This window comes from Periplaneta americana, chromosome 13, assembly GCF_040183065.1.
Source record: "Periplaneta americana isolate PAMFEO1 chromosome 13, P.americana_PAMFEO1_priV1, whole genome shotgun sequence".
Classification (NCBI taxonomy): domain Eukaryota; kingdom Metazoa; phylum Arthropoda; class Insecta; order Blattodea; family Blattidae; genus Periplaneta; species Periplaneta americana.
In genome coordinates, this window is record NC_091129.1 from 51,302,847 (window position 1) to 51,369,557 (window position 66,711).

At 35.0% G+C, this 66,711-nt stretch overlaps 1 protein-coding gene and 1 long non-coding RNA gene across 3 annotated transcripts in view; both read right to left on the minus strand.

The window, feature by feature from the left end:
• The window catches only part of LOC138711890 (uncharacterized), a 4,268-nt gene extending 323 nt beyond the window's left edge, over nt 1-3,945 (minus strand). The window contains exons 1-3 of one of the 2 annotated variants that reach the window (XR_011335519.1): nt 3,605-3,945; nt 2,427-2,547; nt 1-1,736 (exon numbers count right to left, since the gene is read on the minus strand). The exon at nt 1-1,736 is cut by the window's left edge and continues 323 nt beyond it. This is a non-coding gene — a long non-coding RNA (uncharacterized lncRNA). Of the gene's footprint in view, nt 1,737-2,426 lie in introns of both variants that reach the window. The other variant, XR_011335518.1, reaches the window with a different exon arrangement.
• A 31,183-nt stretch (nt 3,946-35,128) lies between these two features.
• On the minus strand, nt 35,129-59,818 carry LOC138711892 (facilitated trehalose transporter Tret1-like). Its single transcript, XM_069843169.1, has 4 exons — nt 59,758-59,818; nt 50,987-51,125; nt 41,616-41,903; nt 35,129-41,368 (listed from the first exon to the last, which is right to left on the minus strand). The coding sequence occupies exons 1-4, from the start codon at nt 59,770-59,772 to the stop codon at nt 40,368-40,370; spliced, it is 1,443 nt and encodes a 480-aa protein (XP_069699270.1). The 5' UTR covers nt 59,773-59,818; the 3' UTR covers nt 35,129-40,367.
• Nucleotides 59,819-66,711: the final 6,893 nt, after the last annotated feature.

Genomic DNA, 66,711 nt, shown 5'->3' on the forward strand with positions numbered 1-66,711 from the left:
TAAGAGAGTTAATGGGATTATTGCCAAAAACTCAGCATTTGTTGATTTCAGTTAAGTTGTACAGGTTTAAGAAGTCCAACGTATATGTAGCACCTACTACTGTATTTATTTCCTCAATGGCATAATTTGTCATTTAATATGAAAATATTCTAAATGCTAGTGCAGAATACAATAACTTTATGTTCCAACATTGCGATTATGGTAAATAGAGTCTACAGTACATTTCACAGGCTTTGTTGAAATATGCCAACAACATCGGTCCTGTGTTTGATATTATGATGTTATTTCAAGAAAAAAAAATTATTATTGCCTTGAGTTACTTCGTATTGTAGTTAATTTAGGTTCCTTTTGTTTGAGAAAAATACCAAATCATAACAAGAAACATAATGTAACAAAAATACAAGAACAATACAAAATAGCAATAAATAGCAACTAAAATTAAACATGCAAAATCTTAAATCAAAAATACACAAAGAAAACATACTCATTTGGCCACAATACCACAGTATCAGTAAATGTGCACATCACTTTTCTGCATCCAGTTTCACAAACACATTAGGTGCAAAACTTCTCACATCTGCAGTTCTCGTTGACATGAAGAAGAGGAGTGTCAGCGAAGATAAAGTTGTATATGAAAAGTAATGTTAATATTATTTTACATATACAATCCTGCAGACAATCCTCTGGTTCATGATTTGTACAGGAATGTCCCTGGTTAACAGAATTCAAATGTAAAGCCCTTAATATCTACTTACACAGTACAAGTGAAACAGAATTGTTAGAAAATTATTGAGTATTCCTTGTAAAGCCACTCTTCTACGAAAGTTTGCCTTATATACAAATGATGTTGGGTTTTGTGAGAAAATACTGGATAAGCTAAAATATGCTTGTGACAAAATGAGTGACATAGATGAGCTGTGCTGTCTCATATGCGATGAAATACCACTAAAATCAGCTTGGCTTGTAACAATAATGATGATTTTGTTGATGGGTTTCAAAGATTTGAAAAACACTTGTCAGGTAATCCTGCAAATCAGATGCTTGTGTCTATGGTGAGTGGTCTATGTCTTTATTACAAGCAGGTAATGAATTACTTCTTAGCAAATTCTGCTACTCCTGGTATATGTTCAATAGTGCAACACGGACATTAAGCCATTTAGTTGCTGCAGACATTTATTGCTTGTCAACACTGCTTTTAAAGATATTTCATCCCACATAAGGCAACCTACTTTGTGAGTGTGAGTCATCTTACTACAGGCATTCCTTAGTATGTCGAATAATTTGTCACTAAAACCAACATCAGTGATATACTTTCGCAAAACTCTAAGCAATGTAGCCTTAGAAGGGAAATTTAATAACTTCCTAATCATTCTATAGGCACTTGGGCTCTGTAAATAAATATTAAGAGCCTTTGCTTTCAATTCCGGTGACCACCGAACTCTCTGTACATACCTTGCATTTGAGGAGAGACAATTTTTTACCAATTCATATAATGGCCCGGGAACCTTCTTCCTTAAAGTTGCAAGGGCAATGTCAATCTTCAGATCTCTCTGTGTGGTCTTGAGGACTCTTCCTCTCAGATGATGCAGTTGTACTCGAAGACTGCAAATTTTCCTCCTCTTCAGTGTTACTATCGGTGTGGCCGTGGTTTGCATTCTTGGGGGCTCCCCCGCCTCTTCTCACTGCCTCTCCTCTCTTGGGGGGTCACCAGCCTCTCTGGCGGGGGTCCTCTGTTTCTTCCCGTACAAAATAAAACAACCAAAAGGTTACAATTATGAACTGACAGCAAGAGTAAGTAGTCCTGTACCACCAAGGATAGAGGTTACAATTGAAGCGTTGGGCCGAATAATGGTTTATGTTACAATTTTTGCCATTATACTTTATCTTAGAATGTTATCAAGTTATTTCGTTTCAGGAACAGATTTTCGGAAATTCTTTCAAGATGTGCTCACAGCTTGCTTTTGATGTCAGAAAGGAACTGTTTAAAATGTGTTACTCTCTTATAGTCAACATTTAAAAACTGTGTTTGTCATTGTGTTCATTATTATTCTGTTCATAATATTACAAACTTCTCCGATGTGTAATATGACTTTCAGTAACATACAATTTATACTTTGCTTAGTGTACAAAACATATTGATGGAATAACGGTGTATGTTGCCCGTCCAATAGTAAATTATTTATGAGTGGAATGACGATGTAACATTTTCGTTCCTCCTGCCCAGTTAGCAGATTGCAATACAGACCATTATTCGCCCCAAAGCTTTAATTATGGGATCTACTTAGCCTGATACTTTACTATTTGTGTGAATGGCTTTTCTTTATGTATTCATTCACAATTTGCAATTACGACAGAATTTATAGGTATAGATATGAAGCACTGAAATTGCATAATATAAAAGGCTTGCAGTTACTTAAGTAAGTTACCTTGACCATTGGAGATAGCTTCAACTTTGCAAGGTATGGCTCCCGAAAGCTGTTGTGCAGTTTGTTGGGCTCTTTAACCATCATATCTTATATGCCCAATGCTTCTAGGCATGCCTTGCATCTGAAAAAAATTGAAATAAAGTGTAAAATAAATATAAATTATGAGCACAGGAAAACCATTTCATGGCACTTAATAAAATCACTTTGAGAACCAAGAAAAATTAAAATAAACTCCTCCAGTCAGCTTCACGTTAAAATACTAATTATCTCATCATTTCTATTGTAGGCCTAATTTTGGTCCAGGAAAAAATTCGTATTTAAAGACAACATTTGTAAAAATACAATGTAGGCGAAACAAAAAATAAAATAAAATATAGGTGTATAAAATATGTCATAAAATGGTTAACGTATAAGCTACATCATCATAGCTCACAGCAGCTGTTCCCTTTCAATTTATAGGCTATTAGAGTGATTTTATAAAGTGCCACGAAGTCACGTTCCTGTGCTTACGGTAATTTCATACACATATACAGTATAGCCTATATAACATTTAATTATATCATAAATAGACTTTTATTATTATTATTATTATTATTATTATTATTATTATTATTATTATTATTATTATTGTTATTATTATTGCAATTTATTATTATACATATTACTATTATTTTTATAATAAATGTTATAAATATGTAAAGGTCTCAAGTAATAATACCACGCGGGGAATATTCAAGGAAAGGGTCTATTACTCTATTTTTTTTCTATTGGAATATTGAAACTCCGGTACCAAGCTGCACACGACACGACGTGGTTTGCTGCAATTTTATTGGTTATATTCAGTGTTTGAAATAACTTTTTTTCTCCCGTGTGTGGTGCGCAAAACAGCAAAGTTTCTCCTGCACTGTATAAAAAGCTTCGAAAATAAAAACAAAAAATGCATCTTCTATATATATATATATATATATATATATATATATATTCTATCAATAGAAATAATAATAAAAGTCTGTTAATATGTAACTAGATGTTACAAATTCTGTATATGTGTGTATGAATTAATATATGCTAACCTAACCTATATAATTTAAAATTATGCACGTGGCTAGCAAAATTTACAAGTATATCAAATTAGTTATAAGTGATAACATTGCTATATATTGTAAATGAAAACTCACCTCTCACTATCCCAGGTATTTTGAAGAAACATTTCGAGTGGTGACTACTCTTCTTACTTCCGCAGTATGGATATTCGCATTTAATTCGTCCGGCCATCCTTCCCTCGCCTAGGCAAGAAAATTCAATATGTCTTCTTCTTCAGTTCTTGAAATACGGCAAGAAATTGTTCCAGGACTATCAACTTAAACCAAGAGCACGCAAGTTCATTCTCCATTTCCAGGAGTCTAAAATCAGTGACGGAATGTTGGTAAGAGGCGATGTTAGCGCTCATCGTGGCAGTGTCATAGAATTAACAGCGATTAACAGGGAATAGATACGATTGACCCCCTCTCTTCTATTTCTACTCCTCTTGATAGACATCTATGACGTAGTGCAGAGGGCGGCCACTAGAGGGAACCCAAGAGTTGGAGCTTAATCTGAGACGATTCTGTCCGACGCCGGGGTAATATCCGGTGTGGCTTAGTGGATAAAGCATCAGCACGTAGAGCTGAAAACCTGGGTTCAAATCCCGGCGCCGGAGAGAATTTTTCTCCGTTCCATTACTCTTTCATCGTATGATGACGCAGAATATCTGCATGGAAATATCATACATTAAAATAATATATAATATTTCTGTCTTCTACTAATCTAACACCAATTCTCTTTCTGATTTGAAGTGCCTATAAGGCGATGACATGATAACACGTGACAATGTTGATGAGCAAACCTTAATTTTTAGGTCGGGGGAAATTAGTCTGTAAATTTGAACTCTCTCAATAATTAGAAAACACGTGTGACAAGATCCTTTTGAATTTAGTTCTATTCTGAAGGACGTTAGGATAAGAACTCACATTATCCTTAAGAAGCTATCACCCTTAGCTGCATCTCAACTCAGAAATCTTGCATTTAATGAAGAAAGTTTGCAGATAATGTGGAGTAAAATTTCCACGCCCATATTCATTTAACTTTTCCACTGTTAATCTTACATATTTATTTTAATATAATTCCCTAACGCAAAGTACACTTAAAGTTGATAACTTACATGTTAGGACTTATTTCTAATGCCGGGGATTACACTACAAACAACGTTATCATACGTTCACAGCAATTCAAGTTAATTACTGTCTGACATCTAAATTTATAGCAATGCTAGACTTGCAATTTTCTCTTCAAATAAAAAGGCGTAGAAAACTTATTCTCAAAAGTGGTGCGGCAAAGAAATCGGACGGTTTTAGAAGGCCGTTTACTGAATAACATAAGGGGTTATGAATATAGACCGACCGTGGTTTGTTAGCACCTTTGATGCCTTTTGTGTAATCATGGAAGTATGGAGCTCGGAGCATCGTGCTTTCGTTATCGAGACATTTTTCAAGAATGGTGAATCAGTTGTGAAAACTCAGCATGCCTTTCTTCTCCAATTTAATGTTGGCAGCCACGGAGCCGTTCCTGTTCGCAATACCATTTTGAGATCGGTACGAAACTTTCGATTATCGGCATCAGCTTGCAAGAAGAAACCACCAGGACACGTTCGAAGTGTACGAACGTCAGATACATTGAATGAGTAAGAGTGGCTGTTACGAGGAGTCCATATCGATCGGCTAGACGGCAGGCTATAGCACTGCGACTTTCAGACCGTTCTGTGCGCCGAATGTTGCATTCAGATCGTAAGTTAATCCATATGAACTTATGATTGTTGAACAATTGAAGGGGTCGGCGCAACAGTGATCTAACCCTCCTCAATGCAAAAAAAATAAATATTGAGACCGGTTGATTTTGACGTGAACTATCTTCCTACGAAGCGGAATGGACCAATCCACCATTATATAGCTTGTTAGGAAGCGTGTAATTTTCCCCCAAAATGTATCAATTATAAATATATATAATTTTAACTTGCTTTTTCTACATAAAAAGTGGCTTAGACCACTATTGCGCTGACCCCCTCAATTGAATGAGGGAGACTATGTTCAACGCAGGACATTCGCCGAGAGAATGGTGAAAATTTTGGCTGACGAAGTTGTTATGTTCTTGAGTGACGAGAAACATTTCCATTTATACGGTTATTATATTAATAAGCAGAACTTTAGATACTGGGCCCCCCAAAATTCTAACGAACTACACGAGCGTCCGCTTCACTGTGTAAAGGTTACAGTTTGGTATGCTGTGTCTAGGTACTGCGTCATACACGCGTATTTTTTTTTTTCTTTTTAGGAAAACGGGAACACTGTGACAGTGAATAGTGAACGCTACGTCGAAATGCTGAGGACATTTCTTCAACCAGAACTGCATAGGCGTTTACGTGGGATAGACAAATTGTATGGTTTCAATAAGATGGTGCCACTGGTCATACGGCAGAAAATTCAATAACAGTTGTGCACCGCAGTTTCCAGGGCACATCATTTCTCGAAGTGGCGGCATTTCCTGGCCTCCCCCCTCGCCTGATCTTACCGTCTCCGACTACTTTCTGTGAGGTTACCTGAAGTCCAAAGTGTACGTAAACAGGCCCCAAACAATTAATGACCTGAAGATTGCCATTTCCCAGGAAATCCCCAACATTGATGGCGAAATGTTGGAAAAGGGACATGGAACTTCAGGGAAAGACTTGATGAGTGCATAAAGAGAGAGACTGACACCATTTGAAGGACATAATTTTCAAGACAATCTAAATGTATGTCAATAAAATGGAATGCATAACCAGATTGTTTGGCAGTATTAGATTTATTCTAGCTAATAGACATAACTATCGAGTTATTCCCATTTGATAATAGCCCGATTCCTTTGCCGCACCTTGTACCTTTAGTATAATCGCAACAAATTCTATGTAGTTGAGCCATTTATTTATTGATTTATTTTATTTAATACCACAAGCATCAAGAGTTATGCCAAATAGGATAAAGACATGAAATAAATCAACAAAGATAAGTACAAAGTAAATACAGAAAAAAATAATTTAAATATATTAGGAATCAAAATAACATCGAAATGATGTCAAAGAGCCACAATTGCAAATTCCTGCCTTAATATCATAATATTATATTATGAAACAAATTTATAATGTTACACTTCATGGCAGAGTCAACTTTCAGGAAACTCATTTAGCTCGTTTCCTGATTTTGACGAATGCAATAACTGTACAACATACATTATTTTTTACGTCAGCATTACAAAATATTAATAAAGGACTAACATTAGATTTGTAATGATGGGCAGTTTGATATCATGTCTATGAAGAAAGAGGTTGCTATGACAAGAATGAAGTATTAAATATTGCATGGCAAATTGTTTCATAATGTTAACTTTGACGTCATAATAGCCATTAAAGAAGTTTTTCCAGACACTAAAATTGCGGGGTGTATGTTTCATTTTGCTCAGAACATGTGGTGGAAAGTACAAAACACAGGAACTGCTGCAGCTTATATGCAGGAAGGAAACGATGAACTGCGCACGCACTTTCACGCTATCATCGGTTTGGCTTGCATACCATACAATGAAAGGGATAGTGGCGAGGAAATATAAAAACGCCTTCAACAAATTTCGACAGAACTAAGATGGCGTGCTTGCTCCTGTGTTCGAGCATCTGGAAACAAAGTTTCTGTTGGATCTACGAGCAGATAGAGGATGCAGAGTACCATCGTTTCCCACATCCATTTGGAATTGTTATACCTGTGTTATCTGGAGTTATTCTAGAACAACTAATCCAGTTAAAGGCTGGCTCACCGGTTAAATATACTAGTTGGAAAGTCGCATCCTTCATTCAACGAGTTCCTGCAAAATCTCCAAAACGTAGAGGTAGAAATTAGTAGAGAAATTCTTCACATTGATACAGGTGGGTCCCCGAACAAGAGGAAGAGACCACTTCAACAAGTCGATCGTCGAATCGAAAGAATTGTATCTCGTTTCCGGAATACAAAGAGAATGGGCAAATTCAGCAATATATTCGAGCTCTGGGGCACGTCATAGCAGGAAATCTATTCTAAAAGTATTTATTATGTAATGTTTCATTTCACTTAACAGTGCACTAATAAATACTTGTGAAAACACTTATCACTTATTTGGCACAAACGTGGGACAAAAATATGTTCGGACAAATGCTTTGAAACGATTTGTTGCGGTACAAATCTTGTAGCGGTACCAAAACGCATTGTGAAAAATAGTCTGGGACGAATTGTCGCGGTACGATTTTTCCGGGACGAACAGTCGTAGATTGGTTTTAATTATGTCCCGGTTTTAGTTCCAAAGTTTATGGCAACTCTGGCTAGGAAGAGAGTAGTTGCAGAGTAACCAATAACATAGCAATGTTCAAAATACAGAGGCACGACTTTTTACATGTGACAACATTGAATGAAATGATAAATAAATTAAAAGAAATACCTAATCGTAAAATAATTATGTGACATTATGACAAAACACTAGTTAATAATTTACTTTGTAATTTTACTAAAATATTCCGACAGCTAGGGCAATATGGTGGGTATATATTAATCTGTCATGCGAAATGAGTATAATATATAAACTATATAGTAACGACAATGAGATCTCCTGCCTATCTGCTGTTTCTAATTTGGAATTACATAAATGTAGAATATGTTATAATATATTTTAGAGAAATCCAGTGCTAAACAGGTGTTATGTCGAACAGTACCTGTATCGGACAAGAAGAATGATTTCACATGACAGAATTCCAGAACGATCCGAGGTTCATTCAGCTTCCTACCTAACTGAGTACCGGGTCTTTCCCTGAGATATAAGGCGGTCAGAGCGTGGTGCCGAACACACCACCTTATTCTGATTGCAAAGTCAAATAGCTCAACGTGCACATCCAAAATTCCTTCGCAACATATAAAATAGATATTTTACCTATTTTTATTATAATATTAAACTAACCTTAGGTTCTGTTTTTATTCCGAATCTTCTGAAAAAGTGTGATAGCCACTCATTTTGTCTTCGCTGTAATCCATGCTGTTGGTGTTGACGTCACTAATATTTTCACTTGTACTTTCGTACCCTAGATTAATGACAATGCTCTATGATGCTTCTTCCATTATGTATGCGATCGCTCGCAGCGTACCTGTTTTCAATCTTTAATACGTGTCTGAATCGTGTCGACCATTCTTTTGCTACAATTGACGATTTTTTTCGTCAGTTCCTGTTCTTGAATCATTCTTTTCTTAAATGTTACCTTTGCCATAACTCCAAATCAATTCGATTGTATTGAAATCCTGATGATACTGTGGTAAACGGAGAACCGTGTTTCCATACCTGGGAAACAATCTGTCGATTTGATACATCTTATAGCGCGGTTTGTGGGCTTACCAAAGCGTACAATTTAGGTTTCAACATGTAGGTAGAAAACATAATATCTTTATCAATCAACCAGTCCTGCATTACTGTTTCCCGGGAGGATGATATGAAAGCATACTCACATGGAAACTTTTATAGTACGAGGCATTGTAAATCACGACTACAGAGTTCAATGTCAAACTAGGAATTAATTTCTCTTCCACATTTTTCAAAGTTGCCATAATTCATCTCATCGTGGTAATCTCCAGTTACTTTATTGGATTTGGTAGCTAACAAAGCATTTGGGTTTAAATTTATATTAGAATAGGCGTCTACCATTATTAATCATTGGCTTTTCGATATAGGTGATTTCAGTCCGTGAAGAGATCCGTCACCACAAGCGCGTGGCTTAGTGTGAGAACTATGCAAAATATCCTTTTTGCCTATTTTATTCTTTTTCTCAAAGGTAAAGGCTATTTAATTAAATATCCATTATAAAACCTTAGGATTAAGATGTGGAAGTTATATAGCCCCTAAAATTACCTATTTTGGCGAAAAGTATCTATTTATGGAATTAAAGCCTGTTAATGCCCCTTCCGGAAGAAACTGAAAAATTAACATGATTGAAGGAGTATTGTGGGTAAATGTTGTAGCGCATGTTTAGCTAGTTTTTATGGCAACGAAAATCACGTTGTTTCAACACTTAACATCAGATTAAGTTATAGTCAATAGCTAAGTCTGTAGAATATGGCAACACTGTTCTTTTACAGACGTTGTTAAAAGAATATTTCAATGTGGTTACATTTCATTTCATATTTTTTCACTGTTATTTAGAGTGTTATGTCTTATTTCATTTGAACCAAACATGTGAGCTTGGTACAGATTCTACATTAAACTACAGAAAAGCGTATTTTATTTCAAGTAATTCTGCAATTAGAAGAAAGTTGTTCTATAACAACACTGAACAACAAGAATTTTGCTTCGACTTAAAACAGTGTGTCCCTTATTGTTCGGTGTGCGCTGAATCCGAAAAGGCATGTCTTTTCTTCGTATCACGTAAGGTTTTTAAGATACACTATGATTTAACTTTTTCATAAGTGCTCCCCACCAGGAAACATCTGGTACGGGTTGGGGGTTGTAAAACAAAACAAAGGCTAATAAATTTTATGAGTTTATGACCAATTTCTGGTTTCTTATGGATTTTGGCATGTTCTTTTGTATTTCTAATAAATAAACAGATATTGGACCCTTCTATTCAGTAAATTTCATAACAGTTCAACGCGAGGTCTACGCTCGCGTTGTGTTGTTACATATACGACCGTAAATATATGAGAGTCGGTAGTGTTTAAGTCATTAATTAGTAACATAGTTTTATATAAAGAGTGTGTAAGTGATTAATTAATAACTCAGTTTTCAGTTTAAAGTGTCAGTCTTTGTGTCCACATAGCCATAACGTCGTGCCCGTGGTGTATAAATTCTCCGAACGTGTTTTGTTACGTGTGTGGTGAATATACGATTCAATCTCAAAGAAAAGCTATTTCACCTGCGATTAAGAAAGCATACGAACTGTATTTGAAATGCGAATTAGGTGATCAGGACAAAAATTTTACATCCCAAATACGTTGTAGTAAATGTTCTCGATATTTGACCGGATGGTTAATCGGCTCTCATCCTTTGATGCTATTTGCTATTTCATGGTATGAAGACAACAAGAAGACCATGTCACAGATTTTTATTTTTGTTTAACAAAAGTTCCAGGCTTTACCTAAAAAAATCAACACTCCAGCATATATCCAAATTTGCCCTCAGTCAGACCTATTAAGCAAGACGATTCTCTTCCGAAACCTAAATCACCTGATAAAATATACCTTGGACGAAGAATCGAACTCTTCCCCTGAAGCCAGACCTTCCTTCATTTCTGTCTCTGATTCTGACTTTATAGAATACAATCGGAATTAAATGATCTCATAAGAGACCTAAATCTCACAAAAGGTAAGGCTGAACTATTAGCTTCTCGACAAGGATGGCACCTTCTTCAGCCCGATGCTAAAGTATCAGTCTATCGAAAGCGTCAGCACACTAGGCCTATGTCATCATATTTTTCAAAAGAAGATGATACTGTTTATTGCTGTCATGTAAATGGACTTATGTCTGTTTGCTCAAATTTCTTTGGAAATTCTAGGGCAGACAATTACATCGAACTTGTGGAAACAATGTTAAGTGCATACGAGGAAATGGTGTCTAATATGTCTCTCAAAATATACTTTTCACATTCTCATTTGAATTTCTTTCCTCCTAACTTTGGATCGGTAAGCGACGAGCCTGGGGAAAGATTTCATCAAGAAATATCTGAAATGAAAAGCCGATATAAAGCAAGATCATCATTCGGCATGCTTGCAGACTATTGTTGGTTTCTTGTAGAAGATGGTTCCGGGTCTAGTTATAATCGCAAGTCATCCAGAAAATCCTTTTAAATGTTAGGTTTAAATTCCGAGATATTTCTCATTATGCGCATAAAATATTTTTATTGTTGTTGTGGTTTTTGTGTTTTAAACTATGTAACATCATTTTTGTATCCAGTACACATTTTTTGAAGTATTATGAGGCATTTTGAATCCCTAGTGTGTTGTAATTGTATCAGTAGCAGTGAGAAATTAAGAAGAAAAAAAGTTTCTTTCATAAAAAATTAAATTCACTTTCCCCGGAAAATGGCGATGGGGCTATTTGGATTTCAAATTCAGATTTAGGGCACACATATTAGTAATATTCACCTATTTTTATTTCGGAGCAAGACAAAAAGTAAAAATTTGTTGTTTAGTGTAATATTATTATTTTTCTTTCCACTTAAAACGGTAGTCAATCAAATAAAATAAATGTATATGCTTCGGAGTAAATAACAATAAACGGAAAATTTTATGCTCCATACCGAATTCATTTGGGCCTTTCAAATACCATTCATATAATAAAAATAAAATAGGGTTATATGATGAGAAACAAAGCATATAATATGACAGCTATATAAACTGAAAAACGATAAGTAATATACCTCAAGGTTAAGCGAAAAAAAATAATACATATTATGTATGTGACAATTTTATTTTCTTTATTTAATTCGCATGTCCACTTGCAACTTAACTCTCAATTAGTGGAGGCAGAACCATCTCGTGGAGGAACCCATTAACCTGCGCAATGATCGTACTTCTTCTCGCTATGATGTTATTTAAGCCGTGACAAACACGCCAGAGCACTGGGAATATTCTCCGTGCGGTTCTTGCTCACCATCTAGTTCAATTCCCGAGACACACTGTGCACTGTTACCTATCAATGCTTGCAGGCAGAGGAGACAATAATATACAGTAAGCACGACAAAAGTCTTCAGTACAAATAAGTTTCGAGTATTAGTCAGTTACAAAGTGCTTTTTAAATGCCGAAACGAACTGGCAGTCTCTCCAGGAAAGTGATTAATGTTATATCAAGATATAGTGAGCATCTGGAGTATATTTTTCTTCATACTATTATGTGTAAACTTTGCAAAACTTCAATTTCATGCAAACGAATTATATAGTGTAACACAGCACGTAAACACAGAAAAACACAAGATCGCTCTAGACAGAGTGCAACAAAATGAAGAGCCAGGGACCGAAATTCACACTATAAAATAGTAATTTTATTCCAATATGTGTGAGCCATTTGCATCTGCCAACATCCCTCTAAACAAACTGCTGAAAGGGAAATTGCGAGAGTTTTTAGTAAACATTCGCAAAGGTCAATCCCAGATATCTCAACTTTGTGAAAATATTACTTAAGGAATATTATGATAAATGCATTCATTATATCAGGTAAAACATTAACATTAATAATATTATATTATAGATTTCTGCAGATACACGAATTCCAGAGGACATGTGGTTAATATTATCATTCAGGCTATGGATGTAGACAACCCTACATACTTATGTGTCAGGAAATAGATCAAGTGAATTCCTGTACATATTTCGTTGTTTTATAGTGCCATGCAATTGCTATGATCTTCAGGTGTAGCCTATATACAACAAAGTATGAATGTTCGTTAGTGACGCGGCGTCTTATCATTCATGGTGAAGGCAGGACACGAGGTTAAAACCAAAATAGAATAATTATTCATGTTACTTATCTCAGTCACGCCTATCACAGAATTGCGGAAGAAATACCATCTCATTTTTCATACTTTGACCGGCTGATTTCCAAAGTGAACAAAGTGTTTACAAAGTCAACTTCTCGTGTTCGTCATTTTACAAACGATGTCCTGGTATATCTCTGCTTCCATCTCCTTTACTTACGCGATGTGGTTCCCGGTTGGCAGAGTGCAGCTATCATTGCGACAACTTCGCTAATCTTCAGAAAGTGATCAAATCCTTTAACAGTGATGACGCAGCTTCAATATGAGTGTCACAAAATCTTCTGAGTAACTCAGTTATGGAAAGTAAGTTAAAAAACATTAAGTGAAATTATGGATTCCTATCTTCTTGCATTGAATGCCTAGAAAAATCAGGGAAAAACTAGTTAGTCAAATTCCACGTATAGAAAGTACTGCACATAAACTTAATAGCGTGCAAGATGAAGCAAGGAAACGTGTACAAAACAAAATTAAAACAATATTGAATAAACTGTTGTTTCAGCCGACGTATATCGAAGGTTTCCAGCATACGAAAATTTTGTATCTGATGACCGGCAGTCATTTTTCTTTCAAAATATGAATATGTACCTTGTTCTGTACTGCAATAACTCATGGCACTAAATTCAAAGTAACAAAAATAAAGTGTGTCAAAATGAAACAGTTACTTTCGGTTGTTATAAAACATGTACGGTATCTTTTTAATGTTATCCAAAAAAAAGAGGTTTTTCTTATACAGGCTCTACAATCTGTAAGGTAGGGATGTCTTTATGAACAACGTACCCAGTTGTTTCTACGGCACAGGTCGCTCTGTTTTGTTTACAAACACGAGTAGAAGTTATAACCGAACTATAATACTTGGCATATTTGCACGGCCTTAGTTATTATTAGAATTCTGAACTTGGTTACCTAGAGCCTCCAAACAACTCGCAACAGTGTAGGTATGTATGGAGTATAGCACAATGGCATCCAACACTACTTAGTTCAGGTCTGCTGTTCAGTGAACATAAAAAAAAAAATAAGCTAAACGCTTGGAGATCAGAGCTCTAAGAGAAGAATTTGGTACAGAGCATTTCATTAGAACAGAATAAAATGTATTTTATCAGAAAGAAGAAGCAATTCGGAATTGATTGTAATGTGTAGAGACTCGTAAAGCAAGCACTCATCAATTTGTTTTACTTCTAGTTTGCGCCGATACTTATATTTTTTCGTTTGTTGATTCTAAACTTCATTTAAATCTAAAGTATTTAGATGCGCTTTACTTATTGTAAAACTCAGGGGTGAACAAATTTTGGGCACCAGATAACCATGGCGAAAAAACTTTGTCCCTGAGGTTTTTCACTTCAAATATTTTCAAGACTTCGATTTCTTTCATTTCACTAAGACTAAAAACACAATATTAACAAAAGCGTTATAGGAAGAAATTCGAATGTGCATTTTAGATTAATAGTTACATTTGTTCCACATCTCAAGATATTGTCACTACATAGCTTCAGTGAAGAGCACAATGCGTCTCTGAGAGCGTGTGTTTGCATTGCATAGATATTTAATATTGTTTAACATAATTCAACTGCTGAGAATAGCAATGGCAAAGGAAGTTTTAATAGAAAAAGGAGCATATTCTGCCTACCTCTGAAGAAAGAACTAAGGAAGGTACTAGTAAAGTGCTTTGTGTGAGGTGTAGCATTGTATGGGCAGAAACATGGACATTACGACGAAGTGAAAAAGAAGTGACTAGAGCGCTTTCAGAATAAGAAGGCATATAAGGCGGAGCTAGTTCAGGCCGGTCTATGTCGACTAGCCAGTGACAGTGAAGCGGTGTTGCCTAGTTATAAATCGTCGCGAAGTCTCGCTGAAGCGTCGCGTATTAGTTTCTTTCTTGCGCGCACAATACTTATGGCTAGGAATGAATTTTAAGCTATGGCATTCGATAGAGCTCCGAATTCTGAATCCAACAGTACAAGAATGGCAATTGTATGTCAACTGGGTCGCGTGTTATCGCTTTAAGACTAAACAGAGATATCCAACCTACAGCATAGAACATATTTTGCTCTGAATTCCGTCTCTGTAAACGAAGATAGAATCTGTTTATTTTCTAATTCAGATGTGGACTGTTTTCTCTTGTGTGATGTGTAACTTACCGTAACAATGTCCATTGAAGGGAATGCAATTGGCTCTGGTGTTTCATCTGTTATACGCAAAGGGATAGTCCAACACTCACAAGCGAGGAGTATGATATTTTTGTATATAATTTTTTTAAAGGACTAATTTATGGCGACTGAGCACTGAAATTTGTATTTTCCATAGTTTTTAACCAAATGATTTGAAATTTTTACTTCATAATTCATTTTGTAAGTGAAACATCTGTACCAAGTTTCATTACATTATCTTGATTAGTTTTTGAGATATTAATTATTACATTAATTTATTCATTAACGTATAAAAATTGCTATTTAAAAAAAGTTTTTGGAGAAAATCAATAAAATTATTTTTGTATACTCCTAAGAGTTGCACTAACAAAGTGACATATGCTTTTTGTTTTATCATGTTTCTTTCTTCTAAAAAAAATATTATTTTTCATATTTAAGAAAAATAATGAATTTTATTATAATTATTATTTTCTTTTAATGATAGCACAGCTCCTGCATGCAGATTGGAAAAAAGCATATGTCACTATTTTTATTACATTTTCGTTTATATGTGTGGCAAATTTCAACTCTATTGAGTCACAACTTCTTTTGTAATAGGTATTTGAAGTTGTCAGCATATTAAAAATTTTAAATGGGAGAAAAATAACATTGAAATAAAACATGCCTCTAACATGATATGTTACCTTAGAATTGCCCAGCTCCATATGTGGTTCCCTCTGCTCTCTTTTTCTGGTGTTGAGAAGCCATTTTAGAGAACTTCAACCTTTTCCTGATTGAACGGTGTCCAGTATTGTGTGTTACTTCACTCTGATTAATTCTTCGCTTGTCGCGTTGCACACTTACTTTCACTCCACTCTCACTCATGTCCAAGCCAGTTGCAGATTCTTTTAGTTTTTCACTAACCTCACAACCCATGTTAAAAACACTAACAGCTGAAGTAACAGCAACGTCCACTTTCTTTTTTGCCACAAAAACAGTCTTAGGGCAATAGTTCCATATGACACTATGTAGATATTCATTGGTGTTTTGTGTCTTGCCTTGCTTGCACCTTTCAAGAAGTTCATTACTGGCAAGCTTTTGGTACACAGGTATTATTTTAGCTACTACTGAGGAATCCAGTACTGTTGTCATCGTGGTCTTGTCATGTTTTGGTGGTATTTCACCTCTGGCTGTAGCACGATTGTAGAAGCACCATGATGATGCTCCGCCAGGACACTTTAAGTGTTGAGGCTTTTCATATGTAGACATTGCATGGTACAGAGTGGCATATATTGCAGTCTTCATGTGTTGCACATTTGGAATATTGTTTTTAATTGCCTGCCGATAATACAGCTGCAGCTTTAGGATTGTTTCCTTTGTCAGTCTGCCTGTTTTAGTACCACCGACTGTCACACGCTTTGCTCTCCACTCACTCACTATATTGTTCAATCCTGTCACCAGTCTTTTAGATACATGATTGATACATTCATCTTTCTGTAACTTTACTTCGTTTCCATACACCTTCAGGGACTGTAGATGGTTGAAGGCTTTAGAGTCACCATCGGAGAGCATAGTAACATATCGCATGCCACATACATTTACTGAACGTTTCCACAGAACTTCAGCTATTGCCACCTCCATCGACCCTGCAGACCCACTATAATTAGCCTCACATTCACCACTTTCTTTATGGTTTTGCATCCATTCTTTATATGCCTCACTGTCTTTATTGAGAGTTTTTACCTTGTTACTGCATGTGGCACAATATGTGGAAAGTACCTCAAAATCTATGACAAGACCAGTCAATACATCAATAACTATGCCTACACCATAGTGTGACATATGGCCTCTTTTGTGCCAGCTTCCATCATAAGACACAGTTATGTCTACAACATTTTCAGGACCCTGACCTTGATTCAGACCTGTATATGCTTTTCGAACAGCATTATGTGCCATATCTAAAACATTATGACGCAATATTTTGTCATCTTCTGCCCTATCTTGTAAATGTGAAATGTAAGTTGACTTGCTCATGACATGCATCCCCATTGACATGCAAAATTTTTCAATGGCTGCATACCCCCTACCAAAGTCTGAAAAAGCAGACACTACCCTTTTGTTTACCTCAAATGGTGGTCTACATGATGATTCACAGGAGACACGAGGGCTTGTATATGTCTGTGCACAGCATGTCTGGCAGGCAGGACATTTCACAGTTACATTAGCAGCAAAACCTTGAAAATCTTCTACCACTGTATTCAGACCTGTGGCACCACACTTGACACATATCAAACTTTGAAATAAATTTTCCAACATACTTGTATGGAATAACACATAATTATTTGCCCTTTTACTCTCACTTATAAGAAGGCCTAAATTATCTTGCTCTACATTGAATGTTGATAATTTTCTCACACTTGCTGAAGGACGTGAATCAGCTGTAGCTATAGGAATAGCAGTAGGCCTATTTTCTTCAACTAAAGTAGAAGGCTGGGGTTCAATGTCTGGTGTAGGCCTATCATTCTTATTCCACCTCATGTGCACCAATAATCTTGTTTTTAATTTCTTTTTTGACATTCTACCCATTTTAAATTATAATATATCACTCGAAATAAACCTAAGCTATGTAAAAATCTAATGAACACTATATAGAAAAATTTTCTAACCTACACGTGATTTTGTAAATTATATAACTTTATAACTTCACTATATACACTACTAAAATAACTGTAAAAACGAGTTTATATCAGAAACAAGTAAACAAAACAATCTAATATAACGACCAAATTAACCTGGAACAATGAAGGTACTGTGAAACACTTGTGAAAGTACGACCAACAACAAACAGCGTTTCTTTTTTATACAAAAACAAACTTGGAAGATCTGCTCTTGCAGTGCTGACTCTTACAGAAATATCCCTCATTCTTGCAGGCTTACCACACACATTGTCACCTGACCTTTTGCGGGAAATATGAATTAATAACAAACAAATTACATTACTTTCATGCTTCTCGCATCGCAGGTAGCAGGGAGATGACACGCCCACGCCTGTGTTACGCACCAAGGCATTTAAACGGCCATTTAAATACCTTTAAATGGTCGGAGGGCAGAAGTGAAACCATTTTTAGAAAGCTGAAACATCAAGGTAATTTTATATGCATAAAACAAAAAATGCATTTTTTGGCCATTTTTTCACAAATCTGAGTGCTCCCTCGCCTTATGATTCAGTGCGTGTCAGTTCTTCACGAATAAAGAATCTGACTGCAGAGACGTCTGGTTTAGAAGTGCATACGTTATCTCATATTCTCGGACAGGACAAAGAGACAATTAAAATAGGTGGCATACTTGAATTTACCTCTGCTGGAAAATAACGCAAAACAAACGTGTTAATTATTTGTACAATTTTCAGAACCGTGTATTACTTCATCTTACGATATTTTAAATACATTAGTAGCATGTGTTAGCAGTGCCATTATAATAGAACGTGGAAAGAAGAAGAAAGCTGAGAATAATCATAGGTACGATTTTCACTTTTCATTGGAATATTATACATGGTATAAGACGAAATATTGGATAAACATATGAGATATTTGGATGATATTGTAAACATAAGCACTCCTGCCTCTTTTTCCATGAATTATACGAAGAGCATTAACAACATTCTTCCTTAAGAGCATTAGAAAACTTTAAAAAATGAAGCACATTAACTACATTTCACTTTTAAAATAAATACAGGCATGCTAGGAACGAGGAGATTTTATAATTCCAAAACTCAATTTCTATTTTAAAAACCTTTCGTTATATATATTACACTTTATACGATTTTTTCTAATATACAATTTTATCTTCAATACATTAACGATATTATTGGATTACGGTTTTCATATTCGCTTCTGTACAACTACCTTCACTCGTAGGTTTATATTGCCACAGGCCAGAGTGATAGAACATAGAATCCTGGACTTCTAGATAGGTATAAGCTTGAGGATTAAATTAAATTAGATAGGCTTGGTTTAATAAAGTAAAAGAAAGTAATCTTCAGTTTCAATATGAGTACTGAATTAGGCCTACATATGAACAGATATGCTTATATTCTTATAGCCGGTTTCTTAGCCAGAATATAGAACACTGGACCTTTAGATATATAAAAATTATGTGATAAAATAAAATTAGATAGACTTCCGATGAAAGAGTAATGGAACGGAGACAAATTCTCTCCGGCGCCGGGATTTGAACCCAGGTTTTCAGCTCTACGTGCTGATGCTCCATCCACTAAGCCACACCGGATTCCACCCCGGCGTCGGACAGAATCGTCTCAGATTAAGTTCCAAATCTTGGGTTCCCTCTAGTGGTCGCCCTCTGCACTACGTCATAGATGTCTATGAACGTAGGACCGAAGTCCACACATGTGCTGAGGTGCACTCGTTATGAGTGACTAGTTGGCCGGGATCCGACGGAATAAGCGCCGTCTTAAATCACGAGGTGATTTACGCATATCAATTACATTATTTTAATATACCGAAGTACATATGATATTTCCATGCAGATATTCTGCGTCATCATACGATGGCTTAGTGGATAAAGCATCAGCACGTAAAGCTGAAAACCCGGGTTAGAAATCCCGGCGCCGAGACAATTTTTCTCCTTTCCATTACTCTTTCATCGTATGATGACGCAGAATATCTGCATGGAAATATCATATGCACTTCGGTACATTAAAATAATATATAGATAAACTTAGTTTATCAGAGAAAAATAAAATAATCTACAGTTCCAATATGAGTACTGTATATGAACACACATTATGATTACGTTGCATTATAGCCAGATTCGTAACCAGAATGTAGAACCCTAGACCCCTAGGTATGTATAAGCTAGAGCATTAAATTAAATTATACAGGATGTTTAAAAAATAAGGGGCATAATTTCAGGTATGTATTTCCCACATGTAGACAATCAAAATAGTTCATTACAACATGTGTCCGGAAATGCTTTATTTCCGAGTTATGGCCTTCACGACATTGAAATTCACCGGAACGTTTTTCTTTACGTAGGTCGTTGCCTTCAAAGGAGACATTAAGAGGGCACTCTGACAGTTTATTCCGAGGCGAAGGTTACATTCAGTGTTGTGTAGGCGTTAGACTGTGCGACATGTATTCAAATCAAAAGCTGGCAGAGATATACTTCATGTACGGTAAGGCGGACGGCAATGCTGCGCTGGCTCGTCGTTTGTACCAGGAGAGGTACCCACAGCGACAATGTCCAGATCGAAAGACATTTGTACGTCTCCATTACCGTCTGTGCGAGTATGGAAAATTTAACTCTCCTGGTTTGGGAAGGGGACGACCAAGATCTACAATTCCAGAAGTACAGGAGGAGATTCTGGAGGCTGTGAACATGACTCCTTCTATCAGCACACGAAGAGTAGCGTTGCAAGTCAATGTTCCTCATACGACTGTTTGGAGACTGTTGAAAGAGTATCAATTGTATCCTTATCATTTGCAATGTGTACAGGCCCTGTCACCAGCAGATTACCCTGCACGAGTTAGGTTCTGTCAGTGGTTCTTGCAGCAGTGTGGTGTAAATCCGAACTTTCCTGTCTTAGTATTATTTACAGATGAAGCACAGTTCATACGAGATGGCATAACAAATTTCCACAATCAGCATGTATGGGCGTATGAAAACCCACGTGCAACTGTTCCATCTCATCCCAGCTGCGGTTCTCCCTCAACATGTGGGCCGGTATCATTGGTGATCGATTAGTTGGACCCCATGTACTTGTAAACAGACTTACGGGGCAGGCGTACACAAACTTCCTGGAAAACACCATACCTCATGTTTTAGAAGACACTCCACTGATCAATCGTCAACACATTCACTTCTTGCATGATGACGCTCCTGCACACTTCAGTCGTACGGCTCGTCGGTACTTGGATCGAAGGTTTCCTGATCGATGGATAGGTAGAGGTGGCCCAATTGCTTGGCCTCCACGCTCACCTGATCTGAACTCTCTCGATTTCTACTTGTGGGGTCATTTAAAATCTTTGGTTTATTCGTCTCCGGTGCCTGATTTGGAAGCCCTTCGGAATCGAATTGTGGCATGTTCTGAGGACATACGCAATACTCCTGGAGTTTGGGATCGTGTTCGCAGGTCAATGAGACATCTATGTGAGGTCTGTATTCAAGCAGGAGGTGGACATTTTTAAAAATCTTCTGTAATGACAACGACCTGCGGAAAGAAAAACGTTCCGGTGAATTTCAATGTTGTGAAGGCCATAACTCGGAAATGAAGCATTTCCGGACACATGTTGTAATGAACTATTTTGATTGTCTACATGTGGGAAATACATACCTGAAATTATGCCCCGTATTTTTGAAACACCCTGTATATGGATCATATCAGGAGACAAAGAGAAATGCAGAAAATAGGAAATCCTGGAGAATGCTGAGTTAACAGTGAAAGACCTGTCCTTAGGCAGAACTCTATGAATAAATAAATGAATGAATGTAATTCAGTAAATGTATCTTTATTTTAGCTCCAATGGTTTTCTTATTGCATGTGTAGCCAAAATGTTCTGGCTCATGAAAATGTACTTCTGACTCCTGAATTCTTTTTCTAATAAAGGTTTATTTAACGACGCTCGCAACTTCAGAGGTTATATCAGCGGCGCCAGTGTGCCGGAATTTTGTCCCGCAGGAGTTCTTTTACATACCAGTAAATCTACTGACATGAACCTGTCGCATTTAAACACACTTAAATGCCATCGACCTTGACCGGGATCGAACCTGCAACCTCGAGCATAGAAGGCCAGTGCTATGCCAACTACATTACCGAGGTCGACCCTGACTCCTGGATTTTTCTTAGTTTTGTTTAGACGATAACTGTTAAAAATGATCCTTTATCACATATAATCTTCCTATAAACAATTAATACTTTGTTGTTATTGTTCTTAAATCTGAGTGGCATTTTGTACATAGTTACTTTGCCTGTTATTCACCGACTTATACATAGAGGAACAAGAATAAATAGTACCGAAGTCTGCATCATGAACTGTTCACTTGCAACTTGCTGTCCCTTCCAAGTATGATCGACGTACACCTAACTTTTATTCCAAGTAACCAAGCGAAGGACTCTTAGGTATTATCTAGTTATTATTGTGTGACGACACAATCGCAAATCGAGTGCTTCTGCCTTCCATTCTGAAAAAAAAAACGAGTGCGGAATGAGTAGCTTAAGAAATGTGCGAAATGGGAAGTCAAGGGGTCGGGTGGCATTAAAATTGTTTAAGCGATTTGATTATTGGGACCTAAGACTTGAAGGCAAAGAAAGGTCGCTTAGAAAGAGGATCTACTCTAAAGACTGAGGCTCTATTCAGCAAACTAGAAGTAACTTACAAATACTTTATGTGTCTGTGGCCACAGTCTGTGGTTATCTCCACCAATTAGCTCTGTTTCTGAACGAAAACTATTAGATCTATTTGAAGTGGCCGAAGCGTAGTAATAGGAAAATGCTTTTGAGGTTACCTAATGTTTGTTTCAATATCTTCATTCTTAAGTAATCTAATTTTTTACTGTTTCTTTTTTTTTTATTTGCGTATTAATTTCTTAATGTTTTTCTAATATGGGTCTATATTGTAAGTATTCCTGTTTCAGCAACAAAAAACTCACACAGAGGTTACATCCACTTTTAATTTTAAATTTCATTCCTGTTTCCTTTCTTCTTTAACCATCAGAGCTACGGAATAAGTTTAGCAAATGAAACATAATTTGTGGTGCTGTGCATAGAGATCCGTAAGACGAAGATTGAGGTTAATAATAATATTACATCAGTTGGACTTTGTCATCGCTGAAGCTCGTTCTTCATATATGGAAAAATAATACCTGCTTGGTCAGCATACCAATCATATCATATTAAGACCAGACAGGGGATTTTCGTCCCTACACAGCGACAAGATGACACGTCTTTTGGCTTTCGGAGAGAGAGAGTAGCAATGAGTTCAATGATCTCCCTGCAAATGACGTACAGCTAACGTTGAATATCGGGAAGGAAAATCCGCGTCTCATTATGACTCAAGGACACTCAGGTGTAATCATTGTGCAGAAAGTAAACAGCGTGACAAGTACTTATGGATATTCCATAATGTCAGAAAGTAGCCTTTGCGTCAATATTGTGAAAGATTCTTGACGATATGGAAGAAAAGTACACGATGTCTGGAGGATACTGTTCGATATTCGATGTTGGCCATTTTCCAGTCGAAAGCCAGCTCTGAGATTCGAGATCATAAAAGGATTTCCTTCATACTCATCTATTTCACTGATATTACTTTCTTTTATTTCTGAGGAATGCCTTTTATCGCGCCTGTTTTATATAATACGAAACACAAATATTACGTGTCACACTTTCATTGTGCTCACTCAGAAGTTGATTGAAACAATTGAGTAAGGTTTCCTTCTTTCAGTTGGGAATACCTGACGTAATTGAAGGGTTCAGAGCCATAGTGGGCCAAGCGCCATTTAGTAAAAACGGAGAAAACAAGGATTAAACTTAAGTGAATACCATAGTTTAATGAACATTAACATGTAATTCAGCTTTAATATGAATACTTTATATTACTTGCTTCATGTTTAACCCTTGTTTTCTCCGTTTTAATATATGGCGCTTCTCTCATTATGGTTCTGACCCCTTCAATTTATTTTCTCGCCGTGGCACTACACGTCTTCTGAATGATAAATACAAATAAAATTGGAAATATTATTTTTTCTTTAAATATGTAATTAGTTTTAATGACGTTGATATAGGAGTAGTTCACAATCAGAGTGGACTAAGTCCTTTTAGAATAATTTTGAGAAATTAATTCTTAAAGTACCTTTGCTCATGCTTAGCAACCTTCACCTTCCACAGGAAATGCTGCCCTCTGTGTAGTAACAAATGAGTTATGGACTTGGTTTGTTATGGCAATGAATAAATCTAAGCTTTCTTCATCTGAGATTGCATTAATCCACAAACTGACCACTGGTGGACTTGGTCCACTCTGGTTGTGAGCCCCTCATATCTGAACAAGTTAAACTACTAAGTATAACGTAGATAGTAAACTGAAGTTGAAAAATAAGTTGAAGAGATTTGTAAGAAATTGAAGACCTTGGGGGTAAAAAATGATAACCCTCATATTTTATATTTTCAATGTTTTTGATGCAAACAGTTATATCCAACAAGAACTTTCATTTTTTCAAGTAGTACATGAATCTACTGGGAAATGGCAGAACAATGCAGGCTATATTTTATAACGATCCACATGTATCTCCAGTAAATAATCACAACCCTTATTTTCAAGATGGAGGACGTAAGTGTTCAGCTAAAGATAATCTGTTTATCAAGAGCAAAACAATGAAAACGGTGATAATTTTGGTAGTGATGATAGCTTAAAAGATTCTATTAACAGGGAAACTTCAGTTGATTTAAATAATTCATCAGAATAAAGTATTCAGACTAGTTACCCAGATAGTATATATCTATGTATATATCGCGTGGTTTCTGATGTGGGTTGTAATTATTTACATGTCAAAAAATTAAATGATTATAAAAATAATATTTCGTTAGATAATATTAGCATGAGTATTGTTCAAAGTATTATCACCATGTATCTCTTTATATTTCCACACTACACCTCATTCATTGCTCATTTTATAAGTGGTATGTGGCTTATCATATTTTACATTTTAGCGTAGAGTTCAAGTATACGTTATAAGATTTTGTGTTAGTTATTTAAATGAGAAATAATAAGGTAAATGACCACTTAATTACGGTATGTAAAACATGTAACCTATTTTTTTAATTTTGCCTACTTTTTCAGAGAACATGGTCTACAACAAAACCTTTGTCTTTGTCTTGAAGGATTTCACTTCCTCTAGTATTCCAACGGTCTGTGAGCAAAGAAAAGGACGTGAAAGAAAGAGAGGAGAGCGCCAGGCGCCACTGTGGGAAAGGAGCAGAAATTAAGTTTACGATTAAAAGCATTGAATTTCATCAGCATATGCTTTAGTAAGTTAGTATTAGATCTGAAACAGGTGTAAGATAGTTTGTTTGTATTAATAGTTGTCCACTACTTGTACCATTATCTCATGTAAACAGTTATAACCCTCATACATATGGGCACATCTAATGTTGAATATGTTAAAATGTCAATAAATTAATGATTATATGTGAGTTTTTTATGAATAATATTTAAAAGACAGCCGTATACACAATTATATTCAGATTCCAATATTAAAATTTGTAATAGTAGATATTTTTTGAAAATACAATGCTTCATGTCTCTGAAGTTAATGAATGTGGGTTAACATTATTTACCCCCGAGGTCTTCAATTATCTAGAGCAGACCTGCAGAACTGTAGCTCCTCAGAGCGACTCCCCTACTACCCCTTCCACCCCACCCACCTTTTCTACCATTGCGGTTTTAGAGTTCTAGTTACGCTCGGCTGCATCAACATTCATTCTCTTGGCGGTAGGTATGCAATACGCTATCAAGAATTAAAAATGCACAGATAATAAAATCCTTAGGAACATACCTTTGGAAAGTAAGAGAAAAACGATTGAGGGAAATAAATAAGTTAAAAGACATGCAAAATAAATTTTAAAATGTATGTGTGCATATAATAAAAGAAGGTCTATATAGGGTAACTTAGGGTCTGTTGGACAGTCGGGCATGTTGGACACTTTGTACTTTAACGTGTTACCTCGCCACTTGTGGGCACCACATTCTGCTAGAAATCAGTGACGGAAGTAGCCCCACTCATGGCTACTTCCGTCACTGATTTCTAGTAGAATGTGGTGCCCACAAGTGGCGAGATAACACGTTAAAGTACAAAATGTCCAACATGCCCGACTGTCCAATAGACTCTAATTTACCATATAGTAAAACCGATTAAGTCCACTTTGTGTGTAAAATAAGTTAAGTACAGTCCCCGACTTGTCTTTTCGAGCTCTGTATTCTACTAAAATGGAATACGTCCGAAATGTTGTAGGCAACAAGCCAATTATTTTATTTAAAGAATTTATTATGATTTTTCGTGCGTTAATGAAGTTTTAATTTCTGTTTTTACAAAACTTGCATTACTGGACTTAACTGGTTTTACTAGTAATAGGACGATATATAAATTTTATGTTTATAAGTGAGTAATAGCTATATGACCCGAGGTCAATGCTGTCATTCAACATTGCAACGCACTGCAGCCAAATAAATAAACAGACAGACAGGACAGACAGACAGATGAATGAATGAATGAATGAATGAATGAATGAATGAATGAATGAATGAATGAATGAATGAATGAATGAATGAATGAATGAATGATACGCGTACTACAGTTTGAAGAGAACTGGAACATGGCAAAATCTAAACCCGTGAAGAAATACCAGGCCTACTTCCAAAGGTAATGGAAATATGATGATTTTGTTGTTGAAGAAGACGAAAGAATTACTTCTTTACTGTGTCTCATCCAATTTATTTTTATTCGTCATTTCAATATTAAACCACATTTCAACAAAGCCCATATTAAGAATTATGGAATGGACGAACTTTCGGGTAAGTTCATTATTACGAACTGTATATTGATTATTTATTTATAAGTTATACTATTAAATTAAGGACATCATTCATGGTGTTCATTTTGAATTGAAATGAATATTGACTTTCAAGGTTCATTATTTAAATACTATAAATTTATGTTTCCGTAGGTGATGATCGGAGGAAAGTTCTCGAAAATCTAAAGCAGGCTAGGTGCAAAGAAATCTCAAAGAAACTACCTACAGGAAATCTAGCATAATTGTATACCTTGAAACAAGATAACGCAGTATGAATACAATGACTTATTCCAATCCTTTTTGAAAATTATAGTGCCGCCTCTGATAGACTTTGCACGCGCAAAGAATATAAACAACTCTACGCAGAAATTGATCATCCCCAATAGAAGTGGAGTGATGCTGACGTCATATTTCCCCTACTTACGGGTTCTGCAGGCCAGATCTAGAGTAATAGGTTTACTAAAAAAGCTAAGAACTACTGTTACTTATATATTAATGACTCCATATTATGCCTTTTTCTATTGAATTTTAAATTAGACACAACTTGTAAAATCATTTCTAAATTGTTGAAAACAAAAGCTTATTACGCTGCAAATGAGTTTTTGTTATATATAACGTAAGATTTTAGCCCCTAATTTTTTTTTCAAAAATGAAATTGTAATGTTTTTATGTTTACTTGACAATAGGTCTACCTATTATCCATGCATTATATTAATGACAAAAATAAATCTTAATTGTATGTGGAGTTTGTAGACATTTACGAATTTAACGTTTCGGGAGCCCTTTGTTTTCGAAGCAGCATTAATTTCTAAGGAAAAATTTATCCAAGTCTTCTTACCATTATCATAACTAGTACTTATTTTAGGAGAATTCAGGCTAAGGGAATGCGAATTATTTGTTGTTCAGTCAACTGTCCGAAGACAAGTCTGGACCTTACAAGTGATACCAAGTAGACATCATTCACGAGGCAACTAGGCCAGGAGATAACGGGGTAGGGTGACCAGTTCCCTTCTCCCTCCATTGTGTACATCGCTGACTAGTAACATATTACACTAATCAGACTTTAGATACATACAAACAATTGTTATTCCTGTGACATATATCGTCAAATTAAATGTAGGCTACTGCCTGATAAATGTACATATTAGCCAGAAACTCAATCAGAGAAGGAATGCGAATTGCATTATGAAATTTAGTACGAACATCAGTTATAGAAACAAAAATGATAGACAGATTATAACATGCAAGAAACGTCGCCAGCGTTTGGCAATGTCGCCGGTTCGGAAAGCACATGATAGCTTCGGATAAATGTCTCTTTCCGAACTGTTAGAACCTCAACTCTCGAATATAGAAATATAAATTACAGTCTCAGCCATTTCTCCATTTTCAGAATGTGACTTCGTAAAGTCTCCACCTCGCGGTAATCTATTGCAGACATTCCTTGACTTCTCAGGCTGTTAGAGTCATCTAATGGCGACATCTCAAATCGTAACAGATATGAACATTAGAATGTTTGTTCCCATACTCGTGTCATTCTAACTGTTGTTGCCTCCAATGTCAGCATATGATTCACCATAATCAAGATAAAAGTAACAAAGGGTCAAAGAATCACACGCTTATACATGTACTTACACGCGGCGTTAAAAAGCGCTAATTCTTCCGTTTCCTAAATTTAATTAATACGAGTACTTCTTTTTTTATTTGACCCTAACGGGTATTCAGTTCAAGGATGTCGATAAGAGAGAGGAAACCATATAACAACATGTATATATATATATATATATATATATATATATATAATCATCATCATCATCATCACCATCTTGAGTTAAGCTTGAAGTAAAAATATGTTTTTAAATTTTCAGCCATTTTTCTCTAAACTGTCTGGATCTCTGTTTCCACATACCTATAATTTCCTCATCAATTAATTATACCCTTTTACGTCATTCTTTTAAGTATTTTTTTTTTCTTTTATTTCTACATGTTGTTACCACTGGTGTATTTCTAAATAAAAGTGCCCTGGCTCTGGGATTTCGAATTTCGGTAGCAGAACCTGTAGTACTTACAGCAGTTGTCATCATCGCTACCGCCGCCGTTCCTACCGTCACTACCATTTCCATAGCAATACTTATGAAACATCAAACGAAAATACATCTACATAATATAGAGGTTGTTAGGTCTGAGAAGTAGACCTACATTTAAATATGTATAAAATACGACTTTTATAAGTACAAAATTTGACCATAATACGGAAATCATGAAAGTGCCCTGTCGCCCCCCGACCTCGAAAAATAGTCAGAACACGCCGGGACTGAAATACACACATGGTTGCTAATACTTTAAAGGCACTTACTTCATTCTTGATATTTTTGCTTTCCTGTATTTTAATGTGTCTTAAACACCTAAGTACTATTGCTTCAATTCTTCTCTCTTCACATTTGGTCATGGTCTTGAATTCAGAGAAATATATTAGCGTGGAAACTTTATAACTTCTTTTCCTTTCTTGTATTTTGACGTGTGTAGTCTTTGTTCGTGGTAGAAACGATAACAAAATCTAATTTTAGATCATTACGAAGTTCAAAAAGTCTTCGCTAGATGCTGCACACACATGTTGCCATATGTTGCGCGTTGCATAATCTACTTACGAGTGAATGATGAACATTACCTAATTAGCAACTATGTCATCTCTAAAAAAGGGACAATATCAAGAAAGTTATGACTGATGAATACATATAATACTATAGATATATCACCTCAAAATGGAATAGTTATTTAATTATGTGGAAGGTGTATTATTATGTTAATAATTTATATAGGTATTGTTTATAGAATCATACTCTCAGCAACTTAAACTCAAGTAGAATAAAAACATTAGATAAATTAGCATATCTCTAATGTTGGAAATTGAATTAAAGTATTAGGCCTGCCTAACAAAAAAAAATACGTAATCGCAAAACTATCGAGAGTCTGTTAATTATCTTGTAACCTTTTGTTTGAATTGCTTTTTTTTTTTTAAGATTTAAGTAAGGAAAAGTAAAATTGTGAGAAATTGAAAAAAAAAAGTGTTTCAGAGAAAAACTATCTGAAAACATATAATTTCGGGGTAGATATACACGAAATGCCAGAAACAGTGTGTTCTTTAAAATGAATATTATCGCGTAGTAATGTTCTATGGAACAAAACACGTGTTTATTTGTCAAATGTGATGGTGTGGCAAAGTATTAACTTGTGCAAAAAAGTATAAACTCACGAATTTTAATTTACAAAGATATTATTCCTTATTCCATAGTGCAGAATGTGATAACTGCGAAAACCAGGAACATGCAGCGGTTACTGATATGCTCAAGAATATGTTCATGCAGAAAACTGTGTATTTATTATTATTATTATTATTATTACCATTATATTATTATTATTATTATTATTATTATTATTATTATTATTATTATTATTATTATTACAGCCACGTTTACCAAAACACATATGTTTACGTTAATCATTGTCTGTACTTGGATTACAACAACCATATCTTTCCCAATGATTATGTTCATTTTGTCCCTTCTATTGCATTAACATATTTTAATTTATAAAAAATATTGGTCTTGTAAACCAAACATATATAACATCCTTGAAATTTGAGAAACAAGATAGTAATATATTTTGTAACTATTGATCCAATAATTCTATGACTATTATTATTCTACTGTCAGTTTTTGCATTCTTAATCTAGATTGGCTATAAAATTTTACTGACCTGAGGTATGTAGACGCTCACTTTGTTGTGGAGCTTTAGCAAGGTCATCTCTTCATACAATTTATTGTAATTATTGTGTTTATTATCTAGGACATAAGGTCCTTGTTATTGTGCCGCATATTACCATAAATTGTCGAAGTTTTATTTTAATTTAGTTTGTTTTATTTTATTTTACTTTATTTTTACATTTCTGTCATGTATGACATCACAACTTAAATTTTCTGTATGAAATTATATATCTGATAGTTGTACGTACATGAAGTTAGTTGTAGTTGCAGACTTCTTTCTTTGGCGAGCAGCCAAATCTTACATACTAAACTCAGATAAGAGCCTTCTAGCCTTCGTGTTATCGGGCAGATTACGTGTCAAGGTCGCAGACTGGTATCTCATGTTATTTTGCCTTGAAACGGGTTTCAGTCTCTTCGAATGACACTTTCAGCTAATAAATATTTAAATTTCACTCGAACGTTGCTGTAAGACAGGTTTTGTCGATAAATCTAACAGCGGTTTTTCCTGCCACTGAATATCTAAAGTGATCCTTTTAAAGCGCTATTAAAAAAGAATCATCATTATCGTCTACTTATACACACACTCAGGTTATTCTTTACACGTTCAAAACTGTTAAGTGTAGTTTCGGGTGGTTTAGTGGTTACGCTGCTGGTTCGAACTTAGCTAAAGGAGATGTTTTATTTAGTGACCGTCTAACTACATGGTTATTTAGAGAGAGTGGAATTGGTGATGGATGATATTTGGTGACATGAGGCCGAGGATTTGCCATATAATTGTCCAATATTCCCTTTGCATTAGGGGAAAATGTAGGAGAGTAAAAGCAGCTGTCATATAATAATAATAATAATAATAATAATAATAATAATAATAATAATAATAATAATAATAATAATAATAATAATAATAATAATACGATGATAATATAAAAGTAATAATAGTAGTAGTAACAGTGGTGAGAGTCCACACTTGTGGAGTAACGGTTAGCGCGTCTGGCCGCGAAATCAAGTGGCCCGGGTTCGATTCCCGGTCGGGGCAAGTTACTTGGTTGATGTTTTTCTGGGTCATTTCCTTCAACCCAATATGAGCAAATGCTGGGTAACTTTCGGTGTTGGACCCCGGACTCATTTCACTGGCATTATCACCTTCATATCATTCAGACGCTAAATAACCTAAGATGTTGATAAAGCGTCGTAAAATAACCTACTAAAATAAAAATAAAAAATAAAAAACAGTGGTGGCAGTAGCCTCCGCTGATAACTTGAATAAATATAACAAAATTGAAAAATTCGTGCATCGGCAATTAAAAAAATTATCAAACTAAACACTGCTTCCCCATTTATTAGAAATACAATCATATTCCGGTTTTTAAAACAGTGCAGTCCTTCTGTTTAGGGATATAGAGATATTGAGAGATAGAATGGCAAAGTAAGGACGCTGGATACTATTTTTTAACTTGGTTATTTAAGTTATCAACTACGAGGTTATTTAGCATCGATGGAATTGGAGATAGCGAGATGGTATTTGGCAGGATGAGGCCGAGCATTCGCCATAAATTTCCTGACATTTGCTTTACGGTCAGAGAAAACCTCGGAAAAACCAAACCAGGTAATCGGCCCAAGTGGGAATCGAACCCATGCCCGAGTGCAACTCCGAGTCAGCAGGCAAGCGTCTCAGCCTAATGAGCTACACCGGTGGCTGGATACTATTCCAATATAGACATTCAAAAGTAAAATGTACATGACGAAATACAATACCATTCTTTCTACTCTAATTTGAAGAGTTCTTATTGAAGACTTATCTTTCCAAAGGGACTAATTGTCAATTTTTCGAATTTCAATTTGTTCAGTTTATAACTTATGAGTATCATGCTAAATGGGCTCTGTCGTAGTTCAATTATAAGTGCTAGCAAAGGTATTATTGTCACGTGTTTTGTACACCAGTCAAATCGAATAATTTGCAGTTTCTATAGTTCTCATAAGGAAACACAACAGAAATTATTATTCAATGTTGTTACAATCATGCCAAAATAGGACGAAAGAAAGGTAAAAGGTAGAGAAGAATATTGCCGACATATCAAAGCGAATTATGAAGTGAAAGTCAGCAATAAGAGACCAAATATCTGCAAAGGATGTGTTTCCGGGAGGGTGTGGTATTTTTAAAGACGAAGTGGATGTACTTCTGCAGAAACCAAAGTCGTCAGGTACTGCATTTCCTAATTCTGGATATCGTGGATGTCCCGAGTCCAGGTATAAAATGACAGAGGAAAGAAATGTAATGAAAAACCATAGTTATAAATTCCCCATATATGAAAGCCATTGTTCGTGATACGTGATTCAAATGGACTATGTCTATTCAATCAGTTAAATATTAAAAAATATATAACTGTATAATGAGTATAAAAGAGACAACGTTGATTGAGATGACAAAATTATTTCTACTATCTACTCTCTTTCGTACTTGTTATATGCTACGTTTACACGGCGACAGTTTAGAGAAGAGAGCTAGAGATTATAGCTGGGTATTACCGTGTAAACGATTTTGAGAGCAGGTATCTCGTTGACTCTAATATCTAAATAGTGAGTCTAAATAGAGCGGCCTTGAAAACTACTCTCGCCGTGTAAACACCCTGGACAGAGAATTCGCATATACTGTCAGCTCTCATTACAGCTATTCTAAATTATTCAGCTAAGTTGAACTTTTTCATTAACTCCCGCGACTGTTGCATACGAGATAATACAAGCTGGCGCATAACTCTTGAAATACAGGTCTAAAGTAATAATCATGCTAAGTTTACACGGCGATGGTTCAGAGCGAAGTTCTAAAGAATCAAGAGAGTTATCTAACGGAGTGTTTACACGGTGACAGAATATAGCTTCTCTAAACCCATTAGTGAGATCTCATGAGATTTATATAACTCTAAACTCTAATGCTACTCTCCGGACTGTTTACATGGTGCAGACAGTTTAGAGTGAGAGAAAGTGTTGAGAGAGAGCATTTAGAGAAGAATAGGCTGGTCAGTGCGTTTTATGACACATGCACTCATCTAATTTCTGAGCAGTGTGTCAGCAGTTGTGTAACCTGACCGCGCATAGCATTTGCGTTACTAATATTGTTGGGTGAGTCATTATTTATTCATTCGTATAGAATATTATGATTGTACGAAGGGCGGAGCTGATAGTCTTGATCAAAAATATGCGAAGTAGGTCTATAGCGCAAGTCGGCATACATGTAATTTACCTTCTATGAATCTGAGGTGCATGAAAATAGTGCTAATGGAAAGAGAAACTCAAAAAGTTTAGTTGTGGCAACATTGTCTTCCTAGTAGGTAACACTGCCTCATAATAGCGCATATAAACAAATTTGTTCATTGTTGAGGAGAAATGGCTGCTATAGAGGATAGAAGAGCTTAATTTTCATGTGAACCAGGCGATTTAATGTGCAACGGCATTACCGAACAAAGTTTGGTGCAGATCCACGCAGTGGGCCTAAAATCCGTAAATAGTATACAGATTTGAAGGCACGACTCTTAACAAGCGGTTGCGATTTCATCTGTACCTACTACAGTTGCTGCAAGTCCTAAAACCAGAGGACAAAGTGCTACGAAGAAATTTTTGCACATGTAGGCTATGCAGACTTTAATTGAAAACTATGATGAATTTATCCGTTCCGTGGTGCTTTCTGACAACGTCGCTTTTCAACTTTCTGGTAAGGTGAACAGACATAACCTCAGAATCTCGGAATCTTAAAATCCGCGTACCTACGTGGAACTTGACTATAGACTTGATGTGTGCCGTGTTATCAAGGGGGGACACACTGAACATCTTTAAGTTAAGGAACTATACGTTTGGAGTTTCTCTTTTCATTGGTAATATTTGCATGCACCTCAGATTCATAGCACATAAATTATATGTGTTCGAAACCGGAGAGGTCTTTAGTAGGAACCCTGTATAAAGACAATTTTCAGGCTTCCTGATGAAAGAGAGGCAATGGATGCAGCCGAAGAAGTGGCTCTTGAGGAGGAGGAGGAGGAGGAGGAGGAGGAGGAGGAGGAGGAGGAGGAGAAGAAGAAGAAGAAGAAGAAGAAGAAAAATAAGAAGACGAAGATCTGAGTTCTGTCACCCAAAATTGAAGAGAAAAAAATATCCTTGCTACAAGAGGCAAAGTGCAATATATCTCCAATGTTCAGAAAAAAGTGTGCAGAATTTGCGGTGAAAATGACTGATTGCGTTTAAGCTCCTCAAAAGAGACCGAGTGTTTAAAGAAAGTAAAACTATAATTTTTCACATAACATTGTTCATCTTCATTCATTAAATTGTGTTTATAATGATTCTACTAATAGAGTATAACAGTTGTGCCTATTTCGTTTTGTTAACTATATTCTTGTTAACAGATACCGGTACAGACCTCACAGTAACAGTTATGTGATTTGTTTGCAATCTACTAGGTGAGCTTTATCATCATTAGAAAATATTCCACATCAAGTGAATGGTGATAATAATAATAATAATAATAATAATAATAATAATAATAATAATAGTAATAATAATAGTGATAATAATAATAATAACAACAATAATAGTGATAACAATGTTAGTGATAATAATAGCAATAATAGTAATAATAATAATAACAATAGTAGTGATGATGATTATAATAATTGTTTATTGTTTATTGTTAATAAAATGAAATGGACAAGAATACAATCTTAGTTCTTCCCTGAAGGAGTAAAAAACTTGTGCTCAGGGAGATATATAAACACAAAGATAAACACAAAGATAATTATTTGACACAAACTGGGTCAAGAAAAAAAAATTACAGGAATAAATTAAATTTAAAAATACAATTTCAATTTTAACAATTTAAGTCATACAAATACATATACATATTAAATCAATATATATTCTTTAAAAATTAAATTCCTAACGCTATTTATGAAATTTCTGACACTAAAATTTTCTAAATCTGGGTTTTCATCGATTATTTTATTGTATAACCTTGGACCAAAGTAGGTACCATGGCTCAGAGCTGTGCTTGTGAAACACTTTGGTTCCTCTAGTCGTATAAAATCGGATCTTTTAGTTCCATATTTATGATGATACAATTTGAATTTATTACAATTTTTATGTATGAAGATTAATAAGGCAATATAATAAATCTGTTTAATTTTCAAAACATTAAAATCAGTAAACAAAAGCTCAGATGAGTAATCAATTGGTTTATTAAGGCATATTTTAATAATTCTTTTCTGAATAAGTATTAGTGGAGTGAGATTAGAAATATATGCATGTCCCCACCCTAAAATTCCATACTGGAGAATGGATTGAAATAAAGCTAAATAAAATATTAATTGGTAAATATGACCGAAGTATAACAAAGATATAAATTGTTTTACGTAATCTATTGCATAAACATGTAATATGTTTGTTCCATCGTAAGTGTTGGTCGATTGTAATGCCTAAATACTTAACTTACTTACTTAATAATAATAATCATAATAATAATAATAATAATAATAATAATAACAATAATAATAATAATTATTATTATTATTATTATCATTATTATTATTAATAGTTCGTACTTACTACTGGAGGTTATGGAGCTTTCGCTGTATCTCCTCCAGCAAATAAATAATCAAGCAAGAATAAAACCCACAAAATAATTAACAAGTACAACAATGGACCTTGCTAAAATTTTAAGACTAAATTACAATAAATTAACAAAACTAAAAGCCAAGTTCAGACGCCTCAACAGTCTCAGCTAGTATTGACAATGCCCGAGTTCTCAGGTCCTTATTCTTGTAATTATTATTAAATACATTTCACAAACAACTTTCCAATTTATATGCTTCAACCAATCTTCGTCTCTTCGACACTCCATTGTTTCTTGGCTACCATTTACACTGCTTCTCTCGCGAGAGTTTACGGAAAAGTTCAACTCAGTTGAATAATTTAGATTAGCTATAATGAGAGTTGAGAGCATATGCGAGTTTTATGTCCAGGGTGTTTACACGGCGAGAGCAATTTTCAAGACCGCTCTATTTAGCCTCTCTAATATCTAATTAGAGTTAACCAGATATCTACCTACTCTCAAAACCGTTTACACAGTGATACAGCTCGAATGGAACCTGGTGAAGTCGGTATGGCATAGTTGCGCCCCGCGGTCAATTGGGAGGCCTAGGCATGGCATAGTTGTGCCCCGAAGAAATCAGGTAGCAGAATGGACATGGCAAAGTTGCGCCCTGATTGACATAGCACACAAAATAAATTACTTAAAATATTATAATGGTAGCTGCATTGAAATCAGGTAGGCCTAGCGTATGATCAATTTTGCTATTTAAATAACACACACACAATAAATGAACTGGATTTTTTGTTTGTACACCGATATCTTAACCCTACGGTACAGAGTTTCGAAAATTGAAACAGACGGTGTGAAAATCACTAATAAAATGTCAAGACTGCTAAGGCCCCATATTCCAACGGCTCATTCATTTGAATAAGTGAGTTAGTAAAGTACTGCCAACTTCATGGTGTTCATTTTAATAAATATTAAATAGAATAAAAAATCAATAAGGCTGGTTGATTACGAGGCTCGAGTTTCCGTAGTGTATTTTTCTCTACCTATTTCATCGGGGCGCAACTATGCCATGCCCCTTTTCTCTATCTGATGGGAACGGGGCGCAACTATGCCCACAAAACAGGGACCCTTTTTTATCTGCTGTATCTTACCTGACCTTGGGGCGCAACTGTGCCCTGCCCGGTGAAGTTTAACCTTAATGGCGAAACCAGTTCTACGGTCGGTTAGGAGTGGAGGGGGTAACGCTGTTCAGTCTCGCTTGTATCACGTCACCAGTGTTGCCAATTCAGCGGTTTTCCCGCTAAATCTAGCTTTTTTGGATAACCGTCTCGCGGGTAAAATTATATTATCCCGCTTAGCGGGAATACTATCGGTTTTTAATCTTTAAAGTTTCTGAAATGAAATTCATATTAGCATTAAAAGCGGCCTTCATAATTACATTTAATTCGTTCATTGTGTGTTTTGTGAAATAATAGATGTGTCAATGTAGTGATAATTCCATATTATATGTTACCGTTAAAACCCGAAATCCGTCAAAACCAGTTTCAACTGGTAAAAACTAGTTTAAGGAAATAAAGATAGATAGAAAGTGAGTTTTCGTATGACCTAGAGTCAATGTCAGGTTATGTTTGGTTTGTTTAGGTTTTTGTTTGGTAAACTGGTTTTATTGGATTTTGGATTTTAACGGTAACATATACAGTATAATGCAATAAGAATTTAAATATGTTGTGTCTGTGATAAACGTTTTTAAAATTGCTTTATAGCGCCACATTTGGAATGATAAAAATGTGCAATATTCATTACATTGGAGGGCGGATGTAGTTACATTGGCGGGTGGATGCTCTATCTTGACCCTTATTATTATTATTATTATTATTATTATTATTATTATTATTATTATTATTATTATTATTATTATTATTATTATTATTATTATTGAATAATAAGTATACATTAAAATCTAGAGATATTTGTTAGAAAATCGCGGGTTTTCTAAAGCTATCCAGCGGGATTATACGAACAATTGTTGGCAACACTGCTCGTCACTATCAGAGCAGTGGTCACTATAACATCGGCCGGTAGCAGATCCCACACCACAATACTGCTCTCTCCCTCCAAGCTTTACCAGGTTCCGCACGAGCTATACTCAGCTATAATCTCTTGCTCTCTTCTCTAAACTCTCGCCGTGTAAACGTAGCAGACGCCAACTCCGCCGCTCAGGGCGCTATTCGATTCTAGTTATTCGTAGCGGAACACTTACTGACTTGACATTTGGGGGCATTTAAAGGACTCACCGTTGCGTATTAAATGCTTCGTACAATATTTTATGGTTTATAGACGTAATTTCAAAACTTCTACGTCTCAATTATATTAAATAAATGGTTGTCATTCTTGATATGAAAAGATATTACATATTTTAACTCAGACACTACCTTCCTGTTGTTCAATTCATACACCATACCTTTTCAGACATAATGAAAGAAACTTCACACATTTTACATGATCACTGTAGTCTATCCTTTTCACGTGTTTATTTATTACCGGTATTATTATTATTGTTATTATTATTATTATTCATAATTTAGTGTGTTTAGAACAATAAAATAGTGTGTTTAGGGTACAAACCTGTTGCTAGGAAGCGTATTGTGACCAACAGCCTTTCCTTTATACTAATGGCAATCTTCATAATTGTGTCATTTTGCCAATTGCAGGTCCGATCAAAGTTATTAATTCTTCTATTTCTGATGATGACATCCTCAGAAAATGTTTTAACTGAATTGGATCTTCCTTCCGTAACTCACTGACAAGGCACGTGTAGGCTCCATGCGTGTTCCGGCGAGATATCCAGGTTTTTCCCATGTACATCTATTTCTCCTCTGCTTTCTTTTCTTCAGAAGAATTCCAATCACTACAGCCGCCACAATATGTTGTGCTTCTGCCATAGTTGTAAACGCACTAACCAGCCTGTTCTACTCTACATGCTCTCAACGCTTTCTCTCACTCTAAACTGTCTGCACCATGTAAACGGTCTGGAGAGTAACATTAGAGTTTAGAGTTATATAAATCTCATGAGAGCTCGCTGATGGGTTTAGAGAAGCTATATTCTGTCACCGTGTAAACACTCCGTTAGATAGCTCTCCTGATACTTTAGACCTTCTCTCGCTCTAAACTGTCTCCGTGTAAACCTAGCAATAGATTGACTTCATTAAGAATAACACAGATATTAATGGCGAAAAGATAAACTCGTTGAAATAAAATTTTTACGGTACGAGGAGCAATTAGGCATCTTCCAGTTCAAGTACATCATAAACAGTGATGAAGATTTCTGGACAATGGACTCGAGATGCACCAAGAAAGATAGACCTATGAATATTCAGAAACAGGACTCAGTCTAACCTGCAAATTCTCAATGCCTATCGCTTCCTTTAAAAAGAAGAACCTATTCACTCTATTATTTCCAATGTTGAGTGAAGGAGATACAGTCTAAAAATATTATAACATGTTCTGATGTATTATGTATTGGGCATTTCTTTGACATGACAAAACTTGACATATCAGGTTTGTGTAATTTTAGAACACACTTCTGAATATGTTCAGAACCAGTTGTAATATAAATATGTGAAGTGTAATAATTTATGACTAACTAATAAAGAAAGTATTCCTTCTAATCTATCCCTGATTTTTCTGAAAGAGTAAACTTTAAAATTGCTTCCCTCTAAAATCACTAATATGTACAGCTTTAGACAAAAATAAATATGACTGGTCGCCTACGCTAAGTCCCCTTCGGAAGACTTCGGTTGATTCCGTGAGATCTTAGGCTTACACGTGATGGATGTTCTTACGCACGACGCCGCTCTGTTTTTTCTTTGTTTTAATTGTTTGTTGCTTTTCCTGTCTGCTTATAGGTCAAGTGTTACGAAAAATCTATAACAACGATAAATTCAAAGAGTATATTGGGTGCAAAATAAATACTCTTCCCTATTCGTGTGGACTAGGTGCTGCCCAAAGTGGACTTAGACAAATTCACTCTATAGGAGATCGGTCACTCTTTGTGTTTAAGGATATACATACCAGCTTCTGCCATAACACCACAGAATTAAACTTTATCTTTAGAATTAAAAATAATATAAATATACGCTTCATGACGCACACTTCATTCCGTTATACACAGAGGAAAACATAGAAAATCAGATGAACAAACACATCCTTCCTGGGCAGAAAATTTTACGGTTTCTATTACTCTGGAATGATTCTCTTATTACGTATTAGGTGTAACGGTACGAAATAAAACCAAAATAGAACTAAATGTTTGTGTCTTGTATTGTGAAAGACTTATCTCTCAATTCTATATTTCTAACATCTTTTCTATAGTCCCGAAACGCTTCCTCTATCTCGTAGAGACTTTTCCCTTGAGTCTCTGGCAAGTATAAATACATGACAGCCGTTCCTATGGCAATCACACCTGTATACACCGCGAAAACATTGTAATAACCCATCCAGTTCTTCATACTTGAGAATAACTTAACTACCAAAAACCACAGAATGGCTCCCATGAACATAGTCTCGCTGCAAGCCGGACCCCTTATCTTCAGGGGGAACACTTCTCCTATCATGGCGTACGGGAGAGGCAGGAAACCGATAGTACAGAAGACGATAAAGAGGATAAGAGCAGTGATCAATAGCCATGTGTGGGACACATCTTGAGACAAACTGAGTAATGCTGCCAGTGCACCCATCGAGAATGTCATACCCACTCCAGACACGGTGCATAGTAACCGACGTCCAAAACGTTTCGACGCGTAGCTGATGACGAGTGACATCATCAATCTGATGATTCCAATGATGACAGTGACGATATAAGGATCGAATGTGATTCCTATCTCTTGGACTATGGTGACTCCGTAAAGGATAATCACATATATCCCTGAGAACTGCTGAAAAAACATGAATGCGTTCATGATAAGTATAGGTTTATAGGCCTCAGGTCGCTTGAGGAAAGCCAATTCGTCCCTCCAGTTGCTGGAATGTTGTAGCGCACTTTGAGTGGTAATGGTCTCCAGCTCCACTTGCAAGCTTTCCGGAAGAATCTGTTTTTGAGGCACTCCTCTGATGAGTCTCATAGACACTTCTGCGTCACGTATCCTTCCTCTAGAAATCAGCCATACGGGTGTTTCCGGCAGTAGGTACCTCGCAGTGACGATGGATATCGACGAGAGAAAAGTGCATATTCCAGCTATCAGCCGCCAGTTTTGTTGGAAGAAATATCCCAGAATGTAGACTAGAAGAATTCCAAAAGACACACCTGAAAATCGAGAATGAATGTTGAGTTTCAGAAGCTCTTTGCCTATAATAAACTAATTATTTTATGTGTGAGGCAGGTTTTGTAAAAATATATCTATTGTTGTCAATTTGTTTTTATATTTATATTATTTCATATTTGAACAAAATCACAAAAATTACTGGCATTAACTGGCACAATCACAAAACTTTTGAGTTCTACAAGATTTTGAGTGTTACGAGGAAGATTTCTTGTGAACTGCACTACTCACCTAAGGAACTCCATGTGACTACTAAACCACGCAAATCCTTGTCTAACACCTCGCTGACGTACACTACGGAAGGAGAGTTTGTGCATCCTGAAGACAATCCAGTCAGCAGTCGACCCACATACACCTGGCAAAGGAACCAATTGTGGCGTTGCGAAGCCAAGGCAATAATGAGCCACCCGAACACTGAAGGGATGTTAACCATTATGAGAGTCACCCGGCGACCCAGGCGGTCTAGCAGTGGTCCCACCAGGATACACCCCAGCAGCATGCTCACAGAGATCAATGATGCTGCGAGAATGGCAAGATTTTAATCTACATTGCAATTATAAAATAATATGTACACAAATTAATCAAATAAATTATTTCATATTATTAAATAGCAATACTGGCGAAGCCTGCATCACCCAAATGAAGTGAGTTTGCATTGGATACACACACCCACGCAACACTGGCGGTCTTATACTTGTACAAAATTCATTCTCTTGTACTTTCAGTGCATAAGATCTACAAACTTACCTCAATCGTTACATTGACAGATTCAGATATATTTATAGTTCTTCAGTTCTCATGTCCTATGGACAAAGGATACCTCTCAGTTTTCTTACAGTAAGTTACTCTGATATCTCACCAATTCTTGCCCGCAGAGCATTTATGCACAGGAAATATGCACAATGGAATTAAACCCTATGCATTTATGTGTAGTGGTGAATTGTTGAAGTCAAATAAAGTTCTTTTGGAATTTCTCCTTTTTCTACTTTCCGAGAGAAGAGCCCTATGAACACGGAAATGTTGAGAAGTATCCTAATGGACCGTAATCATGATAATTGTTTAAAGGAGGCGTATGAGTTGCAACTATATAATTTTAGCACACAAACAGTTTTAAATTGTGTACAAAGCATTGTTATTGACAATATTCAGTGTAAAACAAAAGAACTAGAGGACAAACTAATACAGAATTTGCAGAGCCAGCATAGTGCAATTAAGTCTGCAACAAGTGCTTTGGAGACGGAATGTATCACTTGTGCAGAAGAACGATTGAAGCAACTGCCTTCTGTCATAGACGAATACTTTGCTATACCATGTAACGTTTTGCTACCAGAGGATGCACCGCAAAGGAAAAGTATTCTGAACAAGATGAGTGGTTGCTTGACTGTGAAATAAATAATCTTGAAACTAGGGCTAAAAAGGCTTATTTAATGGAAGCATAATTAAGAAATTGAAGTTCAAGAAAAGTTGAAAACATTGGAATCAGAGCACGAAGAACTTGAGCAACTGTATCTTGAAAATGAAATAGACCAGATGTTAGGCCTACATACGTTACAGTGTGAGACTGAAGAAATTGTAAAAACTGTGAAAGCTACTAAAAATGCAAACTTTTTAAGTGGTACTTCGGCCAAGAAGGTATCAAAACATAAAATATATTTAAAAAATTATAACATAGAAGAGGTATCAGAGTAAATGATATGTTTTATATATTTTTTATGATTATATTAAATTTAACTTTGTGTGAAATGCTACAAAGTTAAACTGTATGTGTAAATGAATTTTGTGTAGTGACTTATTAATTCGTTGTAATATTTTAATCTTGTTAATATGCCTAAATATAAAGATAACTCTGACAACTACAAACAATTGAGTGTAATATTTTGACATATGTTAAACATTTCTAGTACCGAAAATGATTCTTGACATGCTGTCTGTGCAAATGTTTTCCTTTCAAAATAATACTCAATATTTACGGAAAAGATCTGTGGGAAATATACTGTTAATTTTATTATGTTTACTTAAGGATAATGACAGCAGTCACTAAAAAAAAATTACATGGAATTTGATTTCTTAAAAATCAGCTTAATTTTTTTTTCTTGAATTGTTTCTTGCAAAAGAAATTATCTAGAAAGACAACGTAACACTGTTTGGTGGAAATGCATCACATGATAACCATGCTTGCCTCTGCACCCAAACAGAGTGCTGTTTAAGCTAGTGCGGGACCTGTAATATAATATTACAAAGGGGCTCTAAATTTATAAAAATGCACACAAATATTAACATTTGTTATTTGAAAAGAAAGAAAATTCTAGTCATTTGGAAAACGATGTACTTTTACTACGTAGGTGGTATATGAAACTGTGAAGCATTCTGATTGCAATAACTGAAATTGTTGTTTTTCTCTCAATTGTAAAGGAGGGGAAGACACTTTTTAACACTTTTTATTTCCATTAATCACATCTATTATTAATTTTTTGAACTTTAAATGACATAGAATTAAAGAACATTGCTCAAAAACATCTCACAATTTTACATTTGCAGAAATTACCTAAATCTGAAACGTAAATTAAGTCAGAACAAACTCTTGTAACATGTTCAAAACTGCCCAATGTTTGGATACCTTTGTACTGATATTGGGTAAGTTTGAACAATGCCCAACTCATCTGTTAAATATAATAACTAATGAACGTTCAAAAATTTTTTATGTAACGAGCACTAATATAATTACATTAGGCCTATACATAACCGAGCGAGGTGGCTCATGCGTTCAGTGGAGATCCGTGGTTCGATTCCGGGACCGACCAACCTGACTGTGGTTTTTCTGTGGTTTTCCACAGTTACTTAGTCAAATTCCGGGTTGGAATATTCATTGCCACGGTCCATCTCACTTTCCCTCCCGTATAGAAAGAGAATTTATCATATCTTATATCTTCTTCATCTCATTTCATAGACATATTCAGGTCAAGACGCATATCTTCGTCCGCTTAATGGAGGGGGCGTCCTCTCCGCAACCATCCTGGGGTTTCCAGTCTTCCTCAATATCTCTCTGCCTGGATTCATTCATTAGGCGTACACATTTTGTTACGTAATGAGGCGCGTGGATTACAGCTGTAATCCATTTTTAAAATATACATTTATTTAATAATGCTGACATTTTACTGAGAAAAAACGATTGAGTTATTTATTTATAATCACAATCTAGTATCAAAATTACCTCAACACAAATATAACACTTTCAAAAAATGTTAAAATATGAATATCACTAAATATTTTTAATTTCTACTGTTCTGTATGTGCTCACATATACTTTAAGAGAAAAATAATTTCATATGTTTGAAGTATACACGATTGTAACAAATAGATATGATTGACAACATAAAAGCACTTTCTAACAATGCAATAATAATTATTTTTTAGAGTTTCAGTTCTATTTTCACAGCCATATATTGAGGATTTTTTAACATATAGTTTCTATTTTGTTATCTCACACAAAAGCACTAATTGTGGAAACAATTTGAGCATACTTTCTTCAAATGGTCTTTGCACACCCATTTCTGGCATTTATGGCACCACTTTCTTGTTGATTTATTGCGGCTTCTCCCATACTCGTAGCAACGAGCCAAGGTAGTCCGTCTCTCAATAGATTGAGGATCACCAAGAAAAATAGAATAGAAGGTAGGGGCCATCATACCATTTAACTCTGCTCGTGACGTCATCTGCCGTCATGACTGGGCCTTTAACATGCCTCGTACTAGGAAAGCAATGCGCCGAAGATATTTATGACACTCATAAAAAGACCATTGTGACCCCAAACAATTTTTCAATTATTGTATGCTCTTTAGAGATTGTTAAAACACATTTCTTTACAATGAGGATATGAATATAATACAGAATGACTCTCTAATTGTGAGGTGACAACTAATTTTTTAGCTTTAACATTTATACAAGGTGCGGCAAAGGAATCGGACGGTTTTAGAAGGTTGGTTACTGTGCAGTATGAGGAGTTATGGATATCGTTTGTTAGCATTTATGATACCATTTTGTCTAATCATAGAAGTATGGAGCTTGGAACATCGTGCTTTCGTTATCGATACATTTTTAAAGAATGGTGTTTCAGTTGTCAAAACCCAGCGTGCCTGCCTGTCGCCTCCTATTTAATGTTGGCCGCCACGGAGCCGTTCCTGCTCGCAATACCATATTGAGATGGGTGCAAAACTTTCTATTATAAGGATCAGCTTGCAAGAACAAACCACCAGGCCACGTTCGAAGTGTACGAACGCCAGATAACATTGAGCGAGTAAGAGTGGCTGTTACGAGGAGTCCACATCGATCATCTAGACGGCATGATATAGCACTGCGACTTTCAGAATGTTCTGTGCGCTGAATATTGCATTCAGATCTTAAGTTTCATCCATATAAACTTATGATTGTTCAGCAATTGAATGACGGAGACTATGTTCAACGCAGGATATTCGCCGAGAGAATGATAGAAATTTTGGCTGACAAAGTTTTTATGTCCAAGAGTGACGAGGCACATTTCCCTTTAAATGTTTATGTTAATAAGCAGAACTTTAGAAACTGGGCCCCCGAAAATCCTAACGAACTACATGAGCGTCCACTTCACTGTGCAAAGGTTACAGTTTGGTGTGCTGTGTCTAGATGCTGCGTCATAGGCCCGTACTTTTTGAGGAGAACGGGAACACTGTGACAATGATTAGTGAACGTTACGTCGAAATCCTGAGAACATTTCTTCAACCAGAACTGCGTAGGCGTCTACAGGGAATTGCTAGACAAATTGTATGGTTTCAGCAAGATGGTGCCACGGGTCATACGGCAGAAAATTCAATGCCAGTTGTTCGCCGCATGTTTCCAGGGCACATCACTTCTCGGCGTGGCTACATTCCCTGGCCTCCCTGCTCGCCTGACCTTACAGTGTGCAAGTACTTTCTGTGGGATTACCTGAAGTCGAAAGTGTACGTAAACAGGCCCTTAAACAACTGATGACCTGAAGATTGCTATTACCCAGTAATCGTCAACATAGATGGCGAAATTTTGAAAAGAGTGGCACGCAACTTCCGGGAAAGACTTGAAGAGTGCATAGAGAGAGAGACGGATACCATTTGAAGGATATAATTTCCAAGACCATCTAAATGTATGCCACCAAATGGCATACATAGCCAGCTTTTTTGGTAGTAATAGATTTGTTGTAGTAGACATAACTACTGAGTTATTTCCATTTGAAAATAGTCCAATCCCTCTGCCGCACCTTGTATAACAATAGTAATAATAATATACCAAAACAGATTACTATTTTTAAATTGGCTTACTATTCTTTTAAATGAAAGTCTGTTTATTTTGATCAAAAAGGGGACATTTAAAACCTTTTCTAAAATAAATTAACTCATTGTGGAACAAGTATAAGTGGCCAAGTGCAAGGTAATAGTTCCGAAAGCAAGGAGTTAAAAAAGCACAATTCAGTTTGTGAAGTTTTATGTGTTTTTCTCAAAATTGCCTCTACATGACTAGTCCCGTTTTGATCTCAGTGCTTCAATTAAGTAGTCAGTATACAATTGTAACATTGGTAACAAGAAAAAAACTTCCCACATCCCACTATTCATCCTCTTTCACTGTCTCCGTCCCTCGTGAATGGAATTCTCTACCTCAGAAGATTAGGGGCTGCCAGACAATAACTACTTTCAAGACAAAGCTAAACAATTTCTTACTGACGCAGGCAAATTGAAGTTGTAATTATAATCATAATCGAGTTTAATGATTTAATTATATTTAGGTATGATTATGATCATTATTAATGTTATTATTAGTACATAATTATTTCATTGGAGTGTTGGGAAGGTAAAAGAATTGTTATGTATTCTATTGTATTTTATTAATTATGTTTTGCTCCTTAGAAATATAGTAATTTTGTATTTTTGTATCGCACTGGTTGAGTGGAAGAGAAGGCCGAATGGCCTTAACTCTGCCAGTTAAAATAAACCATTATTATTATTATTATTATTATTATTATTATTATTATTATTATTACTTTTTTGGGTATCTTTTGTACCCATTGTAATCTTATATGCCTAGCTACTAGTATATATAACTTTTTTTCTCTCTCATTCTTTTTGCATTTGTGTTTTATTTGTATTTATGTCTCCAATTTTAATATTATTTCTTATTTCTTTCTTCTATCTGCATTTGCTTCCTGTATATGTCTATTTGTATTCTGGTGGTGTGGTAGAGAAGGCAAGGCCTGATGGCCTTAACTCCGCCAGAATAAATAAATAAATAAATAAATAAATAAATCAATAAATAAATAAATAAATAAATAAATAAATAAATAAATAAGTAAATTAATTAATTAATTAAATAATTAATTAATTATAAATAAATAAAATTCTATTTGAAGAACAAAGTCTCTTTTGAATTCTTGCTCCTCATCTTATCTGGGCAAAAGTATAAAACGTTCTAGTTAGAACTACAGTACCTTTAAACGGAAAATACCTTTAAAAGCTGGAATTCTGTGTTCGGTAATCATTATTCTGCGGCAGCGGTTGGAAAATACGATAAGTTGACCATACCCGACAATATCTTATACTCTATTCGGCATGTATCGAAGGGTAGGGTAGGTAAAGGGGAACGGTCAGTCACAGGCAGTCAGTTGAAAGATGTGATACTTAAATGTATTTATACATTAAAGAGCTAGCTCTCCTATAATCATTTAAACAAACTGTCTATAGAGAAAAACTTCTATCTTATTCTCAACACCCTTAATCCCTGTTCCTCTCTCAAAGTGAGAGTCGAAGTTTCACAATCATACAGAAGAACCGTTATTATAATTTCTTTTTTTAAGTACTAACATTCAGCATTTTTTGAGAGCAGACTGAATGTTAAAAGCTTCTCAATCGAATAATAACAGGCATTTCTCATACTTATTTTGCGTTTAATTTCTTCCCGAGTATCATTTATATTTGTTATTGTTGCTCCAAGATATTTGAATTTTTCCACCTCTTCAAAAAGATAAAATTCCAATTTTTATACTTCCATTTCGTACAATATTCTGGTCACGAGACATAATCATATAAGCTTACTTTGTTTTTTCGGGAATTACTTCCAAACCTATCTCTTTACTTCCTAGAAATAAAATTCTTATGTTTTCCCTAATAGTCTGTGGATTTTCTCCTAACATATTTACGTCATCCGCATAAACAAGGAGCTGATGTAAACCGCTCAATTCCAAACATCTCTGTTATCCTGGACTTTCCTAATGACATATTGTAGATCAAAGTTAAAAAGTAAAGATTATGGTGCATATCCTTGCTTTAGCCCGCGTGAATTGGAAAAGCTTCTGGCCTATACGGACTCTGCTGTACGTTTCACTGAGATACATTTTAATTAATCGAACTAGTTTCGTGGGAATACAATATTCAATAACAATATTATATATAGGGGAGAGTCGGGTAGTATCGGACATCGGTTATTATCGGACAGTGCGTTTCTTTCATCTACCACCATATGGTAGTACCTGAATGACATGGTTACGTTTCTCTATGCGACATCACAGAAACGTAACCATGTCAATCAGGTACTATCAACTTGTGGTAGATGCAAGAAACGCACTGTCCGATACTACCCGACTCTCCCCTAACTTCTCTGTTAATCGAGTCATATGCGTTTTCGAAATCTATGAATAACTAATGTACTGTACCCTTATACTCCCATTTTTTCCAGTATCAGTTGAATACAAAAAATATTATCAATAGTCGATCTATTATGCCTAAAACTACACTGATGATCCCCAATAATTTCATCTGCATATTGAGTTAATCTTCTCAAAAGAATATCGGACAAAATTTTGTACGACGTCAACAAAAGTGATATTCCTTCAATGTTAACACAGTCTTGTCCCCCTTCTCGAAAACAGGTACAATAGTGGACTCCTTCCATTGTTCTGGTACAATTTCCTTTTCCCAAATAGCAAGTAGAAGTTTAAAATGTCGCTAGACAATGCGCTTCCATCCCCTTGTATTAATTCTGCTGGAATTTGATCGATACCTGGAGACTTGTACTTTTTATTGTAATTTCGACTTCTGAAAGTGTGAGTTCCGGTATGAATGGCTCAGCACTTTGTATTTGAATTTTGTACATTTAGTAGTTGCCCAAAATAGTTTTTCCACCTGTTTAGGATTGAATGAGAGTCTGCAAGCAAGTCACCATTCTCATCCTTGTTCACGTTTACCCTTGTCTGATATCCATTCTTAAATGCCTTTTTCCCTTATATATAATTCTAGAATGATTTTATTCTTACTATTTGTATCTACCTCATTCAGTTTTTCCTTCAAGTAAGCTCTCTTTTTATTCCTAAGTGTACGACTTGCTTTTCGACTTTCATTAAAATAATTATCTCTATTCTCCTCAACTGGATCCTGTAAGAATTTCAATTTTGCCTGTTTCCTTCTTTCTACTACCGTGCAACAATCTTCATCAAACCACGATTTCTTTTTCTTATTTTCATAATAACTCAGCTGCAATTTTGATACTATCTCTGATATTTTCCCACACGCTATTAACATCTATCTCTTTCTCAACTTCGTCGGAACTTCCTAAAGTGAAAAACCTATTTGAAATTTCGACCTGATAACGTTGCTTAGTTTCCTCGACATATAATTTCAGAATATTGAACTTACTAATATTAACTTGTTGCTCTACTCGCTTGGCTACTGATTCTTTCCCTTAATTCTCCAGTTACCAAATAATGGTCAGAATTACAGTCTGCACCCCTGAAAGTTCGAATATCTACTATATTAGTATGTCTCCATTTATCTATCAAGATTGATCTATTTGGTTGTGTGTCAATCCATCTGGAGAATCCAAGTACCTATATTTATGTATAGCCTTATGGGGAAATGTACTTTTGACAATTAAATTTTTTGATGTCGCAAAGTTAACTAACGTAACTCCATTGTCATTACTAGTTACGTGTAGGCTCTCTTTTCCAATAGTTTGCTTAAATGTATCCTCCCGTCCTACTTTAGCGTTGATATCCCCCAATAAAATTTTTATGTGATAGCTAGATAACTGATCAAAAGTATGTTCCAATTCCTCATAGAAGCTACCCTTTAAATGGTCGTCTTTCTCTTCTGTAGGGATGTGAGCGTTTATAACTATGATATCGCACCATTTGCCCTTATGTACTAAATACCATAACCTGTCACTGATACTATGCTGGATTTTAACTCGAGAATCTGAAATCCAACGGCCAATTACAGTAGGTAGTCAAAACCACCAAGAACGTCGCAACTCTTACGATGCAATTAAAATGTTGCTTCATCATTGACCTCGCATTTTTTGGCTCGAATAAGATAGATGCATCAATTTCATGTGAAAATCCCTACATGTATGCAACATTAGAAACTCTCGAGCGATAATATTGCCTAAAACTACGTGCATTAAAGAACATATTTTTCAGCCTACGCTAAACGAGCCTAAAAATCTTAGGTCTCATCATAAAATCATTAACAAAATTGCTGAGGCAGATCTCGAATGACTGTGAGAGCAAAGAGCGGTGTCCTTGCTTAACTTCTGTAGTGAACAAGTGCACCCACCTATCCAAGAAGCTTGCTCGTCGGAGACTGGAGGCTCGTGATGAGCTGCCTGCATGGCTGGCAGTGCCACGGCGGAAAAACCGATTGTGAGTCCAGTGGCAATATTCCCCAAGTTGGCCACTCCGCCGATCAACAGTTGCTGAAACAAATACGATAGTAGGCTCTACGTCAAAATTGAATTCTTTAGATTTCATTTCCATTAACTGTAAATCTATTAATGTTTGTACACTCTTAGACAAAAAAAAAAAAATGACCGGGCTTCAGATTCTATGTCCGATTCGGAAGACTTCGGGTGCATTCGTCAGAGCATGATATACACGCGGACGAATTTCTTCTGTCGTAAATGTTTCCAACACTCCACTGCCACCACTATATGATGATTACATAACATGCTTCTTAAAGAGTCATCGTCTCTCTCGCATAGCATAGTCGGTAGCATTGTGATCTTGTATCCGAAAGATTTCCAGATCGAATCTCAGTCTATGCTTTGTTTTTTTCATTCTCATTTTTTACTTCTTGTATACTGATAATAACCAGTACTGTGAAATATTTAACAGAAAGTTAATATTTACAAAGGGCAAGTTAGATACATAATAGCAATCCTTTCCCTTGTATCTTGAATTTAAAGAGACTAAACGAAATCTTCTCGGATAGAAATAAACAAAAATAAACCTTAAGTGAAAGAAATCCTTCTCGGATAGGAATAAACAAACATCATCCTTTTCTTTGTATTAAACAAAATAAAGAAATACATCTCGGAGACCAATTAACAAAAATCAAAATAGACAAAAAAATTCAAGACTGGGTATGTAATCCCTCCGCATCTATAACCGCCTGCATCCTACCTTGAATCGCCTACACAAGAAACTAGACTGTTACCAAGGAGCTATTACAAAGCAGATATGTAACGGCACTATTTACGAGTGTAGCCAATATCTGGAACACATTGGTTTTGTCTTTAACATTATTCATCTAATTTTTGCAATACTATTAATATTATGATGATGATGATGATTATTATTATTATTGTGTTTGTAATACTATGAAATTATTATTATTCTGCTTGTTGCATTATTATTATTATTATTATTATTATTATTATTATTACTACTACAGCTACTACTACTACTAATACAAATTATAGTAACTGATCAACACTCCTTATGGAGAAGGGAGAAGTTCCAAGAACTGAGCATCTATTTTAATTCAAGGGTAATTAGGAATAAGTCTCCGATATTACTAAATGTTTTTGTTTAATTTTTGAACTAATCTAAACTCCTGTGCACTTTAATAAATGTATCATTTGTTTCTAGCTAGAGAAAAAATAAAACGAAACAAATACATATACTTACACGAAGGCGGGTACGAACGCGGGTTTTCTGCGTGTGAAGTCCGAGTTTTACCACGGAGCTATGACACACGCACGTAGGTCAAATCGTTGTTTCCCGATACGGTATAAGATTATGTTCTTGGATCTCGCTGGTTTCGTCCTTACTACTCTGATTTTAGTCTTGTGTATGAGGCGCACAGCCGAACGGAAAGACAAATTTACGCTTCAAGAGTCCGGTCATTTTTTTTTTTTTTTTGTCTAAGAGTGTACAAGTGTTTCAGTCGACAACGCAATTTTTATTAGATATAACTCTCAGGGTCGTATTTAGGGGTCCGTTCGCCCCTGTGCAAGAAAAAATAAGTAATCTCCCCTCCAAATAAAATATACACAGGATTTATTTTTATTTTGACTTCTTGCACTGGCCTGAAAATAATGCAATAACTGATGTAGTCACAATGACAGTGGAGAATTCTAAGTAATATATTTCACAAATATTCAAATTCAAATTTAATTATTTAATACACAAGGTTTACACTACATTACGCATTGCAGCCGGAAAGAGTAGAAGCTCGTGCTCGGGCGCAGTTCAGTCTACTTATATAAAATTGAAGAGTGTTAAATCAGCACAATGGTATTAAAATATAGACTATGTAATGACATATACAAATATAGAAAATTCCAAGTACACGAGTATTAGATTACAATTTTAAATCCATATAGCTTAAGGAAAGACAAAAGAAATAATTAATCTTATTTGTCTCTTAAATCTATGTGTGTTCAGTGTACTTAGTTCAGGGTAAGCTCTAATTAATGGATTATATATTCTGGATACAAAATTTCTGCTTTGTTTTAATACAGCAGTTGTGTGGCATTTGGAGGTATTTAGAAATAAACTGTAGTTTTGTCTCGTATGGTATTCATGATGATCAAATTTAATTTTTTTTATAATTTTATGGAAGTAAATCAGCAATGTTTGTTTATAAATTTGTTCTAGATTTGATACACCAAATTCCTGAAAAATTAATTTCGTTGGTAATCATAAGGTTTATATAGACAAATTTTGGTAATTATTTTTTGGAGCAAATTTAAAGGATGGAGAGTCGATTTTTCCATTCTTCCCCAACCTAATATACCATACTGAATTATTGATTGAAACAGAGCTAAGTACACAGTACGTAGAACATAAACAGGTAAATAAGAACGTAGAATGGACAATTTGTGGATTGTTTTACGCAATCTGTTACATTTGTTGTCCCATTTTAAATGCTGGTCAATAATAATGCCTAAATATTTAACTCGTGAGGATATACTCAAAGCATTACATAAGCAAGTAGGTAGGTTACAATCATGTATTGTTATATTTCTATTATTATTTATATTTAGTTGTTCAAGATCATGTGATGTTAATGAAAATGGTATTAATTTTGTTTTATAAACGTTCAATAAATTACAATTCATAATAATTAATAATAATAATAATAATAATAATAATAATAATAATAATAATAATAATAATAATAATAATAATAAATCAATATTGAATGCACTTTCATGTAGATGTAGGCTGTTGTCTACTCTTTTATTTACATAGATTTTATTCCTACTGTATTCCTTGTCTCTATTCTACACTAATTACAACTCTGGTTTTATTATGGAATAGTTGTCCACTGCTGAAACATAATTAATTCTGAAAACGTTTTTATATCATTGTCATTCTAATATCCTTAAATTCACTTAAGCTTACAAGTGGATATTTTCAGGGCCCAGGACACTAATTATATCACAATTACCGGAATTACGTTCCATTTCAGCCAACTTTTGTACAAGTTTCCAGTAATTTGACGCACCTATATCCTGCCGCTTAGAGTAAGTGCCCAGTTTGCCACTCTCCAAAATGAGGTTCTGATAAATTTGCATCTATAACTGACCTTTAAATTAGTGCATTGAAATTATGCACGAAATCAGGAGTTTCACTTGATACCGACAGATGACAGATTGCCTTCGATACATTAACAGTATAGTGGCTCTGTAAAAGACAGTGTGTCAATGGACGTATCGTTTATGATTGGATGGAGAAGTCACGTGGCATAATCCGCTATTAAGATTCCAAACAAATACCTAGGTATATATTTTATATCAAGTTTCTATAATTATCAAGCTTAACGACTTAACAATCCAAAAAATATACAAAAAACAAGTCACATAGTATAACTGTTTTCAAATATATCTATATACAGGTAACACTAGTCATACCGTGCGCTTCGCTGCATTTAAATAATTAAAATACGATCATTTTGGTCCAGAGAGCACTCATTTGGTACAAGGATGCGTTTTTGGTGCAATGATAATTCGTTTAACAATTCTCTAAATTAGTCTTGAATTCATCTTTTAATAAATCACTTCAAACTAATGTCAACATAGAGTGGATTGCGTACGAAGATAATTTTTTATATGGCCTCACTGTGCAACTTTTTTCTTTGTTAAGTTTATTTATACACGCTTTAACATGTTACGTGCTCAGAATGTGTGGGTATACCAGTAGGTCGTTTTTACTCTTGTTGAGTTCTTTTGTATAGTATGATGAAGATGGCATGTTTTCATGTAACTAATGATAGATTTTGATTAATGTTTATCGTATTGGTAATTGAGGCGGTGATGAATAATGGCATGTAAATTTCATATAGGCCTATGGCATTTACCTTTATGAATAAGGGAAACCTTGAAAAACCTCAGTCAGATTGGTAGGCCACAGAGTTTGAACCCGTGACCTCCCGAATGCTAGTCTCAAACTCTAGCATCTGAGCCAATTCACTCGGTTGTGCACCACTGTTTATGTAAATAAAAAATGAAAATGAATGTGGTACATGAATATTATTTTAAGAAACACAGAAAACGTATATAGGTAAATTATGGCGATGGAACGCCATTTCGTGACACTTTGTAAAATAACTGAGCCCCAGTGAACTCAACGGTGAAATACTAATTTTTACTCTATGTGCTGTATTTTTTGTCCTGTAAAAATACCGGTACTCATCTTTAGACAGAACTCTTAAAAAATATTAATATGTTCTGTGGACAAAAAGAAACTGAAGTGTATATATAAAATTAGAGTATTTTATGTGGACAAAATAAAATTTAAATAATCAATTATACAATATTTCGACAGAATATCAAGTTTTCTGTGCGTAAGGATCTATAATAATCTTACCTCAGTCCTCATATACATTACGTGAATCTAGTAAAACTGCACTTTCAAATAGTGAAGCCATTATCCAAATCGATTAAGTAACTTCCGAGATTACTTCATACAAACACACAAACATTCTCTGTATATTAATATTGATAAACATTTATATATTTCTATATTCCCATCATAGAATACAAATATATCCGTATAAAAATAGTGTTAAATGAATAATATTCTCCGTTTGTTGTGTGCAAGACCGCCTTAAATAGACGGAGTAATTTGTTTCATTTCATTATAGCCCAAGAGTCGAGGCGGCGCTGCGTTGATAAGACGTATTGTTATTTTAAGACTTGTGTATCTCGTTAAATATCAGTCCTAAAAAAATTTGGTGTAGAATAAAACTTATCCGAAATCGTCTTTAAAGAAACGTTTGTTATGTAACTTCTTTCACGAAAATCGATAATAAGCAAGATATTTCGATTTATACAATTCAGGCCACCTTACAACTTACCTTTTAAATAAAGTATTTTGAATTCCGTATAGCCTAAAATCTAAGTTAGAACAAACTTAATTTATATTCCAATTTTCATAGAAATCGGTTCAGTCAATATCGCGTGAAAAGGTAACAAACATCCAGACATACATACAAACAAAAATTTCAAAAATGCGATTATCGGTCTAAGGATGGTTAATTATACATGTTAACATCAATTATTTTTGGAAAAGCGAAAATTACCAGAAAAATTTCGGTTACAAATTTATTATTAGTATAGATTTGTTATGAATTTATTACCAAATACGAACGGTTTCGACCTCTTGGAGCATCATCAGGCGGTACATAACAATATCAAATATTTTAAATTATCAACTGTAATATGTTGCATCAGTTGCGAAAAAATGTGTGCACAAATACAATGAAAACTGTATATGATATTTTCAATCATGTTAAAATTATTGTGCTAATGTATAACACCATTGCCTTCTAAAATTTGTCGATAAAGCATGAGAAATTAAATAAGGTTTAACTCCTTAATGTTATATTGATGTGAACGAATGTTTAACAAATGCCATCAAATATGGATGTCAATGTCAGTGCACGCCAAGTCAATCTATCAAATTACTGAATGTAAAGTTCAAATTTTATGTTGCACAAGTTGTGGAAAATGTGTGTACAATTAATGCAATAAAGACTATATACGATACTGTTAAAATTATTGTGCTAATGTATAACACCATTGCCTTCTAAAATTGGTCAATAAAACATGATAAATCATGATAAATTAAAATAAGTTTTAAATCCTTAACGTTATATATTGAAGTGAACACAATTGTTTAACAAATACCATCAAATATGGATGTTAATGTCAGTGCACGCAAAGTCAATCTATCATATTACTGAATGTAATGTCCAACTTTTATGTTGCATAAAGTGTGGAAAATGTGTGTACAAATGCAATAAAGGCTCTATATGATACTGTTAAAATTATTGTGCTAGCATGTGATGGTTAGCAACTAGCAAGTTCAACTGTGAACGGATGCATATTCCCTACTTATTGAGCTTCGTGACTGTATGTACACTGATGTTCAAAGGTATCCGACCTACGATTTCATGATCGTGTAAGCGAACTTTCCAACCACTGGATAAGTCATAACCAAAGATATAAAAAATTGACAAACTTTGAAAGTGTTCCGCTTATTCTCAATAAGTGGCACATTATTGGGGCGTTTAAAATGTGTCAGGGAACATTATTATGAAGATTATGCATAAATTATTCTCATAATTAACAATATAAGCGGTTTCCAGATAAACCCAGTATTGTTTCACAATCAGTAGAGTGGGATGAAAAATTTAATTCTATAATGCGCGTAGGCCTATATTTATGTACGATTGGCAACACTCACTATTGTCTTCGTCATCTATTCAAAGTAATAACTAGACTTCGTGGAATTGCCACGAGAATCGTAAGGTTTACTATGCACGTGGTATAGACTGTATGAGAAGGGGACGTGCAACGGATGGAGTATGCCTCTGATGTAAACACTGAGCAGTATACTGCGGTTACAATAAAACCTGTATCCTGCATTCAAGAAATATAATGAATGATCATTGAAGTAGGAAATGTCTAAATATGTAAATACACAATTATTTTGTAGTAAGATATATTAACTCTTAAAATTGAATGTAATATACTCACATCATCCTTGAATATGTGCATTGCAGTGAAGAGCTACGTACATTTTGAGCGACTGCAAAGTGAACCTCCTCCGATGGTCACTCAAACAGTTTTTATATTGGGAAAATGTACGTTCTATATCACAGGATATAATAGGTGCATATTTGAAGAACGGAAATTCACTACTTTTTAGTACACCAATTTCAGACGTCTTGTCGTGACCTGATAGTACATCATTTATAATACGAAGTTGTAAATAGGCAGAATTTTTAGCAATAAAGTTTCTCAACTCACATTTCACTTTTTCTGAAATTAGTGAATTGCTATTTTGGTTAACGGTTTGTGATTCTTTATACACTATATTAAGAGCTTCTGAGAGTTGTAGTTTAGACGATTCTAATAGGATGATGCTTTTGGACACGATTTTAAAATTAGAATCAATGAACAGAATATATTCCAATAGCTGTTCAGAAGGCAATGATTTTACAGCTGCAACAGCGGAACTGTCTGTGCTATCCAATGCATCAATTACCTCCATTATTTTTCCGTCATATTCTGCACAATAATTAACAGCATCCAACCACGTTTTCCAACGGGTCAAGACTGGCTGCGGGGGTAAGAGTATTCCAGGGGCAATTGTTTGGAACAGCAACACTCTCATTGTGGTATGTTTGATTGAATTCTTGTCTGCACTGAAAAAATGTTAAGCTTTGACTATTCCAACCACAGTAATGCAAAAACAAGTGCTTACATAGGTATAAATCAGCTGTAGCTGCTCTATCTATTTGGACCGGTCACAGCTCTTAACATGAACTGCTTATACTACGAGACCGGGCGGTCGCTCACCTCTTCTATACTACCGTACATCGGCAACCTGATTGCATGGTGCGTGTGGCAATTCAACGAAGTCTAGTAATAACTAAAGAAGTCACACTTACACCAACAAATTATCGACCACTATCGATAAGTAGGGTCAGATATCTTTCAACGTCAGTGTACATATCAGCAAGAACCTCAATCAGAAGTATATATATATATATATATATATATATATATATATATATATATATATATTAAGAAGTGTAACTCCATGATACAAATCTGTTCTTCTGGTACTCAACACTAGTTTGTATTGACAAGTTCGGAACATTTTCCTTGGTACGAAATTGCTTATTATCAAAATATTTTCATGTTTGGCTCAATTCGCTTTTTTAATTAATCATTATACGTTTCATATACTGCAATATAAGATATGAAATGCAGAAACATATCCGTGTATACTTTATTTTTTAGTGTGTACAGAGAATACATCGATAAAACGCGAATAGATGCTGCCTTGGGGCAGCTATTATCACAATAACCTTGAACTTCCATGTTGATTATCATTAATAATGGCGTCTAATATTTACATTTACAGTATATTTACTAATTTTATTTTCGTACACAAAAGTGGCGACCAACGTTTGATTGTCAATTGGTACTGATGCTGTTACTGGAAAATGAGAATCGCTTGGGTATAAGAGTTGGAGGTGTGCGGTAAGCGAAAATATGTTTACAATGCCCTGTATTCTGAAATGGAAGAAGTTCAGCTAGAAGTCCGATAACAGAAACTTCCATTCCTTCTTCGGTAATCACACGTCAGACATTCTATAACAGTTCTATCATATCGATGGATGACATATTAATTGTTAGTAAAACAAATTCTTGAACAAGAAATGTAAGTCTTCCGATATAAAACTGGATCATTTGTAGAAGACTTTCTCATCTCAAAACTAAGATGCGAATATAGACTTTAACGTGTAACATAATTGATTTTGGCAAATATTTTCAAATATTCCCCTCTCATTTTAAATACATACATTATTTCTCCATTATCATCAAATCTTTCGTTCATTAATCATTTATTTTCATAAATGAAAAAACAATTAGAAATATACTAATCACAAAGTTATAAGAGCGTAAAAACTGTGAAGATTTCTTATTGTAACATATGTAAGATAAAAGCATCACAATGGTGGTGGTTTCCAGATTCCTCGAGATTATGCAGATGACACACCGCTTTGGTAATATCTGTACTAACCTTGCGATGAGACATCCCGGAGAGTAGCGAGGACTGCCACTCCTCGCAGTCAGCCTGACTATAACAGACTCATAAAGCAAATTAGTCTGAATACACATGACGCAGGCTGTGATGTAATAGATGCATGTAATCTTATTGAGAAGTGAGTAACAATATAACAGTATAAGACTGGACCTTACTGAAAGAAATTCTTTACATTAAAAGAAAGTTGTTAGATTTTGCAAAACTACAATAATTGTTTCTATGTTCAGAGGAAATATGTTTCATTAGAGTTTTTGCTATGTGAAAACATTTCACAACATACCGCATCGTCTGCAAAGTTGAAAGACCACCATAACAGATTGCTTGAATGCTCGCGGTACCTATTTATCACCGATTTTCTTAAAAACCATAAGAAGAAGGTGTAGAGATAATGGAGCACCACTGCAATGGGAATGGAGGTAATCGAAAAGGATCTTTTTCACGTTAGGTTACCCAACTTCTGGCATTTTCAAATGGGCAATCTGCTTCGGATGAAATGCGGTCTTGTAACTTTATTTTTACAACACGTAGCTATTAAGATACAATTTTCAATTAAAAAAAATACTGTGACAATAGGTAATAAAAAATACACATCTTTCAGGGTAGGTTAATAAAAGTTCTAGGCACCAACATGTAGAGGTATTTCTCCACATAGATGTGAAAACTTCACTAAAATTCCGAGCGGAAAATGGTTTAGAAAAATAATGTATGTATTTATTACACTGCAAGTGGGCAATCACCTGGTGGCAGTGTATACACAATATGAACAATAAACAATAAAATTACAATACACAATTTGATACACAATACAATTATAGGCCTACACTATAATACATAAAATGTTACAGTTATCCAGAATACACAATTCGTTTTAACAGCAATTTTCTACAACACACAACAATGGAAGAATCAATGAAGAAATGCATAGTATGCCTAAATTAAGTTCAAAATCACTGGAAGATGTGCAGTTATATTAATTTTTTTTAATGTACAGATAGAAGACTCAAAACTCTTTAATAAATTTTGGATCACAAATGTTAAGTCCAAAATGTTTATATATTGCAAACATCGTTTCTTTTAGAAATGTACTCTTGTCACAAAACGCAGAAGAACTTTCTTTTTATCCCATAGTAACCTCCCCCCCACAATGAATTTATCGAAGATGAATTTGAGAATAGAGTCCTTCTAAATCATTATTGGAAATAAGCTGCCGCATTTCGAAAAATATTTCAAATCGAGGTTGATTTACAACGTCTTGGAAGACCTAAGCCAAAAGACAGGGACTGGTGCCGTCGCGAGATAACAAACCTCTAATGACCTTTACTTTCAACATTAGATTAATTTCTTGTCACAACACACTTCAATTAAATTTTTGATCTAAATCCGACATTACTTATTAATCAGGGAAAAGTATTACTATCCACTAGCTATGCAACGTAGTATATTTATGTGGCTTAGGATGGGGTTGAACAACCATAGACAGTCTGATGCTGGCAGCAGTACAGTTGATTCAAGAGAAATAACTGATTATTAAATACTTTTCATTTTGTGTTGACATATTTCTAAACTAATTATAAAGTAATAATCATTACCAATTTACTTATTATTTATTTGTGTAATGATGAGATGTTTTTCGTTTTTGTACATAGGCCTATGCGTTTCTCAAATTCATCTTCAGCGCTATTCAGATTAGGAACAATATTTATAATCAGTGTTATCTGAGCAGTGAGTTCTGCACTCGTTGTTTCTAAAGCTACAATGATAGCTGGCAGAACCCAAAATTCTACTAACTATAATTTATATTATATTCAATGGCTGCATCATTAAATATTTATTGGGATATTTTGGTTGCTACATCACTTGAGTCAAATAACTGAATCACCTTCTTTACTGATTGGAAATTGTCACGATAATATTATTGCTTGATTTCAACCCCCGTTTCCCATCGGGTAATAATTGAAGATGGAAGAATAGGTACACCGGCGAAATGTTTTGCGAATTCATAAATGCGATTCGCTGCCTTAGCAAACACCTTTTGTAACATTAGCCATTATTCTGTCAACGTCAGGAAATTGTGCTCTCATCTCTTCTACAAATCTGCGACAAGTATGTACAAGACATTCACGTATATCATATTCGGATAATGCTGTTGAAGAAACTTTGTTGATTTGTTCACGTAGGTTCCGGCCCTGATCACGTATATAACACATTGGCTATCGTAATGTTGAAAACGGTAGCATGTGAAAGAGAACAACCAGCAGGATCGCCACCGTCGATTTAAAACAACCGCTAGATGGATGTACAGTTGCTCCATGGAACGTTGAATATTAATATTAAATCTACGTTTAATATTCCTATATTTTGATTGAGTAACTTTGTGATTATTTGATATACGCATTTCTATTTTTTTTGTTTATTTTTCAACTTGTTTATTGTTGTTTAGTCAACTGTCCGAAGACAGGTTTGAACATCATAAGTGACACCAATAGGTAGCACTCATCAGGCAACTAAGCTAAGAGATAATGATAATGATGTAGGGTGGCCAGTTTTTTTCCCCTTTCATTGCATACATCGCTGATTAACAACATATTATATTAATCGGACTTCAGATGTATATAAAAATTGAATAGCCGCCCAGAACAAGTTTCTAACCCTTATTTATCACAAGTAGACTTTTTCGTGTATAATGGTTGTTAGTGATGCACTATACTTATACTCGTATTAAAATGAGCATACGTGTCAGATTGCAAACTTATTAAAAAAAATTGAAGTATTTAGGCTTAGAGTACAATGTGTTTTTACTCAAAAGGAATATTTTCTCAACTTTAGTACAGAAAAGTGAAATTTTCAGATATTTTTATTTAGTAGCCTTACAGATACTGAAACAATGTTCTCGTAAATTTAATATATCTTAAATAAATATTACTGAAGATAGTGTATTGAATATTTTGAAAATATTCGCATGGAAAATGTTTGTAAGGAAAAAAAATTAACAAAGCAATTATTGTTAGATCATAAACAGAAAATATGTGCCCATGTGTTGGTAAAACGTCAGCTTTATAGCTTCAGCAGAATTCGAGAAAATAATTTATTATTCTGATGATAGGAAACTGCGTACCAATATCACCTTAAAAACATAATGCGATAAGAGTTTTGTTATGTAATATTAGTTACAGTTAATACATACCTAGGTAACTTTGCTTTGTACTATAATATTGTTTTGATTAGTTTATTGATTACTTTTATAAGGCTAAAGATACCATCAAGATCAATTCCAAATTATTATGTCATAATCTCTTTCTTTGGGATATCACTTTCTTTATAAATTATGTATTTCATTCACTTAGCACAGTATAGTTTTACTACTATGGAATTTATATGAATATTCCTTCTTAACTCTTCAGTATGTTATTAACGTTTAAAACACAACTGGAATATTAAGAAATAGGTGTTAGTACTTTCGTTTTACAGACAATACATACATAATCTCTAATAGAAAGAATCCATATTAAAATAACGACATAAAATTTCACGTTCCGTTTGAAGTTTGCACACCACTGTTTTCTTAATCCAACAGACTGCTTAATTCATATACAGAATCCTTTCTCCTTCCATACCTAGCGCTTGATGCCCTCGCACGACTGAAGCTCAGAAAAATGCGCTTACTTTGACATCTCTGGCTTACACAATAAGAAAATTGGAGGACAGATATCGTTGAACGCCAGTGTACACAGCATGCCACACCGTGTGTGTGCGAGCGCGTGTGTATTTCATTTTTGTGCAAATGTATGTGTATATATATGTGTGTATGTGTGTGTGTCTGTGTGTGTGCGTGAGTGGGTAAGTGCGTTTTTCCTCTTATTGAGGTTCTGGCTGATATGTACAGTTGTCAAAAGAAAACGTGGCCGCTCTCTAGAAGCAAAGTTCCCTTCGGTTATTTTCGCTACAATTGGGAGACAGGCGATGTTACATGTTCTTGGACCATGTTGCCTGATATCTACAGTTATAATTAAAGTATTTTGCGTGTTACTTCATAGCGTAATGGTAGCGTTCCGGCCTGCTATACGTGGAGTCCTGCATTCAAACACAACCTGGTGCTTTTTACGTTCTTTTTTGTTTTGCTTCAACAACGAGAGAGAAAACGTACATAATTGCTCCTGTCTCATTAATTATTATTTTAGTAATTAGCATCAGGTTCATAAATGGATTATGCCATGACTTTATCATTATTTATTATGACATTTTGGCAGCAAATGGAAAGAAAAAAAGATTTTATTCTCAACAAACATATTTTTCGTGGCATAAACAAAACAAACTTACTGACGTCTGCCTTAGAATATTCATACAATTAAGAGTTCAAAAAACAAAACAAAAAGCCACGATTCAATATTCTTCCCCACATCTCCATCACATCTTGGAGTCTAGTGGGCATGCAATCGACTAGAGCAGCCGTCTCAATAGGGCCTCCTCGGAGCACTTCCTCCTCTCTCTATTTTTTGTATGTAAAAGTGCAACAAGATGCGGGAGCAGTTCGTGTATCTCCGGATGACGTCATTGACCGCGACGTTTGAATAAGCATCTGCAACCGCTACGATGTAGTGTCCAGCTCCGAGGAAAGGATGTCCTTATTACCGCAAATGTATCAGGAAATAAAAGCTTTCATAGGGCAAGTGAAATTGTGGGAGTCGCAAGTTTCAGTTGGTAACTGTTACCACTTTGTTAATCTAAAATTGTTACCTAATTTGAATAAAGACTAGTGTAACAAATATAATGACGTACTGAAGGACTTGAGAAAAGAATTTGAGACCAGATTTAAGATTGTTTTGAATTTCTAAGATGTTTTGGTTATTTTTAATTATCGAAAACATCACGAACTATATTATTTAACTATTATTGTAATTAATATATTATTATTGACGTATCATAAAAATACGTACTTTAACAACCAACAAGTTTAATTGTAATTTTATTATTATATAATTGAATTTTATTTAATTAAGTATAGTGTACACTTAAAAAGAAGAGAGATACCAAAAACCATTTATTAGAAATGAAGTATTGTTGTTGTTTAGTCAACTGTCCGAAGACAGGTCTGAACGACACAAGTGATACCAACAAGGCACCACTTAAAGACAACTAGGCCAGGAGATAATGGGGTAAGGTGGCCAGTTCCTTGTGCTTAAATAATTACGTAACATGTATGGTTCTTCATGCTTCATGTGTCTTATTTTTACTCATTGATATATCATTAGTAAATAAATGTATTATTATTATTATTATTATTATTATTATTATTATTATTATTATTATTATTATTGCAAACTACTTAAGAAATTGTATTCATTCCGGAAATAACCATCTATTGTGACAGTACAACTCAAAAGTGCAGCTTTGTGGCATTTCTCCCGCGACAGTTACAACTTAGCTCCCTCATGCGTGTAACATAATGAACGATCGGCTATCTTTGGGTATTGTGCTTATCTCTTCAGCTTACTACGCTATCTACATTTGCTCCCTGTAACAACTTTCATGCGTTGGCCCTGAGACGCCTGGACTAGAGTTTTTTTAAATTAATTAATTAATTAATTTATTTTTTTTTTCAAATAGCGACTGTTCTCAGCCACGATATTCCAAGCATACTGGACATACATACTGTAAGTGTTCTGTCCATGGGCAGATCTTTCATTACAAATCCAGTTTTCTCCAATCTTTCCTATTTCCTGCCTTCCTCTTAGTTTCCGCACATGATCCACATATCTTGATGTAGTCTATTATTTGATATCTTCTTCTGCCCCGAACTCTTTTCCCGTTCACCATTCCTTTCATTGCATCCTTCAGTAGGCAGTTTCTTTTCAACCAGTGACCCAATCAATTCCTTTTTCTCTGTCTAATCAGTTTCAACATCATTCTTTCTTCATCCCCTTTTTCCAACACAACTTCATTTCTTATTCTCTCTGTCCACTTCACACGCTCCATTCTTCTCCACATCCACATTTCAAATGCTTCTATTCAATGCTTCTGTTCGTTTCTCTTTATTTCGTCGCAGTGTCCATGTTTCTTCTCCTTAAACTGCCACATTCCAAAGCACGTTACTAATCTCTTCCTTAGTTCTTTTTCTAGTGGTCCGCAAGAAGATGCTCCTTTTTATATTAAGATCTTCCTTTGTAAATGTTTGCAGTTTTTCTTGAGAAGAATAAATGCGGTAACTTCCCATTCCTTTCCGCACACCACTGTCTCTTTCGCATCTTAAAAGATTCCAGGGGGCCCAAAAGTGGAGGTGAGAAGAATGGATTTCACTAACTGTGTCCTCCAGACTTCACTGAAATTCACCGCAAGGGTTAAATATTAGTTCTATCAGAATTTTTGACCCGATCAGAGACCGGGAAATTCCAATTAGATTTTGTCCCCCGCATCCTAGACGAGGTTCTATAAATCATCAGAAAATCTTGGAGGGGAATTGCGCCAATTTTTCTCCAAATGTTTCTATACTTGTGCCCTCGTAGCTCAGTCGGAAGAAAGTCGGAATTTAGATGTCAACGTATCAGGCTCAATTCCTTGCCACTCCTTTGCATTTTATTGTGTTTCAAGATAGTAGGCCTATAATGCAATAATTTAAAAAGGAAAAAATAACACCAATATTGTGCAACTGTATTATTCCAAATCTCATCTATATTTATGTTATTTATGTCGCTAAAGAACGATAACAGAATATAAATAATTTGAATATTATTTCCTACAATATCACTAAAGAATGATAACAGAATGTAAATGATCAATATCGCTTTGCTTAATTAATATAATATATTATATAATATATAATTAATTATTTAAATAAAATAACCTATTTACTAAGAAAAATGATTGTTTATGTGATAATAATTACTTATATAGAATACACATTGTTTATATTGCTAAAGAACGATAACAGAATTC

Excerpts from the sequence above, each read along its gene's own strand:
- LOC138711892 (XM_069843169.1), bottom strand. Across the intron at positions 41,904-50,986 it reads CGAGCAAGCTTCTTGGATAG|CATCATTGATCTCTGTGAGC; the intron begins GTGGGTGCACTT and ends CCATTCTCGCAG. Across the intron at positions 41,369-41,615 it reads AGTCACATGGAGTTCCTTAG|GTGTGTCTTTTGGAATTCTT; the intron begins GTGAGTAGTGCA and ends CTCGATTTTCAG.